At 44.2% G+C, this 72,089-nt stretch overlaps 1 protein-coding gene across 1 annotated transcript; it reads left to right on the forward strand.

Annotated features, from left to right (window-relative positions):
- The first annotated feature begins 12,428 nt into the window (after nt 1-12,428).
- MLYCD (malonyl-CoA decarboxylase) lies at nt 12,429-31,713 on the forward strand. The gene is made up of 5 exons (XM_066637691.1): nt 12,429-13,074; nt 22,909-23,021; nt 23,215-23,371; nt 24,311-24,460; nt 30,324-31,713. The coding sequence occupies exons 1-5, from the start codon at nt 12,523-12,525 to the stop codon at nt 30,855-30,857; spliced, it is 1,506 nt and encodes a 501-aa protein (XP_066493788.1). The 5' UTR covers nt 12,429-12,522; the 3' UTR covers nt 30,858-31,713.
- The last annotated feature ends 40,376 nt before the right edge of the window (nt 31,714-72,089 follow it).

Consider the following 72,089-nt stretch of genomic DNA (forward strand, 5'->3'; position numbering starts at 1 on the left):
TCAATATGCAGGTGCCTATAAAAAAAGAATGGGTGCCATTTCTACATTCTTTCTGAGCTCTCCACTATGCCTCTTGGAAGCTTAATTACAGGAATAATTGAAAGAAAAGCCGAAACAAAACCAGCTTAATTTGAGGCATAGAAATGAGCCTATTTAAAACATCTTAATTGGTGGAACAATTAAAAGGCAAACAGAATAAGCTTTAAAAAAAGGAGGCAGGAGGGAGAGGCAAACCCACAGGAATGGAAAGCAGAAGGCTGGCACAGCATAAATACGAGCAGAATGGTAAATGCTTCCAAGAAATCTGTTATTTGCAGGGCCAAGAACGTAGGAAGCATCTTGGCTTGAGACTCCCCATTTCCCCCAGCAAAAGGAAGTTGCAGGTACAGCCATGAGTGAGGGACACTCCTTGCAAGGCACTCTATTTGCTGCTGCTGCTGCTGCTGCAGCAGTAGTAGTTGAACCCTCTGACTTTTGGCATAGTCCATCTCTCCTGTAACTAAAGGCCAAACTAGACAACAGGCAGTCCAGTCCTCATGGTTTCTTCAGCTGGCACAGTGGCCATTGCACTGGCCCAGAGCCAGCTGGACTGGTGCAGAAGCCACGCCACCTCAGCAGAGCTGGATCCATTCCCTGTGCTGGCCTGTAAGTTTGTGCTGGGTGATGTGGGGGATGGGAGAGAGTGGTGGGAAGGCATTTTGGAGGTGGAAAGGGGGCATTTTGGGGAAGGCAGAATGTGAGGCAGGTTGGGCTGGGAGTTGGCAGGATTGGTAGCAGCGGCACACGCCACATCCTAGCCCCCCCCAGGCCTGCCTGGTGTGACACAGGGTTTAGCGGATTTGCACCAGCTAAATCAGGGGTCTCCAGACATTTTGGCCAGAGGCCACATCAAATACCTGGCATGGTGTTGAGGGCCAGAAAAAAATTTAAATATGAAATTTATATAAATAAATTAGAGATGGAACTTAGATGAGTGAATAAATGAACGAATGGGCTCATTTGCTCAGCCTCTCTGGCCCTTAGAACACCCTCCAGACACAACCAGAGCATAGTTCCTGTCATGTTTGGCCAAGTGGGCCAGAGGCTTTCAGGGGACAAGAGGCTGGCTGCGGGCCGGATAGAGGCTTGCTGCGGGCCACATCTGGCCCTCGGGCCGGGGTTTGGAGACCCCTGAGCTAAATAACTGGCACTGATCTGAGAAGCTCAATGGGAGCACCTGGGGCTTTACTCGGGGTAAGGGAAAATATATCCCCTTATCCTGAGCTGAAAGAAAATTACCATTTTGTTGGCAAATTGCTGATTCAGGGAAGGGCAAGAAGCTACAGCTGGAAAGGGGCTTGCAGGGAAATAGTATGATACTCAGCTCTCATGCACCCTGGTGCCATCTTGGGTTGTCTTCCTGCTCAGCTATTTTTAGGCCAAGCTAGTCATTCCCATTTGGAAACATTTGCCTAGCTTGGCCCAATGTAACACTAAGCTCATGATTGTGCTTGATTTTTACATCGAGTTGCAGCCCCCCATCATGTTCCAACGTCTACTTATCCTTCAAACTCCTTCTGACTCCTGTGCCCACCATTTCCTTTCTTCCTCCTGCACCCATACATCAAATATGTGGTCTGAACAGCCAATTTCTGTTACGTGGCCTGCAGAACGCTTACCACGGTTGACTGAACAATATAACTTCCTGTCCCTGCTTATCCATTTGCAAGAGAAGCCATTGTTTGAGACGCACATCAGATGGGCATATTAGAACTAATCATGGTCTTTACCTAGGATTCACAGACATCCTGTATATTAAACCATCTCCCCATGCCACTTTGCAATCTGGGATGAAAGGGAGGAGCACAAAAGCGCCCCGTCTCACCAGGAATTCCATTTGTCTGATTTGCAAAGAGAAGTCTTCATTAATCCAGGCGAAAACAAAGAAGAAAGGGCGCCTGGGAATAAAAGCCTTTTGATTTTGAAAATCAAAGCGAAGAGCAATTAGGTGTCAAAACAGTTCTTTAATTGCTTCAGCCTCTAACACAGCCATCGTTTGTCTCTCTTTGTAATAATAATGTCTTCTTATTTTCAAAAATGCACAGGCCTAGCAAAGGCTGCTTAGCTTCGAAACTTTGGCAAGGAAGGCAATCAGTGCTTGTTTGCATATTGGATCGCACACTTAGCTATGTGGACGACAAACCAGGCATTTGCCGATGTCACATCCCTGTCCTTTGTCGCCAGTGCAAAACTACAGTTTTTTTTAGTGCGGCTTTGCCACTTTCAGTATGGTGGTGTGGTGGTCTACCTGGAACAGTCCCTTTTCAGCAGTGACACCATTTTCCATTTTACAATTTCTTCCTAGGGGAAGCTCATTCTGTCCTGTCCTTACTGGCATCAGGGAAAGGCTGTTCTTTTTCAGATAAACTTTGAAACTCATTGAATCTTGAGCGCTAGTCTTTCCTGGGTATTTTGTTATGTGTCTTTGCTATTTTGTTTGTTTTGTACTCCATATTATATTTCAATTGTTGTTTAAGTTACCTTATACAGTCTTGTTGGCCCTAATAATAGCTTTGGGGAAGGGGGAATTTACATTGGAGGAACAGATGCAGTAACAAACCTGTTCCCTTACAGCATGCCTCTGATCCAAATCAGTTCTCCACCTCCATAAGAAAAGCCTGGCTGGATCAGGCCAAAAGCCCATCTAGTCCAGCCTCCTGTATCTCACAGAGACCCACCAGTTGCTTCAGTGAGCACACAAGACAACAGGAGACCTGCATCCTGGTGCCCTCCATCGCTTCTGGCATTCTGAGGTAGCTAACCTCTAAAATCAGGAAGTTGCACATACCCATTGTGACTTGTAACTTACGATGGACTTTTCCTCCAGAAATTTGTTCAATCCCCTTTTAAAAGCATCCAGGCCAGATGCCATCACCACATCCTGTGGCAATGAGTTCCACAGACTAATTACATGCTGGGTAAAGAAATATTTTCTTTTGTCTGTCCTAAATCTTCCAACACTCAATTTTAGTGGCTGTCCCCTGGTTCTGGTGTTGTGTGAGAAAGAAAAGAACTTCCCCCTATTCATTTTACCCATCCCCTGCATAATTTTGTATGTCTTAATCATGGCCCCCCCCCCCAGGCACCTTTTTTCTATACTGAAGAGCCCTAAATGCTGTCACCTTTCCTCATAAGGGAGATGCCCCAGCCCAGTAATAATTTTGGTTGCTCTCTTCTGCACCTTTTCCATTTCCACTATATCCTTTTTGAGGTGTGGTGACCAGAACTGGACACAATACTCCACAGCTGTTTGTTGAGAAAGAAAGAAAAAAAAGGCTGCAAGAACTTCCTACACAGAGTTTTCACATCACTTCTAGTTTGACTCTGCATCTGTCCTGTTTAAGGAATGTCTGAATGTGATTGCAAGAGAAATAGTTTTGATAAAGTGCTGCCCTCCCGTTACTATCGAAAAAACTTCTGGTTTTGGGGGTGCTGCTGTTTTATGCCTTGCTTCAGCACGGTCTGATTTAGCTCTGCTAGTTCAATTTCAAAGAGTCAAGAGGAAAGAGAGATTGGTCCCCAAAGAGTCAAAATTAAGGTCATCAGTACACAATGTAACAGGCCTGGTCCTGAAACCGATTACTCCATGTCAGGCCTCTTGTAATAAAGGACTTTGATTTTCCAGGGCCTTTGGGTCAGTTTATCCTTTGAGGAGGCTGACGTTCCAACAGAATTTTGCCAGCTTTGTACCAAGCTGTTAATTTAACCACTCTGCTGTTAACGTTCAGCAGCAGAAAAATTGCAGATGACCGCACCAAATTACTGAAGTATTATGAAATCTAACTTCGCTGACCTGTGTTCCAGTTGAAATTAATTTGGTTCGGAATCTACAAACAGAACCTTAACCTTTGGAAAGTTGGAGAACTATTTGGAGGGGAGGGGGAAGCAGAGAAAGGACATTTCACAGGGCAGAGAGAAATGCCACCCGGCAATAGTCATCAGCTGAATGCCACCAAGCCTTCAACTCATCAAGTGCAGACCTTTCAGGGATGTGGCTGTAGAGTAAATGAAGCCCATGTTAAAAGTTTCCAAGCAGTAGAATAAGCAACCTCTGAGCCTGGGCCCAATAACCTTTACTCCTATGTTTGCATAGCACAAAATCAGCCTCACATTCACCTTTATGGTGCATGAGGAGGGTAGTTTTATTATATGATAAAGTGCCTTTCTTCCTTGCTAGACAGTGCTATCAGTAGGGTTGCCAACTGACCAAAAAAAGAGCCTGGTCAGCTCTTGAATCTCAAAGAGCAGTACAATCTGCAATAATCAGCAGGTAACACTTATGCAGCCTGGGCAAAAACATTATAACTCGCTAACATTTGTGCATTAGGATGCTGCTAAAAATACAGGCACAGGGGCCACTTGAAAAGTTAGCAACTCTACTTATGCAGTGAAAGGCACAGCGAAAGGCACATGATCTTACCAAAGGTCTCTCTAATCCAGTTTCTTCCTTTCCATTTTAGTCTATGTTTCAACAAAGCCCATGACAGTATTAACCTTCTCCTACTATTGTTTTTGGTATTCAATGGCACTCTTTCTCTTAATGCAGAAGTTCTATGTAACCAATGTGTTTAACAGGGCACAATGCACCCACAATTAACCACTCTTGCATTCTGTAAATTTCATCGGGAGTACTTGGAGCATGTCCAGAACTTTTCCATTGAGAACAACTAGGCTTCAGAGTGCTTTATTTTGGCTTGATTGTGCCCAGTTGTTTTCAGGAGAGTTGGAAAGTGCTGTGAATTAAGAGCATGTCATATGTACACTTGTTTATCCCTTCTAAGAGTTATCTTTGGTTGAACTAACCAGCTTTCAAGCACTACAAAAACTGGATTGTCCCATCCTATCCAATTTTCCAGTGCCAGTGCAGCCATGCTAATAGGGCATGCACTGCATCCTGTGGTGGGGAAGCAGTCACAGACGACTCCTCAGGATATGGGAACACTTGTTCCCTTACCTTGGGGCTCATTGTGGTTGCACTGGTGCTGGAAAGTTGGATAGGATTGGGCCTTGAGACAATAGTGGGATGAGTGTTGCACTACAGTCCTTTCTTGCTCATCTTCACCACTTTGAATGAAAAATGAAAGCAAGGCAACCATTCAAAATAAGCATTTGTCAAATATTTGGTATTTTGAAGGAAACAAGGAAGTATTTAGGTTTTAGAAGGAAATATTTGGTCATATATTTGGTGTTCAGCTGGTGGACTCGCAGCTGCTCCTGGATTCCCAGGTGGCGGCTGTGGCTAGGGGGGCCTTCGCTCAGCTTCGGCTGGTGCGCCAGCTGCAGCCGTACTTGGATCGTGCAGACCTGGCCACGGTGATCCATGCCATGGTAACATCGAGGTTAGATTATTGTAACACGCTCTATGTGGGGCTTCCCTTGAAGACGGTTCGGAAACTGCAACTAGTGCAGAATGCGGCAGCCTGTGTAGTTACTGGAGGTAGGCGGTTTGACTCTGTCAGTCCACTTCTCCAGTGGCTGCATTGGCTGCCCATTCGTTTCTGGGCCCAATTCAAGGTGCTGGTTTTGAGCTTTAAAGCCCTATACTGCTCTGGGCCAGGATATCTTAGAGATCGCCTACTCCCGTACTATCCGGCTCGTCCTCTTAGGTCATCAGAGAAGGCCTTTTTACAAGTGCCGCCGCCTAGGGAGGTACGTGGGACGGTGGCAAGAAATAGAGCCTTCTCAGTAGTGGCACCAACGTTATGGAACTCCCTTCCCCTTGACTTAAGAATGGCTCCCTCTCTTGAGACTTTTCGGTGAGGCCTGAAGACCCTTCTGTTTAAACAAGCCTTCTGAGTTCTCAGCCTTTTAAATATCTTTTCAACATCTTTTAATATTTTTTACAGGCCTGATTCTTTTATGATTTGCTGCTCTATGCTCTTTTTACCTGACTATTTTTTATCTGACTGCTGTTTTTATGATGTGTGTTTTTATTTGTTTTAAATTGTGTTTTTAATCTGTTTTAACCTGTTGTAAGCTGCCTTGAGTCCCTTCGGGGAGAAAGTTGGGGTAAAAATAAAGTAGTAGTAGTAGTAGTAGTAGTAGTAGTAGTAGTAGTAGTAGTAGTAGTAGTAGTAGTAGTTGTTGTTGTTGTTGTTGTTATTATTCATAAAGGAACAACAAAATACAGATTGGTTTTGGAGTGTATCTTTGCAAACAACCTTTAGCTCTGCCAGACTTCTGACCTAGTAAGGCCTACTCATGTTACTTTTCCTAGGAGGAAAGAATAATCTTGACTGTCAAGATTTGCAACAAAAGCCACTACCCAGCTGCCAAAGGGGTGGTGGCTAGACACATAAGGGTGGAGTAGAATATCAGGGTCTCCACCTCCCCCAAAAGGTAGCAGTAATGACAGCTATAACCCTTTAGAACAGTGTTTCTCAACATTTGTCCCCGCTGATCCACTTCACATTGTCCACCTATTCGAAGTAGCACCGGAAGTAACTGGTGATGGCATCATTGCCAGTTACTTCTGAGTTGGGAGGCCCGATGTGATGCAACAAACACCAGTAAGAGGCTCAGGGTGGATGGGGGGGCAGCTTTTTTTTAGTTCTGCCTATCACTGTTCATTGTGTTGTGTGCCTGGTCTCGCTGCTGGGTGGCAGGGGTCCCATGAGTACCACCAGACACCACCTCAAGTACCACTAGTGGTACTCAAAGCACTGGTTGAGAAACACTGCTTTAGAATGGTTTGAAAAAATAACAAAATAAAACTTGAAAAGGAATGAGCATGAGCCCCTGTCTTTGCATGGCTGCAACACAATCCAGTGTACACTTACTGAGAATTCCCACTGTGCTCAATACAGCTTTCTCCCAGGAAGGTATGCATAGGATTATAGTCTAGATTGTAGCCTTACTTTATATTCCAATGTATGTCTATTCAAGAATTAGTTCAACTGAGCTCAGTGGACTTATTTCCAGGTAAGTGTGCATAGGAAGCTAGCTGTATGGTGCAATACTTTTCATGTTTACTCAGAAGTAAGTCCTATTGAGCGCAGGGAGGCTTACTTCAGGGAAAGTGGGCAAAGGATTGCAGTGTAATCCTTAAGCTTAAATGTTTACGCTGTCTCAGGCTACAATCTTATATCCACTCTTTCCTGGGAGTAAGCCCCATTGACTATAACAACAACAACAACAACTAGGTATTTATATACCACCTTTCTGGTCATCAGATTACTCCTCTGACTTTATTCAAGGCAGTTTACATAGGCAGGTGTTTCTAAATCCCTCAAGGGGATTTTTACAATCATAAAGGTTCTCTCTTTCAAGAACCAACAACATTTCAGAATGGATCTTTGTAGTTTGGTCTCACTTCTGGCCTCCAGCTCTCCCACACAGGCTGACAAGCAGCTCCATCTCTCACATGGAGGGCAGCCAAGAAGTTTCTTGCTCACACCAAGAGCAGGTGGAATCACTCAGCTGGGCTTGTCAGCTGCTTCAAAATCTCGCCATTCTCAGCCGTTCAGGGAGCTGCCCTGGAAACCTTCTGATGTTATCTTCGGGCTAACAGAGGCTCTACCCTCTAGACCAGACCTCCTGCCCCTATAATGGGGGGACTATAATGGGACAGTTCTGAGTAGACATGCATAGGATTGGGCTCAAAAAGAGGCTGCCATATTTCAAAGGCTGCAATCCTATCCACACTTTCCTGGGAGTAAGCCCCTTTGGCTATAATAGAACTTACTGTAGATACTCAGGTATAGTACCTGAAATTTTTGCCAAGTAATCAAGCCCCAATTCTCACTTCGCCTTATCTCCAGGTCAATCAGAGGGCAGAGCCTTTCAACTCTGAACAGGTTCTTTCTCTGCTAAGCTTAGGCAGGCAGCTGGTTAGTTGCTATAGTTACTTTCCTGGGACATTTCAGCCAAAGTTAACCTTTTATTCCCCTCCATTCCCTTTTGCTGCTGCAACCTGATTCCCTTTTGCAAAGGCTTTGCATTTGGCAGAGGTCTTTTTTTTCAACACCAGGATGGGATCCCCTTTCCATTTGAAGCAACAATTCCCAGGCTACAATTCAATGCAGCATTACTTAAGAATAACACCCATGGAAAGCAGTGGTCTACTTCTGAGTAAAAAGGATTGCAAATATATGCAGCTGTGAATTGAATTGCACTTTCTCAGTTATGTGTTATGGGTTGTATGTTGTATGTAGAGCTTCTGGCTTAACACACCAGACACCTTAAAGGTGGATTTGATTCATGGTTCTCCTGCAGTGGTTGCCAACCCTTTTCATTTGCATATCCCTTGGCAATAATAAATTTTACCCTTCATATTAGCAAAATGTTTATAATAATACAAGTCCTCATCTCCTCTCTATGAAAACCCAGACTTCATGTATTCATCACAGTGTTTTCTCTTTTTATCTGTTTGAGGAACAGAAGACTCTGCCTTTGCACTGTTTTGCACCAGAAGTGTGCTGAGAAATTCTGGGTGATTGATCACTTTACATATTCTGTTTCAGCTTTTTTACTGTGCTGGTTTTCAATCACTGGTTCATAGATGAATTGATGACCAAAAACTAGCTGTTGGTGGGGCTTTCAAAGCCAACTAGCTACCTCCCTTCCTGCCTTGCTGGTCCTTGCGAGGCATTCTAGAGCATGACCTGCCTTTTTCTACCATTATTCCATTCTTTTTCAAGTACCTCTAAAGGTCCTGTTGAGTGGCCCTGGGAGTACATGAATACATTGTTGGCAACCTTCAGTCTCAAAAGACTATGGTATCGCGCTCTGAAAGGTGGTTCTGGAACAGCGTCTAGGGTGGCTGAAGAGGCCAATTCGGGAGTGACAATCCCTTCCACACCGGGAGCAAGTGCAGTCTGTCCCTGGTCTGTCTCCCTGGCTATGGGCCTTCTTTGCCTCTTTGCCTCAGTCTGTTGGCCAAGTGTCTCTTCAAACTGGGAGAGGCCATGCTGCACAGCCTGCCTCCAAGCGGGCCGCTCAGAGGCCAGGGTTTCCCACTTGTTGAGGTCCACTCCTAAGGCCTTCAGATCCCTCTTGCAGATGTATCGCAGCTGTGGTCTACCTGTAGGGCGCTTTCCTTGCACGAGTTCTCCATAGAGGAGATCCTTTGGGATCCGGCCATCATCCATTCTCACGACATGACCGAGCCAACGCAGGCGTCTCTGTTTTAGCAGTGCATACATACTAGGGATTCTAGCACGTTCCAGGACTGTGTTGTTTGGAACTTTGTCCTGGCAGGTGATGCCGAGAATGCGTCGGAGGCAGCACATGTGGAAAGCGTTCAGTTTCCTCTCCTGTTGTGAACAAAGAGTCCATGACTCGCTGCAGTACAGAAGTGTACTCAGGACGCAAGCTCTGTAGACCTGGATCTTGGTATGTTCCGTCAGCTTCTTGTTGGACCAGACTCTCTTTGTGAGTCTGGAAAACGTGGTAGCTGCTTTACCAATGCGTTTGTTTAGCTCAGTATCGAGAGAAAGAGTGTCGGAGATCGTAGAGCCAAGGTACACAAAGTCATGGACAACCTCCAGTTCATGTGCAGAGATTGTAATGCAGGGAGGTGAGTCCACATCCTGAACCATGACCTGTGTTTTCTTCAGGCTGATCGTCAGTCCAAAATCTTGGCAGGCCTTGCTGAAACGATCCATGAGCTGCTGGAGATCTTTGGCAGAGTGGGTAGTGACAGCTGCATCGTCGGCAAAGAGAAAGTCACGCAGACATTTCAGCTGGACTTTGGACTTTGCTCTCAGTCTGGAGAGGTTGAAGAGCTTTCCATCTGAACTGGTCCGGAGATAGATGCCTTCTGTTGCAGTTCCAAAGGCATGCTTCAGCAGAACAGCGAAGAAAATCCCAAACAAGGTTGGTGCAAGAACACAGCCCTGCTGCACGCCGCTTCGGATGTCAAAGGGGTCTGATGTGGAGCCATCGAAGACAACAGTGCCCTTCATGTCCTTGTGGAAGGATCTGATGATGCTGAGGAGCCTGGGTGGACATCCAATCTTGGGGAGAATCTTGAAGAGGCTATCCCTGCTGACCAGGTCGAAAGCCTTCGTGAGATCTATGAAGGCTATAAAGAGTGGCTGTTGTTGTTCCCTGCATTTCTTCTGCAGTTGTCTAAGGGAGAATACCATATCAGTGGTGGACCTGTTGGCTCAGAATCCGCAATGTGATTCTGGATAAATGCTCTCTGCAAGTACCTGGAGCCTCTTTAGTGCAATTCGGGCAAACAACTTTCCTACAACGCTAAGGAGAGAGATGCCACGGTAGTTGTTGCAGTCACCCCTGTCGCCTTTGTTCTTGTACAGCGTGATGATGTTTGCATCCCTCATGTCTTGAGGTACTCCACCTTCTCTCCAGCAGAGACAGAGGATTTCATGCAGCTCAGTGACGATGATCTCTTTGTAGCACTTTAGGACTTCAGCAGGGATGCTGTCTTTTCCAGGTGCCTTGCCAAAGGCAAGGGAGTCCAGGGCCACGTGAAGTTCTTCTAGGGTTGGTTCACTGTCAAGCTCCTCCAGCACAGGCAGGCACTCAATGTTGTTCAGCGCTTCTTCGGTGACTACATTTTCTCTGGAATATAGCTCAGAGTAGTGCTGCACCCAGCGTTCCATCTGCTGCGCCCGATCCTGGATGACCTCGCCTGTGGCAGACTTCAGAGGGGCAATTTTCTTCTGTGTTGGACCTAGGGCCTGCTTGATACCATCATACATCCCCTTGATGTTGCCCGTGACAGCTGCTATCTGTATCTGGGAGCAGTGCTGGAGCCAGTAGCCGTTAGCACATCTCCTGGCAATTTGCTGGACTTTGCTGCGAGCAGCTCGGAGGACCTGCAGGTTGCGCTCACTGGGACAGGCCTTGTATGCTGCTTGAGCTCTCCTCTTTTCCTCAATGACTGGTGTCAACTCCTCAGACTGGGCTTCAAACCAGCCTGCCATCTTGTTGGTCTTCTTGCCAAATATGGACAAGGAGGTGTTGTAAACGGCATTCTTGAAATGTTCCCATCTGTTGGATGCGTTTGCATCGACCGGGCCTGGAAGAGATTCCTCAAGCACTCGTGCAAATTCCTCCACTTTTCTCTCATCCCAGGTCTTGCTGGTATCAGTGCGAGGTCTTCCTTCCTTTCTTGTGTGGTATAGTTGCTTTGTTTGCAGTTTCACTCTGCTGCACACCAGGGAGTGGTCGGTGTCACAGGCAGCACCCTGATAGCTGCGTGTGATCTTGATGCTGGGAAGGCTGGAGCGTCTGGTGAGAATCAGGTCGAGCTGGTGCCAGTGCTTTGATCTTGGGTGTCTCCAAGAGACTCTATGTTGGGGCTTCGTGTTGAAGAACGTGTTGCTGACACAGAGACCGTGATGACAGCAAAACTCTAGCAGGCGTTGGCCGTTTTCGTTCATCTTCCCAGTGCCGAACTGACCTAAGCAAGTAGGCCACGAACTGTTATCAGCACCAACTCTAGCATTGAAATTGCCAAGGATGAACAATGGCTCTTTTACGGGGATCTTCTTGATAGTGGTGACCAGGTCATCATAGAATTTGTCTTTGGCTTCTGCTGGAGACGACAGAGTTGGTGCATAAGCACTGATGAGAGTGACAGGTCCTGCTGATGACTGGAGCTGCAGGGACAAAATTCCTTCACTTCCCGCAGTAGGTGGGAAGATGGATTTCAGCAGGGTATTTCTGACCGCAAAGCCAACACCATGTTCCCTGGTTTCGTTTGGTGGTTTTCCCTGCCAGAAAAATGAGAAATTTCTCCCCTTGACAGATCCAGAATCTGGCAGCCTAGTCTCTTGAAGGGCGATGTTGTCCATCTGCAATCTGCTCAGCTCCATGTCGATGACAGCTGTTTTGCGTGCGTTGTCTATTTCTTGCAGGTCATCACAGAAGCCAGGTATAGGCGAGTATCTACAGTAGTTCTGAGTAGACATGCATAGGCTTGAGCTCTGAAGCTACAACCCTATCCACACTTTCCTGGGAGTAAGCCCCATTGACTATAATGGAACTTACTTCTGAGTAGACATGCATATTCTATGATGAAGTTGCAGGGAGCATAGGTCTCTTCCTTTACATATTTATTATATGTACATTGAGAGCAATTGATCTTAAACTGTTTCTTGGGCATCCTTATGTGTGACTGCCATTAGTGGCAGCATCCAGTCTGGCCCTTTGGTAGCCATGGCAACTTAAGGAGGCGTGGCTATGTTGCTGTTGCTTCCTCAGGCTAAGCCGAAAAAAAAAAACCCAGGTGCCTAGGATGCGCTCTCCTCTGCCACTCCCAACATGGCGCCACCCTGATGCGGTGGCGGGTACTGTCACACTTAATATGGAGGCTCGCCCATCTTTCATTCTTATTGGTCAAGCTGGTCATGCTCCGCTTTGATTAGTCAAGAGAGAACCCGCTCCTCTCGCAGGCGCCCAATCGGATTCTTTGTTTGTGAGGCCTTGTCTTTCGTCCCCGCGCGCTCAGCTGAGGGGGTGGTTTGGGTTTCGGTGCGTGGGGGGCTGAGGGCAGACGGCGCCGCGAGCAGTATGCGCCGCTGGGGCCCGTGCCTGGCGGCGCCGCGGTCTCTCTTCCGCCTCGGCCTGGGCCGGCCTTCCGGGGGTTCGCGGCCTAGCGCCGTCGCCATGGCAACCGAAGCCTGCCGGGGCCCCAGCAGCATGGAGGAGGCGCTGAGGCGCGCCGTGCCACCGCTGCCGCCCTACGAGACGCGGGAGAAGGCGGCGGCGCCGGCCGGGGCCGCCCTGGAGCAGCACAGCGCCGAGTTCATGGGCTACTACCGGGCGCTCGGGGCCGGCAGGCCGCGGGCCGAGCTGCTGGGCCGGCTGGCGCGCGACTTCGGCGTGGAGCACGGGCGGGTGGCCGAGGGCAGCGCCCGGGTGCTGCGGCTCCAGCAGCGGGACGACGAGCCCGGCGCCCTCTTGCAGGCCGAGGACCGGCTCCGCCACTATCTGACGCCGCGCTACCGGGGCCTCTTCCAGCACCTGGGCAGGCAGGAGGGCGGCCTCCGCTTCCTGGTCGAGCTCCGCAAGGACCTGATCGAAGCTCTCGCCGCCAGGCAGACCGAAGGGCCGCACCTCCGGGTGAGTGAGCCGTTGAGGCTGCAGGCCGTCCACGGTCCCCTGGGAGTAGGCCCCGTTGACTAGAATGGGACTTACTACAGAGGAGGCAGGCGTAGGGTTGGGCTCTGAGGCTGCAGTCCTATCACAGTTACCTGGGGGTAAGCCCCATTGATTAGAATGGGACTTACTTCTGAGAAGGTAGGTGTCAGACTCAGACTGGGCTCTGAGGCTACAATCCTCTCTGCACTTACCTGGGAGTAAGCACCATTGGCTCTAAGGGGACTTACTTCTGAGGATACATGCATAGGACTGGGCTCCAAGGCTGCAGTCCTGTCTACAGTTACTTGGGAGTAAGCTCTATTGACTGTAATGGGTTTTACTTCTGAGGAGTCATGCATAGGATTGAACTATGAGGCTGCCATCCTATCCACACTTACAGAGGACTAAGCCCCATTAATTATATAGGATGGTGCTCTTAAACTGCAATCCTGTTCACACTTACCTGGGAGTAAGTCCCATTGACTGGAATGGAACTTCTGAGTATGCAGGCATAGGATTGGGCTGTCAGTGCCTGGTGGGGTCAGGAGGAAGGGAGCCACTTATTTAAACATCTTCATTTTTAATCTTGTGTTCCTTTTCTTATGAGCAGCAGGCAGCAATACAGCTGGTCAAGCTTGCACTTGTTTGCCAAGTGGGGGAGCTCCCACCTTCTTAACTCAGTTCTTTTTATTTCTGCTGGGCAGAAATTAAACAGGCCAAAATGTATGTGCATTTGTTAATTTTTAATATGAATTTTAAAAATCCATTGGTGTACTGTCTTTCAAGCTGCTCAGTTCAGCATGCATTCACCTTCTCCTTAAACCATACTTTTATCTTCACAATGACCCTGGTGGGTTATGCTGAAAGGGAACAGGTGGCCTTTGGTCACCCAGGGAGCTTCTTGGCCTGGTAGAAATTGAGCCCTCATTTCCTTTGATCAAGACTCTTCTCTGCTGCACCACTTTGTATACTACAGTTGGACAATGCAGCAAAGTCTCTATTTAAAAGATCTTGATGTAGCACACTTCAGAAATAATGGAGGTGGACTTGCTTTTGCACTATTACGTCTTTCACATTTCTTCCAGCTCTACTTGGTGGCAATCAGAAGTGGACACAATTTTCCTAATGTGGTTGTACTGTAGGTTTTTTTTTATAGGGACAAATTGGCAGTCTTGATCTCAATGCTTTTTCTAATGACCCTTAGCATTACAGTGGCTTTCACTGCAGCCACACACTCAACATTTTCATTGCACTATCTCCTATAATCCCAAGATCTTTCTTGCTTTATCACCAGCAGCTTGGCTCCCATGAGTGTATATAAAAAGTTCAAAGTTATTTCCCCAATATGCATTATTTTACACTTATTGACATTGAACTGTGACATCTAGATTACTGCAGTGCACTTTATGTGGGGCTGCCTCTGAAGATGATCCGGAAACTGCAACTAATGCAGAATGCTGCTACCCAACACAGAGCTCACCAGTTCAACTCAATTGGGCCTTTGCTTTAGCAGCTACACTGGCTGCCAGTTTGTTTCTGGGCTCAATTCAAATTGCTAGTTTTGACTTTTAAAACCCTTTATGGCTCAGGTCCAGGGTGTTTGAGGGACCGTCTCCTTCCAGGTAATCCTACCTGTCCTTTCAGGTTGTCAGAGGGGCCCTTCTAACTGTGCTGCCACTAGTAGAGGTAAAGAGAATAGCAGCAAGAAATAGGGCCTTCCCAGTGGTGGTGCCCCATCCATGGAATTCCTTCCCCCTGGAATTGAGAATAGCTCCCTCTTTGGAGTCATTTCAGCAGGGCCTCAATACTTTTTTTTTGTTTAGGGAAGCTTTAAAGTGTTGATATCGTGAGAGGGAGGGCTAGTGATTTTTTATGAAACATCATTTTGACTGTTATCCATTTGATCTTATTGAGTCTTATTGTTTTAACTGTTTTTATGGTTTTGTTTTTATATTAATGTTTTAGCATTTTTTAACCATTGTGTTATTTTGTAAGCCACCTTGAGGGCCCTTAAGCAGGGTGGAAAGGTGGAATATAAATTCCTTAAATAAATAAATCAGCTGCATTTGTCATTTATAAATAAGCTGAACAGAGTGAACATTCCCAGTTCACGCCATTTGAAGAGGCCCTTTCCAAGCATTTCACAGCTTTGGTTTTTGCCACCCTGAATAGTTTCATGTTATGACTTGGGAGACTTGCAGCACAATCCTATACTTGTCTACTTGGAAGAATGTCCCATTGGTTTCAATTGGACTTGCTTCCAGGTAAGTGCACTTAGGGTTGTGGCCTCCAGTCTCTGCTCACAAAGCTTGCTGAATAATCTTGGATCAGGCATTGTGTCTTAATCTGCTTCACAAAGTCAAAAATACTTAAACTGACACTATTGACTCATTGCTGTCCCTATTAAATGATTCTTTGTTTTGATTTAAGTTTGGAGGAAACTTTGTTAAAATGTTAGTATGAGTTGCTAGTGTTGTCCTTTTTCAGAGTTCAGCTTCCTCCCAAAGTCTGATAAGTGGGAAGTGGCTACATCTTGTGTTTAGTGCACATACATTTTAAATGAGTGCTCATGAACATAATCCAGTGCACAGTGTGCAGTTTCATGTGGCGCTGCTATTTTTGTACTGTTGATCACATGTTTAAAGACAGTTACTTAGCAAGTTTATAAATTTTTATTCAGTGTCATATTTCTGCCTTCCCAATCATCTGAAGATATTTGATACAATCTTTCCTGGGGTATGGAATATTGGAGCAAGGGGAGAGGAGGTACATGAGAGCAGTTAGGCTCACATGGTGTAAGTGAAAGAAAGTTTGTCATATGGTTACGTATCACGTTTGCTCGTGTAGAGCACTGGCAGATACTCTTATTAGGGGAAAGTTCATGGGTTACTGCCAAGATTGTATTTCAGTTGTATCAGAGGAACACACTGTGTTGTACTGCAGAAAGTACAAGTGCTAAGAATATATTTGGTATTGGCAAGGAACTGGGACAGTATGAAAGGATCAGTGAAAATCTGTCTGTAAGGCAAGCTCAAGGTGACCAGATACAATGGAGGACACAGTATCTATACCTTTAACCATTCTATAGAAGAGGGAATTTTGGCAGGTGCAGCTTTTTAAACCTTTCTACGTTGAGCTGCACCTGCCAAAATTCCCTCTTCTGTACAATGGTTAAAGGTATACTCTGTCCTCCATTGAATCTGGTCATCCTGGGCAAGCTACATCCTGTAAATGGTTGCCTGCTCTAGAACAGTGGTTCCCAAACTTCTGGTTTTGACTTATCTTTGGCCCTTTAAGGGGTGAGTTGGAGGGATGGCAGCAATACAAACCCCATTATTGCACCGCTGCCAGGAGCAGAAGGGTTTTTTCTTAAGCCAGCACCAGCCTCTGGGGAGGGGGGTGACCCACACAGATGCCTCTGCTGGGGTCTCCAAGCCTTAGAATGACTGAAAATAGCAATTGGAACCCACTTTTGGTTTTTCAATAGAAAACAGGAAGAGGGTTCTGATCACTATTTTTAATCATTCTGAGGCTTTTAATCATACAGAGGCCTGTATGGCTCTGCACCACCCAGAGGCTGGTGGTGGCTTAGGTAAGTAAACCCCCCTTCTGTCCTCGGCAGTGGCATGATCCTGTGGATTGCGTCACTGCAATCCCCCGGCCCCTGTAAAGACGTGTGTGGTTCCCAATTTTGGAAGAGAAGTTTGGGAACCACTGCCCTAATTTAAGAAGTTTGGCTATAACCCCTTTTTTCAGTCAGATCTTTTGTTATGCTTATTTATCTTTTTACACATACTGCTTGTGGCATGTGCTGAACACTTTTGTTTCTGTTCAGCAGTCTGCATACAGGACTAGAAATAAACAAACAAAAACATCTCTTTTTGGTACTTAGAATATCTAGCACAAGATGATGTTCTACAAAAGTAACTTATTAGATAAGTAATGTGCAGGAGCAGCAGCCAGATCACTTGTCGTTTTGGTTCTTTCCCTGCAGTGCCTCTTGGTGGTTCTGGACCATGTGAATTTTGATCCTTCCATTATTGGAAAAGTTCTGGGCATCTAAACATTTGACTCTTGCAGACCAAAACATTACTGTTCAGTTCCCTTTTTGCATAGGCATGACACCTGCAACCTTGATACTGGTTTCTGAAAGTGCTTCTCCTACTCAAAAGTAAGAAATCTTTCTCTGAACCTGCTGTGTTTTGCTAGTGCTCCTCCCAGCTGGCCAGCAGCCATTCCACAAAGTGCCAGCATTACACTTTAGGCATCTTTTCCCCTCCCAATCAGTACTTACTTAGCAGAAGCAAAAATAGCCATCCTGAAAAGGCCTGTAAAATGGTATGTTGTGCCTACTATATTCAGAGATCTTGCAGCCTGTTAAATACAGCATTGCAAATTAGACCTTGTGTGAGCTACTGTAGCACAAATGGTTCCTGTGGTTTGTACTCCTGCCAGATGAGCTCCTAATCCATGTTTCAGTTATGAATCTTTGAGCCATGAAACAGAATATTCTTGTTAAGCTTGTTCCTTATACTGCACAGATACCTTATTATGCAGCAGATAGGATAGGGCAGCAAACAGTGGTGCAGCAGGGGTGGTGATTGCCATTGTGTTACGTCTGTATCTTTCACGCACAAACCTGTGAATGGGTACAACAGTAGAGCAATTCATAGGATGAGACCTTCAACTACCATAGTTCCCTCTTGCTCTGCAGCATTTATTTACTCACTCCCATAACATCACTGTTTCCTGGAAATGCATGACTGAGTACATTGCAGTCAGTTTGGTTGGGTCATCTAAATATGAAGCCCTGATGGGATGTGACTGAACTATATGTTTTGAGATGTAATTTGTAGTCCCTGTCCCTGTGAGAGAAGAAGGTGGCCAAGATGGGCACAGCAGTTAGCAGTTAGTGACTAGCAACCACACTCCAACTCCATGATTCCTCCTTTTTTACTTTTACTGCTTCCCTCAAAGCTACAGAACTTAATGAAGGAAAGCCTTCCTTCCAAGTCATCAGGGAGCCCCTTGGAAATCAAACAGTATTGGAACATGGAACACCTGGGAGATATCTGTTCACTCCTGAATGAACTGGAACTAGGAATCTAAAACCAGAAAAACTGAGGAATCTTATTGCCAGCCTATAGTGTAGTGCTTCCCAAACTTTTTAGCACTGGGATTCACTTTTTTTAAAACTACAGTCTGTTGTGATCCACTAGACAAAAAAGGATATCTAGAAAGAAACCATATTTTTATTTATTAATAATAAATAAATGGAATCCTTTGCTCCCAAGGCTGCTAGAGTCCTTATATGTAGTATGTATGTGTAGACATTTACTAGACTCTTCCTAGAAATGGAGTTGAAGGACTATCCCCCAAACCTTTAGTCATTCCAGGGTACCCAGAAGGCTGAACTAGAAAGCAAGATGTGCAGTTAGGGACTTCCTGGCCAGACAAAAGGCTGCAACTGGGTTCACAGGTGATCTACAGCATGCCAATTACTAGAGAAAATTGGAAAATGGGGCATTTTAATTTGACAGTATGACGATGATCTCGTACCACAGGTTAGTTAATGACTTTCTTCTGCAGAATGGGTAGGAGTAGTTGCAGAGTTTTTTAATGTCTCATAAACTGTTCATGACCCACCAGAAATTGACTTGTGACCCATTGATGGGTCTTGACCCACAGTTTGGGAAACACTGCTGTAAAGATAACAGAATAATAGAAAAAAGCAGAAAACAAGGTACTGATAAACCAACAAGAAGAGAGTAAGTGTGGGTAGTGGCAGAAGTTGGCAAGGATTTTAGAAGCCAAATGGCAAATGAAGCAAAAGCTTGACAGGGTTTCTCTGGGTATATTTACACTTTTCTCCTTATTCTGTTCTTGGCCTATGCACCCATTCTTTTACAAGATGTGTGGGTGATCCTCATCCAAGCATTAGACGCTCTTGACATTTGACCTAGGCAAAAGTACAAAGGCAGTGTGTGACCCCACTTCTATAATTGCTGGGTGCTAGCCCACCTTTACTTGTGGGATTACTCAGGTCACCTGAGCGGCTTGAATTTCTGTCTCCAGCAAGTGGGCTCTGAGTCTTTGTTTTGACCTTTTTACAGGTCAGTTGGAGAAGCTCCTCAAACAATAATAATGTAACATTGGTTGATGCATGTGGATGCCTTGGTAGTCCTCTTGGGAAGTTGAGGCCTAGCAGAAACCTCTGAGGTGAGAGGTCCAAAATAAGGGGAAATCAGGAGTGTTTGCCACAGTCTTGCTGGGATGACTAAGGCTGAAGTCATCTGAGCACTGCTGTAATGAGCATATGGTTCTAAGCAGCAGCAGAACTGTACCTGCCTCTGTAACAGACTGCTCTGAGCAAGTAAGCAGAAACAATGAATGCTGTATTTTGCAAACGATGAATAGCATGTGTTTTAAAAGATGGGAACACAACTGAATTTGTATTCAAGGTTAGTATTCTAAGGTTAAGCAGTCACCAGGATCAAGAGCAATGGCCCAGAAAAAATGACTAGACTCCTCCAACGACTAGTTGCTAAGAAACAGTAAATGTCTTCCTGCTGAATTTGTGGAAGATGATAGATACTTGTGACCTAGGTGCAGTGCTTCTATTCAGGCATATCTGCCAGGAAAGTTCAGCTATAGACTCTGCGTTAAAAAGCATTTCCCTGAGAGCATTAAAAAAAAAAGTACTTTGATAGCATGAGCACAATCTCTTCTAAAGCAGGATGAGGAGGAGATTTTGCTTTCCTTTCAAGTGGTGATGCGCCCCAGAGCTCCTTTTAAGTCTTGTTGCCTATGAAACTTTAAGCATCTCTAGTCAGAGCAATAGAAAACCATGTGGACAACCCAGGAATATTGTTTCTAAAAACGATCTTGACACCAATATCTGACTAAGCAGCTGGAGCCTTGCAAATGAAACAAGGATTGTGAAAACTCTTGCTAGGCATTTAAATGAAGCAGAAAGAGTCAAGAGAGGATTTTGCTGTGTTATTTATTTGAGGGAGCACAATAATTCCTTGCAGAAGATGCTTTCAAAGTATAACAGCTTGAGGTTTTTATAAACCACTTATTTGTGTTTACATGCATCAGAAAAATAACTTCTGCATGCTGCTGTGTATCCATTGTAGAAGTAGACTATAATTTGGAGAACCCATTTATCAGGGCTCTAAGGTTTGCAAGGGCTATCCCCTGTCCCCGGCTCCCAGAACTGGTGATTCAAGCTAATTTCTAATAGAGTAGCAAATTACTGAAGTGAATTTGATTAGCAGGCTCAGACTTGAAGAATAGTGTGAAACTGTGAATGAGATTTTGTATTTTTAGAACCAGCGTAAGTTGCAAGTATAAGTTTTGTGGACATAATCACAGAGTGTTTTTCGTCTATTAATATTGTGAGGTGAAAGAGCTAATTTAATTAGTCATGGGTGAAATATTGTAGAATGCAGTATGTCTGCGGTGTACACTACTTAGAGGGCCAATGTACTAATCTAGTAATGTAGTGTATTAAAAGATAGAAATGTTGCTTTATGATATAAAAGCTTTCATTTTGGATTTTTGGAAGCAATTACCTTAGCCAAGAGAATTCTCTCTGATGTATGCTTTAAGTACTTCCATTTTTATTCTTGTAAGTGCATTATGGCAGGCTTTTATGCTTTGCCATGATTGTTCTGAGATCACAGTTCATGAAAATGTAAATATGCCTTTCCGTTTCCAATAAATCTGATAGTTGATGGGGATATTGGACCATTTTATATTGGTAAAGCACCTAATTAGCCTTTGTGGTTGAACATTCTTTCTATAATACAAGCTATTGTATATAGTTTAATGTGAGATTTATGGCAGATGAATATTAAAAATGAAAAATAAAATCCTTCTATAGTACTCTGTTCCTATATGTTTTGGTCAGTGCTAAGCATTTGATCTGTATGCTGCTAACAGAACTGTGCAACAAGGAAGGGAAAATACTAGTTATAAAATCTTGCAAGGAGAGCTGCTAGCTCCTCATCTCTGCTCAACACTGGACTCAGTAGGTCCTACAATTATTTCTCTCCATATACCCCAGTTGTGTTTATATAAGCATGTGCAGTGTTGAGGAATGAAACTCGGGGATTCTTTGGAAAGCCAGTAAATGACTGTAATAGAAAATGCTGCCGAGGTCAGAGTCTAGCCATAAATTGCAGCAAATTCAAGTACCAAAGTAGGCAAGGGAGGGCTTTGTTTTTGTTTCTTTAAAAGTGCTTCCCAAGAGTGTGAACTGTGTTGAAGGTACTATAAACCCTCAGCAGCTGATGTTCCAGTAGAGCAATGGTTCTTCAGCTGACTTTTTGATGATATGTGACAGCTGCTGCTTACTATAGATGGTGACTTTATTGGTATAATCAGGCACTTTACATGGTATGTCCTGGGCAACAGAAGTCACACAGCTATTCACTGTTCCCAGAGTATTAGTACAAGGCCATCTGGCAAGGTCCTTCGTGTTGTGATTTCATTGGTGCAAACAAGTACTATAGCTCTCTTCTTGTGCTGCCTTTCCATCACTGCATAAAGGAAAAAGAAATCATGGTACTGTCCTTGACCTCCTTGTGGCTGCTAGCTCTGACTTTTTTGTGTTGTACAGAACATAAGAATAGGTCCTACACACATACAGTATAGACTCATATAAGACCTGTACACGAAATAGGAAGCCACTTAGGACTTTTTATTACATTGTGCCTGATGTGCAGGGGTTGACAAGAAGCATGATCATGGTCTTCTCCATACACTGATTTAGCACCTGGAGAGGGGCGTATGGGAAGAGGGCTTGTATTGCTTCAGCTGCTGTATTGTTTTATCTTCCCACCATCCTCAGATTGTTTGAGCTGCTCTTGAGAAATGCTAGTGTGGAGAGTGAATCTACTCTGTGGAGAGTGAACCTGGTTGCAGCTGGTGTAGTGCAGCACCTAAGAGACTGCTGTGGTTTAGGACTTGCTCAGTTTGAATCCATTTCTGCCATGACTTCACTAGATGGCCCTAGGCAAGCCGCATCCTCCAGCATCTCCCCAGCAGCAATATGGGAGAAGTAATACTTGTTCACCTAGAGGGTTATTGTAAAGGCATCATCAAGACAATACATGTTTGTACATTCTTGGAAAGCACTACAGGCATGCATAGCTTAACAACCTTCCACGTAACAGAACTACAGTGGTCAAAGCGGACAACAAAGAGGCTCTTAATGAGGCAGTCAGGTCTCCCATAGCCTGCAGCAGAGTGTCTTTTTTTCCCCCCAAAGAGGCTTTCTATCTCCAGTAGCCTGTGCAGCCAGCTAGTGTCTGGCAAGGAGGGTCTGTTTACACAACAAAGGCACTAGATTGGGCTGAATGTTTAACAACCTGGTCCAGAACATATCCCTGTCATTAAGTGAGGCACACATGCATATATAAATGTAAAATAGCATTAAAATGATGTGTGCTAACAGTGCAATCCTTTACCTGCCTACTCAGAAGTCAGTCCCACTGAGTTAATTGGGATTTGCCTTCAGGTTACCGTATATAGAATTTCAGCCTTAACTGTTTATCTTGTTTCTATTGCATATCATAATTGACTACTAGAACCCTCTAGGAAAGTGTATGTGTGTCTGTGAATGTTAGACTAAATTCAGTTGTGAGGTAGACTGTACTTATAGGGGAAAAAAGAGGGCAGTCACTATCTTGACAGTGAAGATAATAAAGCAGCAAAGTGCTTCCATGAAACCATATTGTTTATGCATCATGCTGCTTATACTGCTTTGGCTCTGTTGGTGACATACTTGCATCCTCTTTCTACTTCCAGGAAATGAATGGCGTGCTGAAGAATATGTTGTCAGAATGGTTTTCCACAGGATTCTTGAACTTGGAACGTGTTACGTGGCAGTCTCCTTGTGAGATCCTTCAGAAGATTAGTGAGTAAGTACCAAGAATTTCTGATCTTTGTCTTTTCTTCAGCACAAACAGTCTTTGAGTCTGTGCAGATTCAAGTTACCTTGTTGTTGTGATAATAAATATATGTGGGTGGGTAACCCTTCGCACCTCATGGTGTCGGTAGGAAGGTTGAGAATTTCTGCCTTCTGTGTTAAAATGCAGTTGTTCACTTTTTCAGCGGTGAAGCTGTACATCCTGTCAGAAACTGGATGGACATGAAGCGTCGCGTTGGGTCTTATAGAAGGTGCTACTACTTTGCCCACTGTGCAATACCTGGAGAACCATTGATAGTTTTGCACGTTGCGCTTACAGATGAGATATCTAGCAGTATTCAGGTATAGTTGGTTGGTCTTGCTTTAGCTTTGAATGCAGCATCCTAAGGAAGTTTCAGTTGAAGGGGTTGAATCGTGCATCATTCCCTAAGCTTGTCTCTCTCTTGGGGTAATTGATAGAGCTAAAATATACCATGGTTGCAGTCCAGAGTCTTTCAAACTCTCACATGTGCTGGAAGCATGTGCTTAGTGCAACATCTTTGTTTTTTATTTCTATACAGCACTAGGTGGTTGCTACTACAAGCTAGCTTTGACACTACAGTTCATTTTGGAAGTGACTTAGCATGTGAAGGGAAGGCTGCTATTCAGATAGAGAGCTGAATTTAGGAGGGCAGGAGGTCTGGTCTAGAGGGTAGAGCCTCCATTTGCCTGAAGATAACATCCGAAGGTCGCCAGTTCGAGGCCACCGGCACTGTGAACGGCGAGATCTTGAAGCAGCTGACAAGCCTAGCCGAGCTATGCCGAGTTATTCCACCTGCTCTTTGGCCACTGTCAGCCTGTGTGGGAGGAAAATGGAGACCAGAATGTGATACCAGATCATAACAGAACCTTCTTCAATTGTAAAAATCCCTATTGGGATTTAGTATAGCCTGCCTATGTAAACCGCCTTGAATTAAAGTCTGAGGAGAAATCTGATGACCAAGAAAGGCGGTATATAAATACATAGTATCATTATCATTATTAATAATTTAGGCTGGAGAGATTCTAGCTTAGTTATTCGCCTTATCAATCTGGTCTGTCTTGTAGCATCGTTGTGAAAATTAAATTGGAACACACATACCCACATCTGCACCATGTCTGCTGTTCTGATCTTGGGGGGAAAGATAGAATAAAAATCTAATTGGTCTGCGCATTATGTTGGATTCGTTGCATTGTGGAGTGTGTAGACATTGACTTCTGACAGTGTTCACTACTAATGAAATGTTCTGAATTCTTTGCTAGACCATCGTGAAGGAGGTTCCCCCTCTAGAAGTAGAGGATCTGAACAAAATCACCACTGCAATTTTCTATTCTATCAGCTTGACTCAACAGGGTCTACAGGGTGTGGAGCTGGGGACATATCTCATCAAGCGAGTTGTTAAGGAACTTCAGGTAAGTGTGACAAGTTGCAGTCAGGTTGTTGTGCAAGAGTCTCTCTCTCCATTTTTTCAGTGATCTTGCAGTTCATGTATAATTGAAACTATAAGACTGGCATTATAACATCCCATGGAAAGTGGGGGATCCTTAGGGGGATTTCCAGTGTCCCTTGTTAGTGAACTAGAAATTCAGATGACCTCCTCTTGATAAATACCTAGGAGTTTAGAGTTTTAAAATTTAAACATATAGTCAGTTTGAATCTTTTTAAAAAAATTGTAAATGTTTTTGTCTTGCAGATTACAGTTGAGGCTTTTACACCCTGTTACTTTTAAATAGCTCATTAAGGTCCATGCTGTAGTGAATTTTTTTGTCATTACTGTAGATACTCGAGTATAAGTCAATCACAGATAAGTAAAGAGCAGGTTTTGAGCCAAAATCATGGAAATTTCTATGACCCTTGGATAAATGGGGGGGGGGGGTATTTAAAACTTAGGGGTGTGTAAATTCTTTCAAAATGGCTTACCAAGAATTGATCTGAAGAAGCTGCAAAAAGCTGAAAAGGAAAAAAAAACCCTTTTCCTTCTCCAAATAGGAAAGGAGATGAAGGTGTTTATGGGAGTTGTAGGTTTTGTGAAGAGTACAGTTCTGCACTTCCATAGCAGCAGCTCTCATACAGACTAAAATTCTCATAAGCGCCTTCATTTCTCTTCCTGTTTGAAGAAGAAGCTAAATGGCTAAAAAATTTTGTTTGCATTCTGTTGCTGCCTCAGAACAGGTACTGGTAAGTAAGACTGCTCCTTGTTTCCCCATCCCAATGTCCTACTTCTCAGACCAGTCCCACCCACACCTTGCCAAGCAGCTGCTCCTAGAAGCTCCATCCACTGCATTGACCCATGTATAAATAGACCCATGTTTTCAGTGCCAATTTTAAGGCATACATTTTTGACTTGTACATGAATATACACTGTATAAAGTTCGCTGTATTAAAAAGAGTTGAATTACATTAGATGGTTTACAAGGGGAAAAAAAGCTTTTTTTGTTTTGGTTGGAGTATAGGGAAAGAAATTGTTGTTTAGTTTTGTGTAGTGCAACTGTGACCTAATTCACATGATCAGATAAGTTGGGAAACCTGTTCCAGGACTGTCCCACTTCAGATGACAGGTGCAAAATTGCACAATTAAATTATTCTACTGTATGTGAGGAAAAAATCATTTGCATGTAGAAACATGGGCTGTGCCAGTTAATGCTACAGACCAGATTCTGGACTCTTCCTTTCTGAGGGAGGGGGTAGAGAGAACTGTAGCCTCCCCCCTTACAAAGTCTCCAAATTTGCTCCCTCAGAGTATTGTCTTAACATCACTTTATTATGTGACTGTTGAGTGGAAAACTGTACTTGTGGTCACCTTTCTGACTCCAATATGATTCCATGAACCAGTCCTTTCAGTAGTACCACTGTGCATGGAAAACAGTCTAAGCGGTGAGTGGTGTCCTCTTGTGAATTACCGGAAGAAATGCATATTGTGAGCACTACGTATGCCTTAACTTTAGTTGAAGGCAGATACCTAAGAAGTTGTCTTATTAGAAGTGAAACCTATTCATTGAAATACGAAACTAAATTACTTAGTACTGCTCCATTTGCTGGGGTTCATTCCCATAGATATTAGTGTCTTGTAATACATTGGCATGTGAAATATCCTTTGGGGAACAAGCAAAGTAGGAAAAATAAGATATATCGTTATTTGCTTTGTTTTTGCTCAGCTGTTTGATTAATTCAAAATCCCTTAATTTCAAGCTTCTGTAACTTTTAATTTCCCAAGAAAAGGAACATGTTAAATTGTTGCTGTTGCAGATTTATATCAGAATGTGAAGAAAGAGATGTTCTGAACTGTAATGGTGCTTTTTTTTTAACCATTTAGGCATCTGAGCTATATATCCTTCTGATATTCTCTTACTGGGTTGGTGCCAGATTAAGACAGGAAAGCAATGGAGAGACTTGTATTATAAAACATTTGCAATGCTAGAGCTGTGTTCAGAGGAACACTAAGGGCCCAATCCAGTCGACAGGGAACCTCCAGTCTCCACTGAGCTTGTGGCCCTCTGAAGATTTACTAGAGCCCGTACTGGCCCAACGCAACTGCTCTCAGTGCAACAGTGACTGTTTGACCTCTTGTGTGAGCTGCAGGCAAAGGGTTACCTCCATTGCTTGCTGTTTCACATCTGTGAAGCAGCAGTGGCAGTGAAGGAAAGGCGGCCTTACTTTGTGTGAGGCCTTTTTTACGCCTTGAGCTATTGCAAGACCTTCATTCATACATACAAGTTATATCTCTAATATATTCATTTATGTAAATTTATTCAAATTTTAAGTGTAAATTCTTTTTTCTCAGCCCCTGACAGTGTCAGAGAGATGAAGTGGCCCTCCTACCAAAAAGTTTGAACAGCCCTGATCTGATTATATATCAGGCTGCTTGTAATCTAGTTAATACTGATTAGTTCTCTTTGTAGAGACGTCTGGTCAACTTTCCCTCCATGGAGTTTTATTTTTCTTTATACCTTTCAGGACATTCCTCCCTTTCCTATAGCTTTGGAACAGTCATGCAGACTTGACACATGCTAGTAGATGAATCTTCTGGTAATCTGAGCTGCTAAATAAGAACTCGAGTAAGAGTCAAATGTCTTGCCAAGAAATGGGAACCTTTGGCCTACTCTGGTCACATGCTCTCATGGTGTTCATTCCTACATGGGAATGGCTTCCTGATGGTTTGTGTCTGGGTGCATCTACAACTGCCCACTCCTAGCTTTGTCTTAGACAGTAGAAAATTAGAAATTTAATTAAATTTTCTGTGCCTGGAGAGAGCAGCTTCATATTTTGCATTTTCTTAGATTACTTGTATTTTGTGTGTGACTGTGTATATGAGTGGATGTTGAAAAGATCCTCTCCCTGGCCTCGTGCCATTGGAAGATAGCTTCAGGGAACATGGAAATATGCTCAATTCATATTGTTTCAATACTTCATGTGGTTTGTGGTTCTAGAGCCTTTTGTGTGTCCCTCATGCACCCTAGCAGCAGACTGTACTTGAACTTTGAAAGAAGTTGTGGTTTGATTCTCAAAATATTGCATTTTTTAGCTTGTTACTGGAGTATGGCCAACTCTTAATTCCTTTATCTGAGCATGTTTTCACCACTTAGCCTAAGAAGCTGCTGTTGCTCTTTATGAAACAGTGATGATCAACAAGTGATGCTGTGAAATCCTAAACAATGCCCAGAATTGGTAGCATGGGATTGTTTTTTTTCTAAATATGTTTTCTAAATCTGGTTTATATCCCAGGCATCTGCAGAGATAAACTAGGTAACATGATGGTATTATTCATAAACACCAAGGTTTCCACAATTTTGGCCACTAATGTGGAGCTCCCTTGACACCTTCTCAAGGCCTCGTACTTGGTAGTGTACCCGCTCCCCCTAGCTTTGTCACTGTGTACTCGGGATAACTTTGCAGCTCAAGCTTTGTTTTTTGTGGGTGAAAAATGGAACTGCAGCTTTCTTCTCCCCTGCATGTGCACCACTGTTTTAGATGAATAACTGATAATAGAAAGGAATCTGCAACTTTCTGTAGAAACAGTAACAAAATAAACCCAGCATCTATTTCTTAATGGTGTGTGGGTTTCTGACAAGGAAATAAACATTAACGGATCTCTACCAGCAACCCTGGAAAGTAGCACATCAATTTAGTAGCAGCATAAATGGCCATGCTTTACTGCATCTATTTATTATTTTCTTCAGGAACTGGCCACGTAAGATAAGCTTCTAAACTCAGCTATTCATCAGATATGGGATATTACAAAAACTGGGTCATTCTGCCAATTTGTCTTGTCATTCTTTAAAATAAGAGGCACATGATTGCTTTTCTCTATTCTACTTCACCCATTTCTCCTCCTCCATAGGCTCTGCCTCAGTAAATTATTCCAAGGTTTACTTTTTTTGATTTGGTAAACAAGAGCAGTGCTATTAAAAGAAATATAAAGTTTCTGCAGCCCACATAGATGCAAGGCAAAAGCTCCAGGGAAATTGAATCCTCCAAAATGGAGCACCGTTTTGTGTGCAGTCTAAATGATGGATTTTTCTGTTCTTGGGCAAAAGACTAGGTGTGCTTAGGAAGTTTGGTGACTTAGAGAGACCTGACAGAATTCCTCTCTACTTAACCTAGGAAGAGAAGGGAATTACTTCTTTTTTCTTTCTTTCTTATCTATTGGCATTGATAGAAATCTTTCATCTTTATTCTCTTGGCTTTAGAGGGAGCTCTGCCACTTTGTTATGTAAATAGCAGAGATTTTGCTAACTGACTCTCAACTTTCCTAGACCTGGCACAAAACCAAGAAGTGATATGGTCCCAGCACAGGAATCTTCTGTTGCAGTCATGTGCACTGTGCTCCTCAAATAGATACAAGCTGAGCAGAATATGGATACCAATCTAGAGATTCCTCTTCCTTTTGAGCCAGAGACTTCACTTTCATGGAAATAGGAATGTGTGGTACCTTGCTTCCATATCTAGTTAAGCAGGATGTAGCTGGTTTACCTTAACTATGTAGATGGTTTGCCTCCTAGTCTGTTGACCGGCGGCCCAATCTTATGCTGTCTGGAGTGGAGGGTTTCCCCAGAATGGGGCTACTCGATTCTGTGGCAACCCTTGGTTTGCTGTAGAATCAAGAGCCTCTGTATTGGGCAGTGGACCTGACAGGGAGGCTCAGAATCAGATGGAACAGAGCTCCACTGGTCCCTCCTCCCTCTCAGCCTGCTCCTTTCCCCTGGCATGCCTCCTCCCATCCCAGAATGTCTCCTTCCCCCATCCCCCACCTACCTCTCTGTCACCCAGCAGTCCACGCAACCGCCAAGTGGCGGAGCACTGGTGATCCACTGGCACTAGCCCAGTGCCAGCTGGTGCTGAGCTAGCTCCGGCGCTCCACCAGGGCTAGGGCCTCGCAAAAGTACTTTACAGCATATTTGCTACCTTGCGTGCTGGCGGTAAGTCGGCGCACACTTTTTAGAGGCCCTCAGCCTCTGGTTGTCAAGAAGCTTGGCACATATGTTAAAAAAGAGCTACTTGCTTACCAGAGTAACCCTGTACTTTTTTACTATGCTGCCAGAAATTTCTTCAGTACTTCATTGCTGTATGAGTGCAACTCTCTGAACCCTGTGAAATGTTACCTTTCCAGCCACTTGCAATCAGGGAAGAATGCAGAGACTTGGTCTCTGTTTCACCAAAAAGCAGTATAGTTTGCTTTTTGTGACTGTGGTAAAGCTGTCTTATTACTCAGTTGCCACTATCAAGAGGAGAAATGTTTTTGTTCACTGAACAATTTGTATCATTTACCTCAAATTTTCAGAGGGCTGAAAAGAATTTGATATCCCCAAATCCTTGGAGTTGCATCTAATATTTGCAAGGGAATGGCTGATCCGAGTTTTATGGTAAGAAAACTGCCCTGCTGGGAGCTTAATTTAGTAGCTTAGTCTTAGTATCTTGAGAGCATTATATGTTAGGTAGAGGATATTTCTTTCATTAGGCAGAAATGAGAAACAAGGGACTTTAAGCTTAAATATTTCCCTTCCAGGGCTTGCATGCTTTTTCAAATATGTTCTGAAATAAAGTTATGGAAGGGGATATCAAACTCGTATAACAGCGTATTTCTGACTTAAACTGCCATCTTGTTTGCTTAATAAAGGTAACATTGTCTGAAACCCATTTGTCCTTGCTGGTTTAAAAAAAAAATTGTGATGAATTTCTTAAACTTTGAAATCTGTTATTGAAGTTGGGTTCTTCATCCAACTGAACACATAATCAAATGTTTGGCTTTGTTTTTTCTTTGGAATGTAAAACCTGCAGGTGGAATTTCCCCACATCAAAGTTTTCTCTACTCTCTCTCCTATTCCCGGATTCACCAAGTGGATCGTTGGACTCCTGTCCTCACAATCCAAGGACCTGGACAGAAGCGACCCTTTCACAGCTCGTGAATATAAAGAGATCTCTGAGATCACAGGGGACCCTGCTATTGAAATCCTCAAGCGCCTCTTAACAAACAATGAGTGGGTGAGGTCAGAAAAACTGGCCCGAGTGCTACAGCAGCCACTTATGAGGCTGTGTGCTTGGTATCTGTATGGAGAAAAGCACCGTGGCTACGCCCTGAACCCTGTAGCGAACTTCCACCTTCAGAACGGTGCTGTGTTATGGCGTCTGAACTGGATGGCAGATACGAGTCCCCGTGGCATTACTGCCTCCTGTGGCATGATGGTCAACTATCGCTATTTTTTGGAGGACACTACCAGCAACAGTGCCACATACCTTGGAACCAAGCAGATCAAAGCCTCAGAGCAGGTCCTTTCCTTGGTGTCTCAGTTTCAGCAGAACAGCAAACTTTAAATAAATGGGACAACTTTTAAGGAGCGGATGTGTCCTTAAAACGGGAGTCTCAAGATGCTTGTGCTTGAACAGGGAGCATTGCAGACAAACCAGTGAGGATTTAGTATGAAACGGTGAACAGTCAGGCTGTTCTCTCTGCCTTGGCATGCTTTGCCAGAGAGGGAGAGAACATGCTTTGCCATGGCTGATACTTCAGGCAAATTCAAAAGACTGCTTAAACTCTTTAGCGAAGTGGTAAGCCAGTGATGAACTCCTGTGAACTGTGTGTTGTCCCTAGCCTTGCTCACTGAATCAATAGTCTTGTTTAATCCACATCTTCAAAAGAATGGTTGAACACCTGAGTGCTCTGACACATTAAAGGCAGAGGCAGATCAATACCAGAGTTACTAGATAAAAGGGGCAAGTAAGGAGAGACTTTTTGTCCTAATACACAAGTAAAACAGTATCCCCTAGCACTTCCCCAATAAGAGGTTTGTTTTACACACCCGCACTCACTGTTCCCTTTGATCAGGCCATCCATTTTGGCAGAGTGCAAAGTGCCACCATTGACTTACTGCTTTGCTTGGATGGAACATGGAAACATCTGTGTGGGTGGGTGTGTATTCTGAATCTTCTCAAGTACTCTCCAAACAGCTGATGTGTGGAGTGAGGTGCTTGCCACTTTCCAATGACTAGTTTATGATTTTGCAAAATGAAATCAACAGTTCAAAAACTGAGGAGGAGAAGGAAAGAATGTGATGTTAAGGGATTTTTAAAAATGTTTTCAGACATTTGTCATAGACCTAAATACTGTGGTGCTGCCAATTTTTTTAAACTTGCACTTTATCTAAAGAAATAAATTTTTTTTAAAAAACTACCTTAAAATATAAGGTTTGCTTTGTAAATTTGCCTTCTCTTTTGCATATAGTGAAGTTACCCTGACACCTAAGTCTCTTGTATTTACAGTGAAGGAGGTTGGTTCTGTTACTTGGGCCCTTGCTCATTGGGGGCTTGGACTTACTTGACAAGTATCGAAGGGATGGTGACAGTCTGGAATCTGTGTTTCAAAGCAGAGCTCTCATTTCAAAGAGGTGCAAAAAGAGCATGTCATCCTATTCACTATTGGAGAGGGAACTATGTAACCACATTATTGGGGCTGTGAACATTGTCCTCAATTGAAACATTCCTTGGGTCACATTGGCCTTTCAGTTTCTAGTCCTGCAAAAGTCAGAGGGTTCAGACCCCCTTGCTTGGCCACTTCTTCCTTCTGAGAGCATAACACTTGTTCTCTGGCTCTGTGTTTCAACCCCATTTTTCCCCCTCAAGTGACGTTATGTGCCCCCCAAGCTGGGAGAATCATTTGCCTCTTCTAGCTCCTTACCTGCTGCTTCTTTTTAGGCTTATTTGGATTTTTCAGTTGCCAGGAGCCTGCTCAACTTCCCAGCCTTCCTAGGAAGGCTGTGACCATTGTGTCTGTGACCTCTCCCTGGAGAATCAAATGTTTCTAATTTCCAGAAGAGTAATGGATGGCTAACTGGTGACAGAATCTTTAAGTCTGTTAAAGAAAACATGGCATATATGTACTTATAAATGAGTAAAACCCTCAGTATTATTTTACTCCACAACAAATGTGGTGGTGCCGGGGAGTCTTTGCTATAGTTGCTTCCTCCCTTTTCAGGATAGTTGCAAATTGGAGCTATTTAGGATGAATAGCAAGCATCTGACATATGTGCCAGCAAAAGAGGAAGTTTGTTTGTCAGGTGCCAGTTTAACAATTTACCAGCAGCTCCTGATAAGGCCTCAAAGTAAGTCTGTCATCTTGGAGAGTTTCCCAGAAGGCAGTACACAATGTAACAAATATCAGCATCTTGAATGTCTTGTCTCATGGCCATGGGCTAAAAGTGTGGAAGTTCTAGAATGGATCAGTAACTCACCACTCTGCCTTCCCCATCTATCCTTTTAATAAGAAAACCTGGAACTCCATTATGAGACAAACACATAATGTTTGTCCTGAGTAATTTTAAGAAAAGCAAAGCAAGTTTTTAAAACTTTGGGGTGTTTGTCTATTAAACAATATCACTGACTGATTGTATGTCTCTTAAGCTGCAATCCTACACATACTTCCTTGGGAGTAAGCCCTACTGAATACAGTGAGAATTACATCTGAGTAGACATGTCTAGGATTGCGCTGCTGTTTAGCTCAGTGGTTCCCAAAATCTCTGGAAGTTTGTGAACTGTTGTAAGTCTTTGCGGGAGAGGGTCGAAGGCAGCAACACAATTGCCAGGATCCTGCCACTGCGAGGAACAAAGGGTTATTTTTTTGTACTTACCAGTGGCAGCACTGGTCTCACCAGGGGTGCAGATGCCTTTACAGGGCTTCCCTGCAGTGTTTGCTACCTACTTCCAGTTTTAGATAGTCCGAGGCTTGGGGATTTCTGCTGTAGCATCCATGGGCTCCCCGTAGCCCTCAGGAGGCTGGAGCTGCCCCTGGTATGTTTTTTTTTTTTTTTAAATAACCCTTTGTCCCTAGCAGCAGCACAATCCCTCACCATTGCCCTGCCCCTTGGGGCAGAGATCAGACTTCCCTAGCTGGGTTGTCATGACACCTTGGTTTGGGAACCTCTGGTTTAGTAATTTGCAGATTACCAGTTCTTCAATGCATGTGCTGTTTTGAGATCTGGAAGAAAGCGCAAGAAGTTACAACTTAATAAATTGCGCCACCCGTCATGGTGGGAGAGGTCATATTTAAAATCTTCTTTGTATCACATTAATCCATTAGCATAATAATAGGTTTCTGTCATAGACTTCGTAAACTCCCAGGGTTTTGGGGTGCTCAGAGTTCTTGGTTCTTGAACCCTAGAACCCTCAAGGACCAGTTCAGTAGTACTGCCACCACCCTGTATGTGCCAGTGTCTCAGTCCAGGGATACTGAGACCCTCTAGGCTTAATTCTAACCCTTGCAGGCACTGAGCACTTTAATTAAAGCCTCAGTCCTCAAGTTACTAGTCCTCAATGAGTATTTGGTAGCTTGCTGAACGGCTAGGCAGGATTCTGAACCTTTGTCCCCAACAGACAATGAAACAACTTAGTAAAAGGGTTTTTACTTTATTAAGTACGTAAGGTTACATAAGGTTGCAAAAGGCAGCAAATGCTAGAGGCATAAAACTTCTAGGAAACATATCAACATTAAAATAACAAAGCTGACTGGCTATCTCTATTATTCCCTAACTCTCACCTGGGTCAGCTTCCCTTTGTAGATCTTTCAGCCAGGTTACCTAAGAGGCCACATGGCCCTGTGGAGCAGGCTCTCCCTCAAGATGTTGCACCCACAACCTTTTTCCACCAAAAGGACAAAGACCCACCCCTTGGGCTTTGTTCTTATACTTCTCAGGCTAACAGGACTGAGGTGACTCTGTACTCATTTTAAACTGTCCAATCAGAGACCCTTGGGGCCAGAATCTTCCGGAAGTGGGGCTGGATGCTAGTCCTCTTAGTTCTTCCCCTCCCCACTGGAGATCCATGGCGCCTTTCTGTCTACATTAGGTGCTACATTATCACCTTCCATTGAGTTGTAAATTCCTTGCAGCTAGGAACTGCAAGCCACTTCTCTGTTACTGGGTTACTTTGGTTCTGGCTTTACATGCTACTAGGCCTAAACTACATATTCATGACAGTTTCCAAAAAAAACAAAGAAAAGGCTATTCCTGCATTGTAGTATATTAAGAAGAAATATCTATCTTACTAAAGTATGTCTTTGGACCCTTCAATGTTGGTTAAGAAAAAAGTTATACCCTCAAAAAATGGTAGCAAGCCTCAACCACTATAGCTCACTTTACCTAGGCTTTGAATTTTGCTTCCTCCTCTCCTTGTAATCGTTGGTGCTTTTTTTGGTCACACTTCACTCTTTCAGGATAGTCATGTGACAAAATAAACAATCAGTTCCCTCTGGGCCCCATTAGCTATGTTTTTGCACCAGGATGGTGAATTAATAAATAAAATTCAATTCCAGCACACTTCATGAAATGCAGGTCACTTACTCCTACTGAGTTGTCTAAATGGACTGTGAGTGGCTGGTGGGGGAATGAATTAGAACATTTCACTGGAAGTCTTTCTCTTGCTGGGCGGTATTCATTTTTCTGATCTGGGAGTAGAGCAACTGCAAATGAATTCCACTGCTGTTCATGTTAAGCATGACCTTTAATGGCATCACGGAAGTTCAGGGTCAGTGGTGTGCTCCCTGTCTTAAAACTTAGTTGAACAGATGTCTTAACAGCCCCCCTCTTCTCTCTCTCACTTTCAAATATGTAACTAAGTGCTTACCCTGCAAATACGATTGATTAAAATAAATCAATACTTGGATTTGAAGAGGTTTTTAAAAATCTATTCAGAGTTTCAAAATTTTTTTATAGACTTTAAAGGCTGAAGTCTTCAGCTACTTTTTCTACAATATGAATACAGATTAAATCTAGGATTATTTGACTAGGGCAATCTTGCATCCAGGAAGTGTCTGGGAGCTGCCCAGCCTACAACCCCAATTCTATTCTGCATTGGCACAGCCAGGCTGCATGGCCTGGGCTGTATCCAGTGCAGTTTTGGAGGCGGCTGGAGATCTCTTAAGGAGGTATATTTCCCCTTTCCTTGAGTAATGCCCCAACCTGCCATATGAGGCTACTTTGATCTGCACCAACTCTATAAGTGACACAAATTTGGGAGACCTGGGGCAGGGGTTAGTATGTGGCAGAGGAGGTATGTAGCTGTTCCTGGTCACCTCCTGGGCCTGTTCCACCCTTCCATTGTGCCCTCTCCCTGCCCCAAAACACACCCTCTACACCCCCGGAACATCCCATCACCTTCTCCCAGGCCCTGTGCCTTACCTGTCTGTGCCAATGGCCTGTGGTCTGATGGTACAGTCCTTCCTGATGGTGCTGCTCACTCACAAGTTATATATAGTGCTTTACAGTGGCTTGCGCTGGCCAGTGAGTGCTGCGCTAGCACAGCACAGGAATAGGATTGCGCTGATAGTTTCTTGACAGTGTATCATCAGGTTCCCTTAGACCAGGTGTCTCCAGACTCCGGCCCGAGGGCTAGATGCGGCCCGCAGCAAGCCTCTTTCCGGCCCGCGGCCAATCTCTTGTCCCCTGCAAGCCTCTGCCCCACTCAACTGAACATGACCAGAACTGTGCTCTCATTGTGTCTGGAGGGTGTTCTGAGGGCCAGAGAGGTTGAATGAATGAGCCCATTTATTCACTCATCTAAGTTCCATCTCTATTTAAATTTTATATTTGAATTGTTTTTCTGGCCCTTCACACCATGCCAGATATTTGATGTGGCCCTCTGGCCAAAAAGTTTGGAGACCCCTGCCTTAGACTGTTCTCTCAGCCCTTGCACTTCTGTGCTAGGAAACTGCAATCATGCTTTCCTGGCATCCTTACTATGTTCATATCACAAGACACTGAGAGGGGATTGTGGGACTACATCCTGTATCTAATTAAGCTCTTAGTTTATGTATACTTAGTCTGCATGCAAGTGTTTGCTGATCAAGGTTAAAAATACAGAGCTGCCTTCTGTGAAGTTGAACTTTGGCCCACATAGCAGCAAATGTCAGTGGCCCTGCCGAAATTTCATCATGACTCATTAGTTGGCAAGGACAATGAGGACAGCCCTGCAGCCATCAAGGGCAAACCTAGTAGTAGAGCAAAACTTCCTGCTGGCTACTGGCTGGAACTGCAGGTTTCTCTTAACCGGACTGCCTAGGATCACCCACATCTCCATCTTGTCTAGCAGGAGTTGGGGTGGGCTCTGCCTCCATACAATCTGGCTTGCTGAAATGTGAAGTTCCTGGGTGGGTCTGAACCTGGGGTCTAGATAACTAGTAGCTTGTTGCAAAAACAGGAGGTATTGGTTGAAGCACGACACACAAAATACCATAGCAAATGAGCATCAAATTATAACTAATCTTCTTAACTGTAATTGTTTAAGTATACTTGGCCATTTCATAACCATGCTGCACCACATCTTTTTGGATCAGTCCATTAACCATAGCCATGGACCATGCGTCTAACATAAATAAGTGAAAGGAATTAAAGAGGAGGATCTTCAAAACTGGAAGGAAGAATTAAAACTGATTGGGACTACTCTGCTTTTATGGTTGCTTCTTAGAGTTAATTGTCTTATATGTGTTCCGTGCATGTGTACACACATACCAGCATCACACAGTATTATGTAGCACACTCACATACCAACATCACACAGTTGTTTTTTTGTATCCCCTAGAGTGGTTATGAAAGTGACATTTACCTTACTGGCTTTGTAATCTCCTGCTGTCAAAATAATGTTTTTAGATGTACAGTATGTCCGTAAAATGCTTCTCATCTAGGAATTTAAGTCATTTGACATGACTGTAGGACATGACACATCTATTATGAATGCACACTTTTGTGGCTTTCTCTCTCTGGCTGCACAGACTTCCTGGCAAAGGTGACACTCTGAATTTCAAGGTAAATTGTAGCATCGTGTGCGAACATAAGTGCTCTTGAGGAAAGCAGTTTTATTTCTGGTGGGAAAAAAATTCCTGTTTGGCTTTAAGTGAGACAGTCTCTTCTTCTCTCCCTCACCCTACTTAAAGCTGACGGAGTTGAATATATCATACATACATACATACATATGTATATATAATTTGTTCTCATGCCTGGACAGAGCTTTTGCATATGAAAGGTGAATTTCTAGTGTAAAGAAAATTGAAAAGCATCTTGCAAATTGAATATTTGTCAATCACGACCGAAAACAGGCATAAAAAAGTGAGGGTGAGCTTGGCTAGGAGGAACTGAATAATGTGCTTGCTCTGGCCATATCTTGCAAGAAGCAGGGGATACCCTCTTGCCCTTTTTTATGCTAGCTTTCCCCTTTTGATAGCTCTCTCTTTTTTCATAGGCTTCTCTTTGGTAATAACTCTTTCTCCCTCTAGTTTGACCCAGTGCAACCTGAGAACAAGCAGCCTACTGTAGTCATTTTTTAAGCACCTCTAGAATGCACACTGAAATTTTAGCAAGGCTGAAGATGGGGTGCTTGCCACACAAGATAACACTTGGATGTGATTAAGGGCCTGATCCTATCCAACTTTCCATCACCGATGCAACTGCCGTACAGCCCCAAGGTAAGGGAACAAACATTCTCTTACCTTGAGGAAGTATCCTCAACTGCCCCCCCCCCCCACTGCAGGATGCCGCACACGCACCATTGGCATGGCTGCATAAGTGCTGGGAAGTTGGATAGAATTGGGCCCCTAGTTGTGGAATTTATGCCCCAAGTTATGGCCACTGATGTCATGGGGTGGGCATATGTCTGGTTTGTATGATTTGTGTTATGTTTTACAAGAACTCCAAGATTCATCAACCAGGGTCAATTGTAAAATAGTGGTTCAGGGAAGTAGATATAATGCTTACAGTTAAGGAACAGGGCATTTCTCACCATTTGCCCAGCTTGGGAATTTCAAAGTTCAGTCTTTTCACCCAGGAATCCACTCCTGGTTTTCCCCCAAGTGTTGTTTCAGCAGTCTTAGGGCCCACTCCTATTAAACTTTCCAGCACCAGTGTAGCTGCAATGCAGCCCCAAGGTAAGGGAACAAATGTTTCCATATCCTGAAGAGGCCTCTGTGACTGTGTTCCCACCACAGGATGCAGCACACACCCTATTGGCAAAGCTGCACCGGTACTGGAAAATTGGATAGGACTGGGCCCTTATTTGGGGGATGAGATGGGATGAAGATAGCTTTTTGTTGCTATTGTTGTATGCTGTTATTGTTGAAATGGGTGAAAATCAGGAACCTGCTGTAATGGAAATGTGCAAGATTCCTAGAGGAGATAGGATGTGGTTTTCAACAGTGGCCCCTTGGTCAGGCAGGCAAGCATAGGGTTCTAACTGAGGGTATGTTGCACAGCTGCAGCCACTAGAGGCAACCAGATCATTAAGGGGTAAAAGCAACACCTGGAGAAAGGAGAGTTTGGTGGGTGTAGAAGGAAGGAGTTTGAAGAGAGTGTGGGTCAAATCCTATCCAACTTTCTAGCCCTGGTGTAGCTGTGTCAATGGGGTGTGTGCTGCATCCTTTGGTGGAAGGGTAGTTATGGAGGCCTCTTTAAGATAAGGGAACACTTGTTCCCTTGCCTTGGGGCTACACTGCAGCTGCACCAGCACTAGAAAGTTGGATAGGATTGGGCCCTGAGAGAGCAGAAGGAAGGAACTTGGACGAGAGAGAACTAAACTGATGGATTAATAGAATGAGGAACTAATGGACAGACTGATGGATTACTGGACCTGATGACTGACTAATGGACACATGGGTGAATGGACCTCTGAGGATTGCTGGAACCAAGTCTGCTGGAGACACTGGAATTGGTGTATGGCCTCCACTCCCAAGACCTGCTGAGGATCAAGGTGTTGGTGTGGTAGCAAGAAGATCCTCACCTCCCTCTGGATGGTGAGGGAGGGAAAGGGGAGATAAAAGGAGACTTAGAGATGGCAGAGAAATTAAATGAGTTCTTTGCATCTGTCTTCACGGCAGAAGACCTCGGGCAGATACCGCTACCCGAACGGCCCCTCCTAACCGAGGAGTTAAGTCAGATAGAGGTTAAAAGAGAAGATGTTTCAGACCTCATTGATAAATTAAAGATCAATAAGTCACCGGGCCCTGATGGCATACACCCAAGGGTTATTAAGGAATTGAAGAATGAAGTTGCAGATCTCTTGACTAAGGTATGCAACTTGTCCCTCAAAACGGCCACGGTGCCAGAAGATTGGAGGATAGCAAATGTCACGCCTATTTTTAAAAAGGGAAAGAGGGGGGACCCGGGAAACTATAGGCCGATCAGCCTAACATCCATACCGGGTAAGATGGTGGAATGCCTCATCAAAGATAGGATCTCAAAACACATAGACGAACAGGCCTTGCTGAGGGAGAGTCAGCATGGCTTCTGTAAGGGTAAGTCTTGCCTCACAAACCTTATAGAATTCTTTGAAAAGGTCAGCAGGCATGTGGATGCGGGAGAACCCGTGGACATTATATATCTGGACTTTCAGAAGGCGTTTGACACGGTCCCTCACCAAAGGCTACTGAAAAAACTCCAGTCAGGGAATTAGAGGACAGGTCCTTTCGTGGATTGAGAGCTGGTTGGAGGCCAGGAAGCAGAGAGTGGGTGTCAATGGGCAATTTTCACAATGGAGAGAGGTGAAAAGCGGTGTGCCCCAAGGATCTGTCCTGGGACCGGTGCTTTTCAACCTCTTCATAAATGACCTGGAGACAGGGTTGAGCAGTGAAGTGGCTAAGTTTGCAGATGACACCAAACTTTTCCGAGTGGTAAAGACCAGAAGTGATTGTGAGGAGCTCCAGAAGGATCTCTCCAGACTGGCAGAATGGGCAGCAAAATGGCAGATGCGCTTCAATGTCAGTAAGTGTAAAGTCATGCACATTGGGGCAAAAAATCAAAACTTTAGATATAGGCTGATGGGTTCTGAGCTGTCTGTGACAGATCAGGAGAGAGATCTTGGGGTGGTGGTGGACAGGTCGATGAAAGTGTCGACCCAATGTGCGGCGGCAGTGAAGAAGGCCAATTCTATGCTTGGGATCATTAGGAAGGGTATTGAGAACAAAACGGTTAGTATTATAATGCCGTTGTACAAATCGATGGTAAGGCCACACCTGGAGTATTGTGTCCAGTTCTGGTCGCCGCATCTCAAAAAAGACATAGTGGAAATGGAAAAGGTGCAAAAGAGAGCGACTAAGATGATTATGGGGCTGGGGCACCTTCCTTATGAGGAAAGGCTACGGCATTTGGGCCTCTTCAGCCTAGAAAAGAGACGCTTGAGGGGGGACATGATTGAGACATACAAAATTATGCAGGGGATGGACAGAGTGGATAGGGAGATGCTCTTTACACTCTCACATAATACCAGAACCAGGGGACATCCACTAAAATTGAGTGTTGGGCGGGTTAGGACAGACAAAAGAAAATATTTCTTTACTCAGCGCGTGGTCGGTCTGTGGAACTCCTTGCCACAGGATGTGGTGCTGGCGTCTAGCCTAGACGCCTTTAAAAGGGGATTGGACAATTTTCTGGAGGAAAAATCCATTATGGGGTACAAGCCATGATGTGTATGCGCAACCTCCTGATTTTAGGAACGGGTTAAGTCAGAATGCCAGATGTAGGGGAGAGCACCAGGATGAGGTCTCTTGTTATCTGGTGTGCTCCCTGGGGCATTTGGTGGGCCGCTGTGAGATACAGGAAGCTGGACTAGATGGGCCTATGGCCTGATTCAGTGGGGCTGTTCTTATGTTCTTATGTTCTTATGTTCTTAAGAGAAGCTGCTGGCAGGAGAGGGGAAGAAGGAGGACCTCTGCAGGTTGAACAGGTGAGCTGTGCTGGTGGTGGGGTCTAGTAGTACTGCAGTGCAGAACTTGGGCCTTTGTTGTGGAATGTAGGGGAGATAATTAGCTAAAAGTGGCCATAGGTTCTCTAGGCAAAGCTTGGCACAAAGCTTGGATTTGGCACAACACCTACTGCAAATGTCATAGAAACCTATGAGAAGATCCTGAATCTACCTTCTGCCCACCTGTTAAGTCATTTCTGCCTAACATTGCATATAAATAACTAGGTATTTATATACCGCCTTTCAGGTAATCGGATTACTCCCCTGACTTTATTCAAGGCAGTTTACATAGGCAGGCATTTCTAAATCCCTCAAGGGGATTTTTACAAACAGGTTCCCTCTTTCAAGAACCAACAACTTTCCAGATGGATCTTCCTGGTTTGGTCTCACTTCTGGCCTCCAGTTCTCCCAGGCAGGCTGACAAGCAGCTCCATCTCTAAATGGAGGGCAGCCAAGAAGTTTCTTACTCACACCAAGAGCAGGTGGAATCACTCAGCTGGGCTTGTCAGCTGTTACAAGGTCTTGGCATTCTCAACCGTTCAGGGAGCTGCTGGTGTCCTTGAACTGGTGACCTGATATTATCTTCGGGCTAATGGAGGCTCTACCCTCTAGACCAGACCTCCTGCCCATATATGCAACAGGGATCAAATTTGTACACCTGTGGGCTGGGCAAAGGTGACTTTGAAAGGGGAGGAGACGCATTCATGGAGTAGAGTACTGCTATCAATAGTTAATCATTATGGCTATCTGGAAGCTGTGATGATGTATTCCTCTGTGTGTGAACACCAGTTACTGGGTGAGGGCATTAGTGGGGAAGGGCTGTCTTCAGATCACACTCTGTGACCCATAATACAGAAGTTAAAACTGGTTTGTTCTGGTGAATGCCAGGTTAGGAGGCCGTTGCACAACCCTCATGTACAATATATTGAGTTTCATGGTGGAAGGAAGTTGCTGCATGAATGTAACTAACTATAACATTTATTCCATTTTTATCCTGCCTTTTGCCAAAAGTCCTAAGGTGGCTAACAGTACAAAATGTTTGTTTTTGTATAAAAACAAATCAACACAACTAATTAGACAGTGAATTAAGGAGAAAGCCCCTGTAGCAGCCCCATGTCACTCTCAGGCCAATTTTACACCTCCCCTTGGGGGGGCTGGTGAGACAAGTGTACCATGAGTGCCTGCTTAAAAACTAGGGCTGGGGTGTCAAACATAAGGCCCCTGGGCCAGATGGAGCCCCCGGAAGCTATTTCTCCAGCCCCCATTATAATTGGGCTCTACCTGCATGATAATTGGGTGCACTCATATAATGAAATTAATGAACAAGATTTGAACATTTTCTGTCATTTGCGGCTAATGAGTTTCTATCTGAGAACAAAGTGCTTATTTCTGGCCATCATCTGCTTAATGATGTCACTTCCAGCCCTCAGCAGGTGCCATGAATGTTATTCAGCTCACTGTATGAAGTGGGTTTAACACCCCTGGGCTATGGGAAAGGGGACATCCCAAAACCTCTGACAGAGGGAGCAATCAGAGAAGGCTTTGCCTCATGATCATGCTGATCAGACCTCTGGTAATGATAGCATGCAGAGAAACACCCTACCCCCTCAGTCTTGCCCGCCAGGCACAGGTAGTAGGTGGTCCTTAAATTATATCTGCTCAACATTGAATATATGCAGTAGGGCCTAGGAGAGGGGGTAAAGGGGGTAAGGGCAGGAGATCTGGTCTAGAGGGTAGAGCCTCCATTAGCTTGAAGATAACATCAGAAGGTCACCAGTTCAAGGACACCAGCGGCTCCCTGAAGGGCTGAGAATGGCGAGACCTTGAAGCAACTGACAAGCCGAGCTGAGTGATTCTACCTGCTCTTGGTGTGAGCAAAAAGCGTCTTGGCTGCCCTCCATGTGAGAGATGGAGCTGCTTGTCAGCCTGCGTGGGAAAACTGGAGGCCAGAAGTGAGACCAAACCAGGAAGATCCATCTGAAATGTTGTTGGTTCTTGAAAGAGAACCTCTATGATTGTAAAAATCCCCTTGAAGGATTTAGAAAGCCTGCCTATGTAAACTGCCTTGAATAAAGTCAGGGGAGTAATCCAATGACCAGAAAGGCGGTATATAAATACCTGGTTATTATTATTTGCACCCGGGCCCAGGAGCCAAAAGAGGGGGCCCAGAAATTTCCTGGGATCTGACATTTTCCTATCTACTCAGATTTGTTGCCGATTTAGGGATGCTGGGGACACTACTGATGCCACATGGGTGGGTAGACCTGGGCTCCAAATACTTTTCCAGCTGTCTCTACCCTCCCTTCACCCTGTTCTGCTTTGCCCCTCCCTGTCCCTATTCTGCTCACCTGTCACCACCCTCCCCTGCTCTGTTTCACACATCCCCCTTTGCAAAGGGGCCCAAAAGAAATTTTGTACCCCTTGGTAAAATTCTTCTCGAAGGCCCTGATATGCAGCAGGGATCAAATGTGTACACCTATGGGCTGGGCAGAAATGGGTTTGGTACTGAGTGCAAACAGCATAAAGTTTTAAAGATTATAACCAACACCTTGAGTTGGACCTGGGAACAACAAATAGGAAACCAGTGCTGTACTCCCCCTGCCTGACCCTCATCAGCTATGCAAGGGGCTGTAGAACTCTGAGCCGTTGGATCTGATGCAGCAAGATTCCTTGTATGTTCATCATGCTAAATTGTGGATGTTAGAACAGGCTGGCATTGCTTGCGTCTTGCCAACCTCAGTGCAGCATATGGCTGGAGGCTTTATTATGCTCTTGGTGGCCCACCACATGTGGCTGGTGAGCTATACTGAGGTTACGCATTGTGTATGTCTGAGTCGCGATGAAGTATCAATTGGCAAGGTTTTGGAAATAGATTGCAAAGGCAAAGATTTACTCTCCCCTCCCTTTTGCTTTGTTGTACAAGGATTCATGCTCAAAACTTGGCATCTGTTCTCTGCCAACCCTGGCGCACCTGCTTATTCCCTTGACCGCTTGTCAGCTTGTTGGCTCTCCTCATCTGTCTTCCTAGTAATTGAAGGTATTTGTGCCAGATGTTTCTAGCAGCAAAATTATTTATCAGGCAAATAATACATGTGATAAACACAGGCCTGCTTTTTGTATTTCTATAGCACTCCTTTTGTATGCCAACTGCTTTACAATCTTCGCTTTAATCCTACTGATAATTCTAGCTGTGTACTCCAGATCACCTAAACAATTAGTTGCCCTTTGCTGCCCTTATTTATTATGTCTCCTGGACTAGTTGAAGACTGATCCCTCTTCCTTAAGTACATCCTATGAGTGAAGTGGTATGTATGTATGTGGAGTGGAGTTCTATATGCATTAATGTACACCAGTGGTTCCCAAACTTTAGAAGCCCATGGACCGCTGAGGTAAAAATTGGAATTGTTGTGGACCATATGCAACCCCCACCCTCACCCACAAAAAATACAGTAAAATTTCTCACAATTAGATTTATTTCTTATAGAGAAGATTTGTGGGTTGCTGCTTTTGATACCAGCTGAGACTGGGCAGTCAATTCTCCACCTTCTCTGGTTATCTGTGGGGAAGCATCTCCCAAGTGAGTGCTCTCCAGCGGATTAACCAGAGAGGGTGAAGAATGGACCACCCACAGCTGCAGCCAACACTTCGGCTGTTCTCTGACCTCTCTGGTGGTCCATGGAGGAGTGCTTGCTTAGCAAGATGCTGAAAGTGACTGAAGGTGACTCTTTTTTCTGAGACCTCACAGACCCATTCCTCAGGGTCTCACTCCTGTGGTTCACAGACCGTGGGTTGGGAACCAGTGTGTGTGTGAAGTTATTCAGGAAATATGTTTCCCCTTTTTAAATTCAGCTTATTTACATCAACCTTATAGATCTATGTCCCCTGATTTCACCTATGTTCTACCTGCATGAGCCTCTGATAGGTCAGATGGCTACTTGGTTGAATAAGCAGAAACTTAAAGAACTCGTCCAGCAAAGCGACTGGACTTGTGGCTAAGTTATTGACCTGTGAATCAGGATTTTCCTGGTTCAAATCTCACCTTTTGCCATGAACTCTTTAGGTGGCCTTTGGGAGGTCACTCCCTCTCAACTTCAGTCCTTCCATTTGCAAGATGGGAGTAACAGTACTTGCTCACTGTGTAGGAGTGTTGGAAGGTTAGCATCATTTATTGTTTATGGTTCATTGAACTATTAGCTTTCATGTGGCGGTCAGTCTTCTGTGGTTGTTAGCCTTAGTCTGAGGCATTAAATGTCACACAATATGAATCTGGCAGGGATATAACTGCTTCTCACAAAACAAAACAGTTTGAGACCTGATAAAACTGAAATTGGTATATGTTAACTTTAGAGGTAGAAAATGCTCTTAATATATTGAAAGGAAAGATGTGTTCTTAAGTGTTTTGTTTTACTGAAATTATTTCATGTTCAAACTAACAAGTGTGTGTGTGTGTGTGTGTGTGTGTGTGTGTGGGGTGGGGAAGAATTCACATGAATTAAAGTCATGGTATCTTATGAAGACTTTAGCATAGACTGCATTCACTCCAGAGCAGTCCCATCCCAACATGCTTTAATCCTGGTTAAGTTGCGATCTTCTGAATAGTGGGGATTAGTTTGGAAATGCAAAATAAACCTTAACAGTAGCTTGATTTGGGAGAAGAATTAAAATGATCTTACCTCCCCCCCCTTCTTCCTGTGTAATTACTGACAAGGGAAATGGGATGGAAATTTTAAAGAGTGGGAAAACTCATTAGCTTCCCTGAGTAGATACCTTAAAAAATATACTTAAATGGACATGATGAACTAATGCAATCTTTAAAAACACAATGAGAAGGTAGCCTTGCTTAACTTTCTTAGTGGAAAATCAACTTTTTTCTGCTCATATTGGCTGCTTCCATAGACTGCAATTGTGTATGCGCTTACCTGGGAGTGAAATTGAACTCATTGGGGCTTGCTTCTAAGTAGGCTTGCATAATATCGTGCTGTAAAGTTGCAATCCTCGGCACACTTAACTAGTGAGCAAATTCTGTTGAAATTGAAAGAATTGTCTGCTGAGCAACCCCACTTAGGATTGCATAACTTTAAAAACAAACGGGCACCTCTGTCGATCCATTGGAAAAATTCCAACTGCAAATGGTAATACAATTCTTTTACTAGGATCAAACAAAGCAATGGATTAGCTCTTAAGTTATCACAGAGTTTGTCCTTAGGCTTGATGTGAACACAAACAAAGGGGAGGGGAGATTTCACAGTCTTAAACTGGTGATCCAGGAAACTCTTTTTGGTCTGACCTGGTTGGATGTTCTGAGTGCAAAAGATCATATTGTACCAAGGTACCCCGTAGAAAGAACTTCTAGAGTGTAGAAGCGCGCGTGGCCTCTGGGACACCAAATGGCTCCGGAACAAAGTGCCAGGTAAGGCACCGCGAGTTTAGCATCTGTGTGAGGAGAAGGGGAAAGCAAGTGGACCTCTGAGTTTTGGAGAAGGAGAGGGAAGACTCCCTGAGTTGTGAAGAGGGGAGGAGGAGGAGGAGGAGGTAAATGTACTCTTTCTAACTCTTTGTCTTCTAACCTTAAATCAACCTTAGATCAACATTGAAAATTTAGCTTTACCTTTAGCTTAGCTTTACCTAAGCTTTACCCAAGTTAGCACCTAATCTAACCTGAGGGAAGAATTCTAAGGTCCAGCAAGTTGGGGCACAGGAGCTAGGTGAGGGCAATAAAAATAAATAAGTGCATACAGAGGTCTACTCTGAGCAGGAGCAGAGTCCTACTTGTGAGTAAGAGCCCAAGGTACAGGCAGTTGGAAAAATAAACAAAACGGAGGAAGATAAAGTGGAAAGCAAGTTTTTCTACTTGGTTTAAATTAACCATATACTTAACCCAAGTTAAACTTAATCTAATTTAGAATGTAATCTAAAGGTTCAGTAAATTAGGACACAGGATCTAGGTGAGAGCAATAAATAAATAAATAAAATAAAGGTGCACACTTAATAAAAGCAGGATTTAAGCAGGGCTAAACAGGATTTAAACCTTAGTGTGTAAGTTCTGCCAAGCCAAAAAACTCTTACACCAGTGCAGTTTAAACTCAACTAAAAAACCAACTTGAGGTTAAAAAAACAGTCCAGCCTCAGAGAACTGAAGTAGGAGGGTAAGAACCTAGGAAGGGCCTGTTCCCACCCAGCCAGAGCAATTTAGCATAGTCATTGTCCTTTAGGTCATAGCAATTGACCTTTAGGAGTTAAGAGCCCCATTAGGCAAATCCAAGCACCCCATTCAGGGAAATCTCACCTGGGAAGACCAGCCCTTTTCAATCAGCAAGGAGGGAGGGAGGAGGAGCTAGCTAGGAGTATAAAGCTAGTGCCTGTCACCGCGTGAGCCTCTCTGCAGAAGTGTGCGTGGCCTCTGGGAAACCCAGTACCTTGGGAACAAAGTGCCAGGTAAGGCACCACGAGTTTAGCATCTGTGCGAGTTCAGCAGCAGGGCGAGGAAGCCAGGGTGCCAGATACTGCCCTTTCTCTTCCCTTGAGAAGAGGGCTGCTAACCAGTGTAGGTTTTTTAAGTACCCCTAAACAAAAACAAACAAAATAAAAAAAAGCTATGCAGTCAGATAGCCAGCAGCAGGGTGGGGGCTATCCAGTGACTTGCATCGAGTGCCACATGTATGACTATATGCCTCTGGGGCATAAGTCATGGGTGTGTCCTTGGTGCAAGGAGCTCCAGGGACTCAGGGAATGCGTCCGCTCCCTTGAAGCCTTGGTAGCTGACCTGGAGAAGCAGAGGCAGGCAGAGAAGGACCATGGGGAGACTTCCGGGGACGATCAGGCTTCGTCCCAACCTCAGGCGTGCAGCTCCTCAGCTGCCCGGGTGGGAAGTCTTGGGGCTGTAGAACATCATCCTGGAGAGGAGGGAAACAATCCCCTAGGGGGGACCCCTTCTCCAGGGGACGGGCCTGCATCCGATACTGCATCAGGATACTCCTCGGCGGGAGGGGGGTCGAGGGCTTCTTGTAGTGGGGGATTCGATTATTAGAAACAGAGAGAGGAGGATTTGTGACGGATGTGAGGACCACATGGCGACTTGCCTGCCTGGTGCAAAGGTTGCGGACATCACTTCTCGTCTAGACAGGCTGGTAGAAAGTACTGGGGAGGGGGTAGCGGTTGTGGTGCATGTTGGCACCATTGATGTGGGCAAGTGTACCGGGGAGGTCCTGGAGGCCAAATTTAGGCTATTAGGTAGGAAGCTGAAAGCCAGGACCTCAAAGGTAGTGTTCTCTGAAGTGCTACTCAGGGCCAGCTAGGCAGGCAGAGATCAGGGGTCTCAATGCGTGGATGAGATGGTGGTGTAGGGAGGAAGGGTTTAGATTCATTAGGCACTGGGGAACAAGTTTTTGGGACAAGTGGGGCCTGTACAAGAGGGACGGGCTTCACTTGAACCAGAATGGAACCCGACTGCTGGGGCATAACATTAAAAAGGTGGCAGAGCACCTTTTAAATTGACCCCTGGGGGAAAGCCGACAGGAGCCGACGGGGGAAGAATACCGGGCAAATCTCTCACAAAAACCCTTGACTTCCGACAAGAAGACTTCCCTCAAATGAGGAGGCTGGTTAGAAGGAGGTTGAAAGGGAAGGTAAAAAGAGTCCAATCTCTACAGAGTGCATGGTGGTTGCTCAAATCAACAGTAATAGAGGCCCAGTGGAAGTGTATACCGCAACGGAAGAAGGGCTCGACTAAGTCCAGGAGGGTGCCCGCATGGTTAACCAGCCAAGTCAGAGAGGCTGTAAAAGGTAAGGAAGCTTCCTTCCGTAAATGGAAGTCTTGCCCTAATGAGGAGAATAAAAAGGAACATAAACTGTAGCAAAAGACATGTAAGAAGGTGATACGGGAGACCAAGAGAGACTATTAGGAACACATGGCCAGCAGCATTAAGGGGAATAATAAAAGCTTCTTCAAATATGTTAGAAGCAGGAAACCCGCCAGAGAAGCGGTTGGCCCTCTGGATGGTGAGGGAGGGAAAGGGGAGATAAAAGGAGACTTAGAAATGGCAGAGAAATTGAATGAGTTCTTTGCATCTGTCTTCATAGCAGAAGACCTCGGGCAGATACCGCTGCCCGAACGGACCCTCCTGACCAAGGAATTAAGTCAGAGGTTAAAAGAGAAGATGTTTCAGACCTCATTGATAAAGATCAATAAGTCACCGGGCCCTGATGGCATCCACCCAAGAGTTATTAAGGAATTGAAGAATGAAGTTGCTGATCTCTTGACTAAAATATGCAACTTGTCCCTCAAAACGGCCATGGTGCCAGAGGATTGGAGGATAGCAAATGTCACGCTGATCTTTAAAAAAGGAAAGAGGAGGGACCCGAGAAACTATAGGCCAGTCAGCCTAACATCTATACCGGGTAAGATGGTGGAATCATCAAACATAGAATCTCAAAACACATAGACGAACAGGCCTTGCTAAGGGAGAATCAGCATGGCTTCTGTAAGGGTAAGTCTTGCCTCACAAACCTTTTAGAATTCTTTGAAAAGGTCAACAGGCATGTGGATGCAGGAGAACCTGTGGACATCATGTATCATCTGGACTTTCAGAAGGCGTTTGACACGGTCCCTCACCAAAGGCTACTGAAAAAACTCCACAGTCAGGGAATTAGAGGGTAGGGAATCTCTCCTGGATTGAGACCTGGTTGAAGACCAGGAAACAGAGAGTGGGTGTCAATATGCAATTTTCACAATGGAGAAAGGTGAAAAGCGGTGTGCCCCAAGGATCTGTCCTGGGACTGGTGCTCTTCAAACTCTTCATAAATGACCCGGAGACAGGATTGAGCAGTGAGGTTGCAAAGTTTGCAGATGACACCGAACTTTTCCGAGTGGTGAAGATCAGAAGTGATTGTGAGGAGCTCCAGAAGGATCTCTCCAGACTGGCAGAATGGGCAGCAAAATGGCAGATGCGTTTCAATGTCAGTAAGTGTAAGGTCATGCACATGGGGCAAAAAATCAAAACTTCACATATAGGCTAATGGGTTCTGAGCTGTCTGTGACAGATCAGGAGAGAGATCTTGGGTTGGTGGTGGACAGGTCAATGAAAATGTCGACCCAATGTGCAGCAGCAGTGAAGAAGGTCCATTCTATGCTTGGGATCATTAGAAAAGGTATTGAGAACAAAACTGCTAATATTATAATGCCGTTGTACAAATCAGTGGTAAGGCCACTCCTGGAGTATTGTGTCCAGTTCTGGTCACCGCATCTCAAAAAAGACAGTGGAAATGGAAAAGTTGCAAAAGAGGGCAACTAAGATGATTGCTGGGCTGGGGCACCTTCCCTATGAGGAAAGGCTATGGCGTTTGGGCCTCTTCAGCCTAGAAAAGAGACGCTTGAGGGGGGACATGATTGAGACATACAAAATTATGCATGGGAAGGATAATGTGGATAGAGAGATGCTGTTTACACTCTCACATAACACCAGAACCAGGGGACATCCACTAAAATTGAGTGTTGGGAGAGTTAGGACAGACAAAAGAAAATATTTCTTGGAACTTGGTCTGTGGAACTCCTTGCCACAGGATGTGGTGATGGCATTTGGCCTGGATGCTTTTAAAAGGGAATTGGTCAAGTTTCTGGAGGAAAAATCCATTATGGGTTGCAAGTCATGATGTGTATGTGCAACCTCCTGATTTTAGAAATGGGCTATGTCAGATGCAAGGGAGGGCACCAGGATGAGGTCTCTTGTTATCTGGTGTGCTCTCTGGGGCATTTGGTTGGCCGCTGTGAGATACAGGAAGCTGGACTAGATGGGCCTATGGCCTGATCCAGTGGGGCTGTTCTTATGTTCTTATAGAGTGGTAGCTCTCTTTGTCTTGTTGCAGCAAAAACAACAGAAGCTTGTAGCACACAGTGACAACTAATACATTTATGGTAGCTTAAGCTTTCACCTCTCCATCAGCTGCATAGAAACAAAGATGCTCTCCTGATTTTTTTATTTTTATTTATTTATCAAACTTTTTATAGGTATTTCAGCTGTCTTTGTTAATCAGGTAGTCTTTTTTGGAAAGTGCAGAAGTTTTAGTTCATAGAAATTCATGTAAGTTCAATTTCAGTTCATGTAAACCTATGTGAACAGAAAACCTTATTGATGTCTCATTATCATCTTGATTTCTTTCTGTATTCCTTATTTTATTAAAAACCTTGGATTTAATTGAGCTCCTCTCCTTGTCTTCTGCGAATCAACCTGCATTTGAGCTCAAAGCCTCTTATCGAAGGACAACTGTTGTGTCCTTTTGCTCTTAGTCCATTAATGCTCCTTTCCATTTAAACTGTCCATTAAAATGGCACGGGGGCACAAAGTATGCAGCATTAAGTATTGTGGTGCTATCGGGTTGCTAGGAGAGTTGTGCTCTCTGAGTTCCTTCAAGATCCCAGGGCTAAAGTGAAGCTTCATTGCATGTCATGGGGCTACCTCCTGTGACAGCTCTTCTGAGCAGTCAAGCAGGCACAAATTTCACTTCCATGAAATTGGCCATCCAGTTAAAGCATAGAGTGGTTTTTAGCTGCCTGTCCATGTGCAACACTGCAAGAAGGGCAAAGGTTTGATCTGTCTAATAGGTGAGGGATTTGGTGGTAGCGCACCTGCTCTGCATGCAATAGTTCCCTAATTCAGTCCCTGGCATCTCTAAGGCTGGGAGAGATCACTCTGAAGAGCTGCTATCAGTTAATGTAGATAGTCTTGAGTTACATAGACCAAGGGACTGACTTGCATAAAGTCAGAAGTAATGTCCAAATACAAACAGGGTCATCCTGTGTGATAGTTGGGGATACTTATGGAATCTGCAGGATTCTCTCTCTGATTTTGCTGTTCTCCTTTACCAGATATCTTTACTGCAGCCAAACTTTCTGTGTTTGCATCTGTTACCCATGTGGAGGTATACTTCCATATTTGGTGAAGGGTGCAGAATCTCTGTTCCTGTTTTTTTTTATATACCTCTAGTTAAAAAATGCACTACGTACAAAAGCACTTGTTCACAGCCACCTCAGTTTTTTCTTTGTGTGATTGCACAATTTTGCAAATGTTTTTCATTTGTTAGACAACTGAATACTTTTTAAAAGCCGTACCCTCCTCATAACCACAATTTTTCTTCTTCTTTTCAGCTTGACAGAAACCCTATTATAGAAAGATTTCTAGATCCCCCTTGGTAGTTATTCAGTAAAAAAAAAAAATCTAACCCTTATTAGCAGGTAATCAGTTTTACTCTTTCAGCAGTTGTCATGTTCAGACTTTGTTGTTGTTTTTTTTTAAAAAAGGGAAGATGAAGCTTTCTTTCACAAGACCTTTTGCTTTTTGCAAGCCCTGCTTTGACTGTACATTTGTGTTAAAGACTCCAGCAGGTGTTTGACCACAGCAATGGACTATTGAGCAGTCCTTGTGGCAGCTGTTTAGTCTCTATAATACCTGCAATTTTCTGTTGTGCATTAAAGTATTAAATTGCCCCAAATCTACCTCGTGTTATGTAATTATTTTATATAGCACTTTACATATTGAATTATTTCCACATAATAGCCTGAAGTGCCATTCTCCCCCCCTCCCCCGGAAATTAGCTGCTACCGGTTATCTGCTTTATTGAGCTTCTCCTAAACAAGCTGGCTATTCATTTCTTCTTTCTTCAGATGCCCATCCTATTCTGCACTGGATTCAAGGGACCACACAGGCAGGGGGGAGGGATGTGACTTGGGGTTTCTTTCAGATTCCTTGAAGGAAGACCCCCAAATTGGAGGAAGGGGATAGAGTAACATCCTTTGGTGCAGTGGTTCTCAGATGTTTAGCACTGGGACCCACTTTTTTAGAATGAGAATCTGTCAGGACCCACCGGAATTGATGTCATGACCAGAAGTGACATCATCATGCAGGAAATTTTTTAACAATCCTAGGCTGCAATCCTACCCACACTTACCCAGGAGTAAGTCCCATTGACTATCATTGTTAAAAGCATAAACATAGTAGCCTGTTAAGTACAGGTCTGTAACATTTCCCCAGATGCAGTCACATGCCATGGTAGCATCAAGTCTAATAGATTAAAAATAAAATATTGAAATGAATGGGGAACCACCTGAAATTGGCTTGCGACCCACCTAGTTTGAGAAACACTGCTCTGGTGAATTCCCTTCCCACAATCTGCCCCTTGCTCAGACCTGTCCACATTGTCTCCAGAATGAGGGAGACACCATGTCTCCAAAGAAGACACCATGCAAACAACTTTCTGGTACTTCTACTGCCCTCTTCTTGCATGATGGTGTATTAGCTAATTGCTGCCCATTGTGCCAGTCCCTTGATGGAGGACACTAAGAAAGTGATCCTTGCAATTGCTAAGTAACTCTTGGGCATGCCTTCTCCCATCCTAAGCCCTTGTTAGCTTGGAAACTTGAATCTTGCTGTTCTGTTGTTGATCAAGTTGCCTGGGGAGAAAAATCCTAAAACTTACTGTGCGTGTGGGAGTAGAGTGGATAGAAAAATGCAAATTAAACTTGGAATTTTAAATCCTTGATCCCATTTTATAGTTGAACTTGTTTCCACACTTTCATACTGATTGGCATATGTTCTTGGCTCTCTTCTCTCCCAGGTTTTTTATTTGTACCTGTGTTTGGAAAACTGTTTTGTGCCACCTGTTCATGTTTTGTTTTCTCATTGGGGGCGGGGGGGAGGACATAATTCTTCTTAATCTACTTAAAGGATTTAAATAGCGTATTACCATTATCCCTCCAGGCTCATGATGTGGCACCATTGTGAAATGTTTAAGTTATAAGGTGATCTAGCTTAGCTGTCTTCAGCTTTCCTGAAATAGTAATGCTCAGAGGTGAAAAGGTATTAGAAGATCATCTAGTCTGCCACACCTTGCATCTTGGTCTGCTAGCGTGATTCTTGACTTTGAGTGTGAAAAGTTCTAGGTTCAATCCCCAGGCAAGCCCCCTCATTAGGAGAAAGAGCAGCTATAGTTTCAGCCAGAACTCTGAATTAGACCATGTGTTTGGCATGCAGAACAAGGGCTCAATTTCTGGCAATTCCATTTATAGCAATGGGTAGCATGTAATGAGAGAGACACCTGCCAATATTGCCAACCCTGGAGAAAGAGAGACCCAAAGTTGGCAATATTGAGCTAGACTGACCAGTGATCTGACTATGTACAAGGTGGGTTCATAAAGTCAAAATGCCTGATCAAAAGCTCACTTTCATTCTTGTGTGTTGCACCTTTCCACCTTGCCTCCCTTGTCATTCCATTCCAATCCACAGAGGTGTGTCATTGACCACTATACAGGATCCTAGATCAACACAAGAGAGATTTCCCCTGTGCACACATACACACATTTGAAAGCACATCCACAGAAATGCTAAATAATGTATTTATCGTGCATTAATACCAAACTTAAGATGAGTGCAGCCTCATTGTTTTCAACAGCAGCACTCATAAGCTCAGAATACTTTACTGATCCTTTTTAATTGGATTACAGGGGATTAATCTCCCCCAATATTGGAGGGCAGAGAAGAGGAGGCTGTAAATGCACTTGGCAAGAATGGCTGACTCTCTCTACTTCACTATAACTTGGGCAAGCTTCATTTTTCTCTGGATGCCTACCAAAAACCTGAGTCCCGGGACCCCACTCTTCCCGGCTATTGCATTGCACAGTTGCAGCAATCAAATGCTATAAAGTTGAGCCCTTAATCTCTTGTTTGGTCTGCAAGAACTCCAGGGCACAGTGTACCTAACAGAGAACTGGAGGGCTGCAGAACGTACTTGCAATGCAGATAACTACATGACTCCCCCTAAAAAAAACAAAAACAAAGCCCATCCCCAAACACAGCCAACTTCATGTTAATAGGAAAGGTAGGAAAAACATAGAATCATCAACTCCCCTGACCTTGAGGAAAAACTTCTCTTAATTATAGACATTGTCATTGGACTGGGGACAGAATCTATCCACCAAGCGGTCAAGGAAACTTGAAAACTCTTAATTTTCTCAAGTGAGCATTAGCACCAGATTTAACTGCAAGCCTGTTGTATTTTGGCAGCCTTCTTTTTGTCTGTTCTCTTCCATCCAGTTCACATACCCCCATTTGTTCTGTTTTCTGACTTGTTCCCATTTCTGTTGACCTTTCCCTTTCTTGTATACTTTCTGAATGGGCAGCAAAATGTGTCTCTCTGATTGTTAAATGCATTTCTTAATTTAGTTCTGTATTTGATTTAATGGCTTGACTCCCTTGTGCTGTATTGTCCCTCACTTTTAACTTGGTGACATTTCTGGATTACCATACTTAAAAAATATATTTGTAACCATTTCTTTCTTGAACTTTCACTAGCAACAATCTGCATTCTGAGTGATTGCACCTTTCTTCTTCTTCCATATAAATACACAGCTGCATTCTGAATCTTGGCCCATTTCTGTGTCCACAGGAAGCACATAGTCCATAATCAAATCGAAGTCACAATTAATCTTTCCTGTCTGGTGTCCCATGATCATATTTTTGACTTGTTACAATTCTTTTTTATAGTCCTGGTCAGTAGCACCTGATAGAAACTTTCACCATCCCTCTGGATGTGTTACAGGTCAATGGAGAAAGATGTGGTAGGTCTACCTTAAAGTCTGGTTGTGTGAATCCATTCAAAACATTTGTATATACAGCGATACCTTGACTTTTGTGCACTTGACTTTCTTTTTTAACTTCATACAATTTAATAACAGACGATGCATACACATACACAAACTATCTAAAGGTATAGTAAGCATGAAGCAGTATGTCCTATTTACTTATATCCCTACTCTGTCTATTCTGTACTTCAGATTACATAATTCCAGTCTGTCATAACTTTTTATATCATGTACTTGACTTTAATCACTTTGCTCTTTCAACTGTTTTCAATTATTAACCACATTTCAATGTAATCCACGTGCTTATGTCTTTTGTCCAATTTCATCCAGCCTGTCAGTGTTTGTTGACGTTCTTATTTTTCTTTTATTTCTGTTTTCAGTAGGTCCTCGGTATCCGTGGGGGATCCGATCTAGGAGCCCTTGTGGATATCAAAATCCACAAATGCTGGAGTACATGGGAGGCAGGGTTGTGGTGCTGTAATTAGTGACATACCAGTCCCCTGGAAGCTGTGCTGGACACACAGCCAACTCCACGGGCCTCCCTGCCTCTTCGGAAAGCCTCCAGGACATGACTGGAAGCCACTTCCTGTTTGTGTCTTCAACTTTTGATTGTGTCCTGGAGGCCCTCTGAGATGTGGGCTTGGCATCTGCATAGACCAAGGGCCCACTGTATTTAGGTTTTGCACACATTCCCATGTGTTGTATAGCTATTTGTGGTTTTTTGCTGACCAAAATAAACATGCAAGTTAAAGGTTTTGCTTTGACATTCATCCATTCTTGACTTTTATCAATGGTGTGGTCCCTTGTAAGACAAAAGAACAAGATATTGCTGCACCTCAATGTGAGTTTGAATGTCAAGTCCTAATTTTTGTTGATGGAGAATATGCTTAGATCAGGGGTGCTCAATAGGTGGATTGCGATCTACCGGTAGATCGCGAAGCAAAATTAGTAGATCGCGGAGTGCCGACCCCCCCCCCCTTCAGGTGCCTCTGGGAGGAAACGCCGGGAGTAAGGCCCATTGTACTCAATGGGGCTTACTCCCAGGTAAGTGTGGCTAGGATTGCAGCCTCACAGCCTAATCCTAGGCATGTCTACTCAGGAGTAAGTCCTGTTATACTCAGTGGGGCTCAAGGTACACCAACATACATTGTACACATAAATGTTATATGTTATGATGGCGCGAACATTGTAAAAAAAACTCTGGTAGATCTCCGGGCCTTGCTGGGTTTCAAAGTAGCTCTCAAGCCAAAAAAGTGTGAGCACCCCTGGCTTAGATCATATTTCCTTGTTAAGAGAGTTGTGTTCAGAAGAAATTCAAAAGAATTTCTCCATGGATCATATGCTGTAAATGTATAAAGTTAATAGTTTTCTCTTGTATGAGCCTCTGCTCCTCTAGAGAATGCTTCCTTCATTCTCCTTCTTATGAGTTGTGGCAGATGTTGACAAGAGACAGGGTCTTCTCAGCTGTGGCACCCAAACTGTGGAATGGCTTTCCTTTGAAAATATAGCCTAGCCCCTCATTACCTCCTACCATAGCAAAGACTATACAGGTGTGTGCCACTTAACAACCTGCTGTTTAATGATGGACTGCCTATACCATGGTGGTCACAGCACAACAAAGAGGCTTTTAATGAGGCAGTCAGGTTTCCCATAGCCTGCAGCAGAGTGCCTGTTTACACAACAAAGAGGCTCTAAATGCAAAGAGGCAATCTATCTCCAGTAGCCTGTGCAGCCAGCTAGCGTCTGTTTACACAACAAAAGTACTAGATTGAGCTGAATATTTGCTTAATGATGGAATCACATAACAATGCTAATTAGAGAACATATCCCCATTGTTAAGTGGGGACACCTGTATTGTTTAGGTAAGATTTTTAGACCTTTTAAAAGTGATCTTACTATAATTTATGGTTTTTTAAAATAATGCATTGTCATTTTATCTGAGTGGAAGTTTCAGTGAGTGTATTTCTGTGCAAGAAAGGTCAGACATAAACAAATTAATTTAGTGATATTTAGTTAGACCAGGCCATATGTTTTCTGGCTTAGTCCCTGGTGCTCACTGAGGGTCAGAATCCAGGCACGCCAATACTTAGTTTACTGGTCTGCTTCCTTTTGCCTTTAGCTCAGAAGCCTGCATGCATTTCCCAACAGATAAAATTAGACCATTCTTGCCTTCTACCTCCTTTTTCAGAGCCTACATTTCTTCCTTTATAACTCATCCCCAGAGAAAGGTTCATGACTGAAAAATCATTGCTAACTTCATTCTCCGTCTTTGGAGCGCATTTCTTTCCCAGGGTAATAATAAGGAGTAATAGCCAGCACATCTTGCGAGGCCCTGGCAAGGCGGCAAAAATGCCTCTTGGTGTTTTCTTATTTGTTGCCATATTTAACTTATTTTAAGGATGCTAATTTGTCTTCCTGGCTTAGCTGTTTCTCTTCCCATTTAGCGAGCTTTTCGAGTCTCTGCGTGTGAAATTTTTGGAGGAAGGGATTTCTTTTGAGAGATTTCCAGCCTTTCTTTTTGGAGTGGTCCAAATGTACCCCTGTTTACCTGGAGTCTATTTACATAAGAACATAAAAACAGCCCCACTGGATCAGGCCATAGGCCCATCTAGTCCAGCTTCCTGTATCTCACAGCGGCCCACCAAATGCCCCAGGGAGCACACCAGATAACAAGAGACCTCATCCTGGTGCCCTCCCTTGCATCTGGCATTCTGACGTAGCCCATTTCTAAAATCAGGAGGTTGTGCATACACATCATGGCTTGTACCCCGTAATGGATTTTTCCTCCAGAAACTTGTCCTATCCCCATTTAAAGGCGGCCAGGCCAGATGCCATCACCACATCCTGTGGCAAGGAGTTCCACAGACCATCCATACACTGAGTAAAGGAATATTTTCTCTTGTCTGTTCTAACTCTAACAGAAATAACTCTCTGTATTATTATTAAATTACTTAGATGGGGCCAATAATGTATATGGCACATGAAGCAGAATGAGGAGACAGGTTCTGTTCTGAAGGGCTTGCAGTCTAAATGATCTTCAGTCCTTAACTGGTACTTGGGGAGTAGTTCATCCTCTCAACCAAGATGCTGCTGTAGGTGCCACATGCGTCATTCATGGCACTCTTCCAATCTTGGTGATTGGTGGTGCTATTTCTAGTCTTATCAATGGTCTGTCCTTAGATCTTCCTCAATGAGTTTGAGCCACATTTTCTTAGGTGCTTCCTATTGAACCTTCTAGTAGGGAAGTCGCTCCCGCCAGAGGAGCTTGTGTGGTAGCAGAATGGAGTTCATTCTGCAGACATGGCCAAACCACTGCAGTCTGCATTTTTTTTTATTTGTTCTTCGACTGATGGTTGATGATTGCATCTTATTCAAATAGTCTCATTATGATGGCAGTCATGAAGAGTGATGCCAAACATTTGTCTTGGGGTTCAGTCCTATCCAACATTTTAGCACTGATGCAGCCATGCCAATGGTATGTGTGCTGCACCCTGTGGTGGTGGGGCAGTCACAGTCGTCTCCTCAAGGTAAGAGAACCTTTGTTCCTTTATTTTGGGGCTGTATTGAGGCTGCATCAGTGCTAGAAAGTTGGATAGAATTCGGCCCCCAAGCATCACATTTGGAAGAGTTCGTTCATTTCTGATTTGAGCAGAATCCATTTTTCCGATCCATATAGGAGAATTGGCGAGATCACTGTTCTGAAGAGGTGAATTTTGGTCTTCTGGCCCCTGAGTGTGGTCACCCTGCTACAATGACCAGAACTGAGAGACCAGGGAAACCAGGCAAGAAACCATATGCAGTCTAAATAGATGCAAGGGAAACGGAGGGATGGAGATTGTTTCAGTTACATGTCTACTTACATTATTTTTATTCTATTATGTTTTTATTCTTTATCCCTTTTCTTCCAAGGACCTGAGGGCAGCATACAAGGTTCCTCCCATGTTTTACTTTATTTTTCACATTTTTATGCCTCCCTTCCTCCAAGGTGCTCAGGGTGGAGTACATGGTTCCTTCTCTCCTTTTGTCTTCACCACAAAAGGTGAGGCTCACCTGTGAGGTAGGCAAGACTGAAAGAAAATGACTGGCCCAAGGTTATCCAGGAAGCATCATGGCTGAGCAGGGATTTCAATCTGGATCTTTCAGGTCTTTGAACCACTACACCATCCTTACTCTCTGTTTAGAAAAACTCGATGACAGATGGAGACTGATTCATAGTCACCCACAGATGCTGATTTGGGATTTGAATCCAGTTGTTCTTAGTTTTTGTCTGACGCTCTTACCATTGCACTACACTGCTGCTGCCCTTAGGACTGTCACTGGGGGGCTGGTTCGCACATGCGTCTGTGCCATGCAGAGTGGGACTCCAGAAGAGTTCCATCATTAGTGCTAGATGGTTCACACATGCAAATTCACTTCCTACCACACTCTTAACAGAGAAGAAAGCAACAAGGGAGCATTTAGCCCTCTGTACCAGTTCCACACTAGGGAGAAAAATTATTTAATTTTCCAAGTGAGAAGGAAACAGAATTGTCAGGGAGATAAAAGCCACTCGGTGTTCTTCAGAGTCTACTTTGGAAACCCTGGAGAGTAAATAACAAGCAAGCATTAAAATATTTGTTTAAAATAATTTTGTCGGTGTCCCTTTAGATTTGAGCAGGAAGCATCACCTGTCATTCTCTGGTGTGTTTACTGCCCCTCTGTCAGGTGGCGGAGAATATACTGATTGCCTGCATGACAGAGGTAATGAATTCTGAGGCAGGTGGTGTTTCTTGATTATATGGCTTTATAATTGTAGACCTTTTCTCATGATGTCCTTGACAGTTCACTTTTATCTCTGGAATGGCATGCAGATTAACTGATGGTTTTTATAGCTGCTTCCCTAACAAAAGTGGAATAAATGGAGAACTAGCAAGCTAGAGTGGGAGAATCAGAGGGTTTGCTCTGGGATAGTTGGAACTGCTAGATGAGTTTGTGTTTCCAGCTTGTTCAGGTCAAGTGGAAGAAGACACCCATCAGCAAGAAGCCAAAATGTCTTTTAGCATCAGGTTTGACTTCAATGATTCTAGGGGAGAACTCAAAATATTTTAACCCAGAGTGTCAAACATAAGACCCGCAGCCAAATGTGGCCCCTGGAAGCAATTTATCCTGTCCCCATTATAATAGGGCTCTCCCAGCTTGGTAATTAGGCTGTCTCATATCTTGAAAATATGAACAAGTTTTGTACATTTTCTCTGCTGTCATTTGTAGCTAATGAATTTCTACATGAGAACAGAGTGTATTTTTGGCCATCACCTGCTTAATGATGTCACTTTCAACCCTCAGCAGGTGCCATAAATACCAACTCGGCCCTCTGTATGAAACAAGTTTGACATCTGTGTTTTAATCTGTAGTAAAATAGTGAGAATGCTTTCAGCTTGCTGGTATAGCATGTACTTTGCATGCTGGAGGTTCTATGAAAGGCTTCCCCAGTTATTACATTTTCACAAGCTCCTGAAAAGATTTGCACTGTAAATAACAGAAGTATTACACAATGAACCAGGTGTTTATGAGAATCTATCTTAGGGGTGAAAGGAGGTACAGTTGAGCTCCGAGTCTGGACGATGCTCGGAGGCTGTAAGATGCCAAACCATGGAAGCAGCCCATCACTTGCTCTGCAGAATGTGCTGGTTACTGGCAGTTGGTGATGTTATTGTCCAGGGTTCCAGACACCTCTGTGTAGATAGGGCAGAAGAGAGCATCGGATGGACCGCCTGGTGCTAAAGAAGCTAGCCTACAGAAGCAACCTTTCAGTTGTTCTTCATCAGAGGTGTGGTCCAGAGCTTCAACTGCTTGAAGCCTGATCAAAGCTAAGTGGGAGCAGCCTCAGTTTGTGCCTGGAAGAGAGAAGACCGGAAGTGTTTACAGATCTACCATGACCCTTGGTGTGAGAGAGCAGAGTAGCTGGTGTGCAAGCTGTGGTAAGAGGGCAGACTGGTATGCTGAGAATGATGGTAAAGAACAAAAACAACTGGAGATCCCCTACTTGGTGAGTTGTGGCTGTCTGCAGAAGTTTGAGGCATGTGCTGTGCAGCTAAGAGAAATGACGGCACCATGAAACAAAAACATCTGGAGACTAAAGGGTTCTATATATGGAACAATACAAGTTGGCCCTCCTTATCTGTAGGATCCCAATTCACATCTGAGGGCCTCACTGAACCTCCTGGACATGACCAGAAGTGTCTCCAGGTTCACATCTAGGAGGTGCTCAGAGGCTGCACACAGCGTCCATGTTCCTCAGAAGGTCTCCTGGAGGCTTCTGAGAGGCACGTCAGGTTTGACAAAAAAAAAAAAGTGCTTCTTGGAAGCCTCCAAAACATTTTCTGAGGCACCTGGAGCAACCTCCCCACACTGCTGGATGCCACCGGAATGCAGTTCCAGTCACATCAGGAGATCCTCTTAGGGGCCTCCAGCAGATCATGGTATCCGCTGGTTTGGTACCAACTAGGGAGTCCAGGAATGGATACCTGGGGGATACTGAGGGCCAACCTATATTGTAAAGGCCCTTTTTGGATCTAGGACTGCCTGTCTATGTAAACCACCTTGAGTAATTGACTGACATTTTGTCTACGGTGCATTAATAATTGCCTTTTTTCTGTTATGGTGATATTGGGGGTTGTGGGCAGATGAGGTCTGACCATACTCCCCCAGTTCTTGGGTCACTGTGGACTTGCTGTGTGATACACAGGCTGTGTTATGTTTTAACAGCATGTCTTGCAATGTAGCTATTCAAAAATGCCTCTCAAAATTGAATGTTATTACAAAATTAATTTTTGAAATGCTCAGATTTTAAATTCAAAGCATTGCTCAGCCTTGGGTTTGTGTATAGTTCTGGTTTCAGTCTTTCAGAACTACCATCTCTCTACCTGGCACCAATAAACATGCCCCCGACATCAGCCCTTTTTAGTCATTCTAATCTGCAGTGCAGATCATGTAGGGTTGGGGCACTTAGAACAATGGTAGCGATTGGGGACCATTTGTGGCTGCTTTTTGCCCTGGGAGGGAGGCTGCAATTGCTGCTCATTGCAGCTTCCATTTTGGAGAAAAGAGCACTTGGGGGGCCCCCCTTAAACTTGATGTGGATCTGTGAGCAAGGAGGGTTAACCCCCGTTCCACTAATCTTTCTAAGGTGGCCCTTACAGCTAGTGCCTACACACTCCTAGCAAACTCAGGAGATGGAGTACCTATCAGATTGCAAGAAAGCACAGTGATGCCAAAATAACTTAGCGGTTTCTTTATATTCAGGGGACTACCTGGGTTTGCAGAAGTCCATATATGTAAAAATTAAAAGACAAAGTAAAAGGGGAATAACTGACTGCTATAACCAAAAGTTGTTGAGGTGGCAGTTGGGAGCAAAAACCAACAGCAGAACATGGGGGCAGGAAAGGGCAGAACTGTCCGTGCTGAGTCTTTAACACCCAGAGCTGGACTTTAGGGCTGATGAAAATCTTTCATTGTAGTTCCCTTTTGTCGTAATGTGTAGTTTGACCCTAAGACCCTGCATACAGTGACGTACAGTCTCAAGTCAGTGCTTCTATGAATGCAGCCTTAGGTTTGGACTTCCTTCCCAGTAAGCATGCATAGGACTGGACTGTGTGATCTCCCACTTTAAGTGCTTTGCCTAAAATGCCACATTATTATGAGTGCCTGATGAAACCAACAGGGAGCCTAGAAATGAAATTTGGGTGCCATCAAAGAAGCAGCTCTGTGATCATTTGCAGAACAGCTTCATTTCAGGAGTGCTGTCTTTGCCTGGAACACATGCTTTTGTTAAGGAGACACATGCAAATAAGGGATCTTGCTACATCTCTTTAAAATAGTGGCTGATCATTGCTATGTTAATCTAACATCTGACTGTCAATTCTAATTACTCAGATGCATTAACAGTTGGCAGAGAGACAGCTGAGAACAACTCCCAGAAGTTGCTTGGCTTGAGCTGATACTGGAAGAATAATAATTTTGCTTCCTGCAGTCAGTGCTGAGGTCACGTAACCAGGATCAAGATCAAGTAAACCATGATGGACGTTTTCAAACGCACTATGAGTGTCTTTGCAGGGAGTTGTGCCTTCCCTGTAGAAATTAATGCCTTATTTTGGCAGTTTAGCAAATTTTCTCTTTGTTTGCCAGGCTGTTCTTGTGACCATCTTGATTTCTTTATTCCTTACTGGTTTATAGCTGGTGTCTATATAGCTGTGATATAGCGGTGGCTATAAACATTGCTGATAGAATACAAAGCTGCAAATGTCTTGGTATTTCCAGGTTATTTTTGTTTTATGTAGCACTATAATTTGGATGCTAATTTACCATTTAGTGTTCAATTTGGCTTTGATTGAGTACTGTACAACCTTTCCTTACCTGTTTTCCAAGAGATGTGTCAGGTTTGAAACTGGGCAAAAATAATGGCAGGCATCACAGCTTTTTGCTATATATTTTGCCTGGCCTTTTGGGACTCCTCAGGGACCCCTTAACTTTTATGCTGCTGTACATTTTTATTTTGCTGACATTTTAATCTGCTCTTTTAATGTTAACTTTTAAATTGTGTTAATTTTTTTATGGTTTTCTTTTAATATTTGATTCTAATGTTTTATCTTTATGAGTTTGTCTGTACGCCGCTTTGGGTTTTAGAAAAGCAGTATAGAAATCTAAAAATATGTGGGGCTGCTTGGGAGTAATAGTGGGTAACTACAACTAGTTCAGAAGGCTGCAGCTGTATTGCTGATGGGAGCCATGCAGCGGGAACACATCATTCCCATCGTGTGAACTACACTGATTTCCCACCCAATTCTGGCTCTAATTCAATGTGATTATCTTTAAAGTCTTAGATAGGTTGGATCTTTATACCCTTGTTTACCCTCTACCATATGAAACTAGCCATCTGTTAAGATCTTCTGGAGAGTCTGCTCCTTGAATCACCAATGATGGGGGCTCTGCTAGCAAGCACACAAGACAGAACCTCCTCCTGAATGTGGAATTCCCTGCTTCAGGAAGTTCAGGAGTCATAATTAGCCCACACGCAGCCCTATTCCAGATTGCCAACCAGTGTACTTTGTCCCATGGGCTCCAAAGGAAACCATCAAAAATAGTTTCTGTGTCTCTCTGTTCAGGTAGCGTGTTTAATAGCTGCTTCTCAACATATACTTAAAACAAAACTCATTAAATGGCATTACTAATAACAGAATCTCTCTCTCTCTCTCTCTGTGTGTGTGTGTGTGTGTGTGTGTGTGTGTGTGTGTTTACACATACACTGAACACAAGGCAGACTAAAATAATCTACAATAAAACCAGCTCAGCAAAGCACAATCATGTCAACTCTCTCTCTTCTATAAAAACCACATTTCTTGACATTTTGAAAGTTAAAATGAGAATGGCTGGTGGGGATCTCCTTGGAGAGATTACTCCATAAACTAGACATTGTCATTGATTTGGTTCTTCTCCCAGTCACCTCACAGAAGTTATGCTGAGAAGGACTTCTGATGTAGATCTGGGTTATCAGGCAGGTTTGCTTGCAAGAAAGGTCCACCCAGTGGAAGCCCCACCCTTTGATTGGCATAGCTCTGTCCTGGGGTGGGTTCCTTGGCCATGTTGGGGAGGTGTTCAAGGAATGCGGTGAAACTTAGGAACTAGTCATATACATGTGAATAATCGGCAAGAATGCAGGAGTTGGTTAGAAGACAGAAGTATGGTGTCAGTCTGTAATGAATGATATGTAGTGATACGAAGATGCCCTTATTCCCAGCCTGAGAGGAACCTAGCAAGAATCAGGTCATGTTGGGAATGGCCAGCAGGTGTCTCTGTTAGATGCACAGAGACACAATCCAATGTTACAAACCTCTCACAGGCATACGCACTACAATGGGACTCTGTCCCTGGAAAAGAGTTTTGCTCATATGGTTAGCATATCAGTTCAGATTCTACCATCACCAGCAGATGAACGTCCCATTTCTCTTCCCCTCCCCCTACCACCGTAAAGCATATTATAAAGCAATTATGACAAAGTATGCATTCATAATGCACATTTCCCAGGTTGAGGGAGGAGATGGCTGGCGTGACCATGAAGAGATATTGGCTGTGATATTGATGGACTCTTTAATGCTTTTTGCAGCAATTGTGAGGTTTCAGGAGGCCACCCGGAACACTTGCATTGAAGGCAAAGTTTCAGCTGATCCCCCTTGCTTTTCTGTGCAAGGGACAAAATGACTGTTAAACAGGTCCTTGCCTTTCTGTCTTTCTATTAAACACTAACTGCAATGTGTGCATGATCTAGACTGAGATTGTAGCATGGGGCAAGGAGATTTAACGCTTTCATTTCATCTTCTCAATGTTACTTGTGCCTCCCCCCCCAACCCCAAGTTACTGTTTGCCCTGGGAGGGATGCATTCATGACACCTGTTTGTCACAACCTGTTTGGTTCTATCAAACTGGCCTTAATAAGTTGCAGCCACCCAAGCTCAGTCCAGCAAAGTTTTTGGTACTGACAGTCTTGAAATAAGTGAAGAGCATGGCCTATGAGCATCTTTCTACCACAAAACCATAATTTGGCACTACCTGTTTAAACAATGGCTTCCTAGGCACGTGATATGATAGACAGATGTGAACATTAGGGTTCTTTTCTTTTTTAAAGCAAAGAATTATTGGCAATATTCTTCTTGCAGTCAGCACAATAGAGCATCTCCAAATCTTGTCATTACATCTCTAGAGCAGTGGTTCTCACACAATGAGCACCGGGACACACTTTTTAGAATGAGAATCTTTCAGGACCCACTGGAAGTGACATCAACAAGCAGGAAAATTTTTCGCAATCCTAGGCTGCAATCTTACCCACACATACCCATGAGTAAGTTCCATTTACATGTTAAAAGCATGTACATTGTTGCCTGTTAAAGTACAGGTCTGTAACATTTCCCCAGATGCAGTCACATCCCATGGTAGCATCAAGTCTAACAGATTAAAAATAAAATATTGAAATAAATGGGGACCCACCTGAAATTGGCTTGCAACCCACCAAGTGGGTCCCGACCCACAGTTTGAGAAACACTGCTCTAGAGTTAATTCTTTAACCATTGACAAATTTCATGTGACTGTGTCAACCGCAGTCGGACACAAATGGTGCGCAGAAGCATTAATCCAAGGTTATTCCCCAGCACAGTGTAGAAGATCCGCATTTAGCTTGCATCACTGACAATTTTTCAGGTCTTTCTCCAGTCTTCAGGTGAACACCTTCCAAACTGGATTTGACACAGCTGAATAAACAGTGTCCACTTCCAGCGAGGTCCCTGTTGCTTAAAATCGCAAACTGTTGTTCAAGCTTGGAATTCATTCACATGCATGTTTGTCTTGTGTTCTCCCTTCTGAAGAAACACCTGAAACGTGCTCTGTGTTACTTCTCCATGCAAATTCAGAGCATTTTCTGTCCAGGATTACTGAGGCAAGGGCACTTGCTCCATTCATCACCATCCTGCCTTGCCACCCAGCAGCCCAGAGACTTAGCTGCTTGGAAGATGCAGCAAGTTGGTCAGAAGAAGCTGATGCACCAGTGATAACCAGGCACTGCTGAGCAGTTTAATTGCTGCCTTGTCCCTTGCAGGAGCATCAGCAGGGCCCTGGCAAGAGCCCATGCTGCGCCTGGCTTCCTCCTCGAAGATGGGAAAGCTTTGTGCTGCCAGGTTGGCACTGCACCTTCAGGTCTGTGTTTCTGTAGGCTTTGCTATCTCTTGGATTTGTCATTCTGGGTAATATTGGAAAGCCTGGGGCCATGAGTGGGTAGGATCAGAGTGATTTCTGTCTCTCAAATCTGCAGCTTTCTAATGGGGACATCTTCCCAGACTGCAGTTTCTCAGGTTTTATCAGTACCTCAAACTGTAACTCAGACAGAATCAGACTTCCTTGATTCTTACAGGTGCTAGGTCTGGCTATGAGGAATCAGAAGAATGCAGCCATAGGGCCCTAGTTTAGCACTTGCTTAGCATGCAAATGCTAAACTGCAAGTGCTTTGCAAGATCCCAGGTTCACTCCATGGCAGCCTTTCCAAATAGGTACTGGGAAAAGAAAGACCTGCCTGAACCTTCGGAGAGCAGCTGTTAATCTGATGGTACTGAGCTAGGAGGGCCAAGAGGCAAGTCAGAAGAAGGCAACTCCATATGATTAAATATATGGAAGAATTGTGGCAACCACAGGGGCGGTGCAATGCAGAACACCGCCTGATGCCATCTTGGTCTGCCACCTCTGCGCTACAACCCCCCCCCCACACCCTTCATCCAAACCCTTACAGTTCTAGTTGTGTACTGACATCAAAGCTGGAAGTGTGGGGCTTCCAGTTTCCTGTAAATGAAACCGGAAGTCCCACACTTCCTGCGTGGATGTCAATGCACGACTAGCACAGTGAGGAGGGGAATGACCTGCCTGATCCAAGTGATCTGGAAACAGATCATGGCCATTTTCATTGGCAGCTGGTCAGAGGGAGACTATGGTGGCAGACTTGGGGTGAAAGGCTCCCCAAATCTGCCACCTCCTCAGACCCTTCTCAATGTGTCGCTGATGCAACCTGCATCAGTTAGCCCAGTAGTTGAATTGGCTGTGGGTAGCCCTTTTCTTCTGAGTTTTCCTCTACTTCTAGGCTGGTATTATCAGGACAACAGTGGACTTGACAATCACTTATGCCATCACCGTTTCACAATGCAAGCGGCACTGTTATGCTAAATGAAATGGCGGCATCCTTTTTTCAGCCTCACAGCTCCACTTAGAAATAAACACAGAGCTTATTTCCACAACTGCATTTCTTCTCTTCTCTCTCTCTCCCCCCCCCCCGCCCCATTCTCTGAGATGCTTTTCCAAGCTCATCTCAGTAGTTTTGGGGGATTATTTACCTTTGACAGTGAAGTTTTAAATGAGAGTTAATCGCGTTCTTTTGTCAGACAAATTATATATTTGCATACAATTCTCTAATTGCTTACAGTATGTTGCTTTCCAAATGCAGCACCTGCCGGGGGGGATGCTGTTAATTTAGATATAACAAGATAAACGTCGGGGTTCCTGCCTTGCAAAAAGCCGTTCCCAGGAAGCATTTCATACGGAGAATTCACTAATGTTGCTAAATGCAGAGGGATTAAGGGAACAAGAAATTGGAAGAAATTGATGGCAACATTTTAAGCCAGGTGTCGCTTCGACCCCTATGCCCGCCTTGTTGACTGAGAATTTGGGGCACTTATGACGGAACACAGACCGTTTGAAAGGCATAAGGCAGTGGTATTCAAACTGGGGTGTTGCAACGCCCCAGCCTGTGGGTCCTGGCCTCTGCCCCCTTAAGGGGCGGGGGCAGCCAGGAGACGGGGGAAGGCAGCGGCGCGATCCACAGGATCGAGTCACTCAGGGGACCTGCAGGGGCTTGGGTGCACTTGCCCAAGCCTCCTGCAGCCTCCCAGGGGTGCGGGGAGCCCTGCGCAACCGTCGGCAGGGCTCCCCAGGTCAGGAAAAGTGAAAGCGGAGCAATCACGCCCCACTCTGCAAAACCGGAAGTGGAGCACAATAGCTCAGCTTTCCCTTCTGATGGGGCTTTTGCAGAGGCAGAGCAGATCGCTCCACTCTCCCTTCCCCTGATCTGGGGAGCCCTGCAGGCGCTCGCATAGGGACGGCTGCTGCAGGGACTGGTGAGTGCATCCCAGTCCCTGCAGGCCGCTGAGCGACGCTATCCTGGGGATTGTGTCGCTGCCTTCCCCCTGCCCCTGCTGCCTTTCCCCCTGCCCCCACAAACACTTACTGTGGGTTTCAAACTCCCGGAGAGTTTGAAAACGGCAGGCATAAAAAACTGTGGCTGTGTTCGTTTTCTGGCTTGAAAATAGCCAGCAGTGAAGTTGTAGCATGCTAGAATCACAATTCAAAAACAAAGTACACAGAAAATGGCATCCAATTCAAAACCATGGGTTAATTATGAGGTCTTTATGATAGACCTATAATAGAGGTCTATGCATCTTTGATAGACATGCAATGGCTAGAGTGGGACCATCTTGTCCCCCATACAGAACCATTACAATGGAGGTGGCCATGTTTTCTAGCACCAGGCCCAAAGGAAAGATTGCTAGCATGGTGAGCATGCTAGAAGGGGGTGAAAAAAAATAGCTCTCTAGCACTTCTAGAGCTGGAAACTGAAATACGAATACAGCCAGTTAGTATGGGGCCTAGAGCTGAGCTAAGATGTCCCATGAAACTTTACCAGACATTTGCAGCTATGATGTCAAGCCTCTTTGGAGAATTCAGATGGACAAAGTGTTCTCCCCTCTTGGCACTAGTGCTTTGGTTCCCAAACTGCACCAACTCAGCGACAGACCATTATCAAGTCTAGACAGGGGAACAACAATGACAAAACAAGGGAGGTGCGGTGAACCTAACTATGAAACCTCTGTGCAGAAGGTTGAAATAACTCCACCTATCCACATTACATACCTGATGCAGTTTAGTTCCTGAGGCAGGTTAGTAGTAGCAGCAGCAGCAGCAGTAGTAGTAGTAGTAGTAATTTTATTGTCATTGTGCTACAGCACAACAAAATTTATGCACCTTAGAGATACAATCATAAATATATACTAGAATTCCAACAATCACACTCTACACACTCACCCACACATTCTATACAACATGCATCATAATATAAAAACAGTATAACAGACCATAATGCCCAGGAGCATGGTAACAACTATATTGCCTTATTCAACGTAGTTATGGCTGTGTGATAAAAGAGGCAGGTTGATATGGAGTTTTCCTCCTACACCCAAGAGTTGTCATAGAGTCTGAATGTCCCTCTTCCACTTGAACCTCCAGATTTGAAGCTGGTCCTAGCAACACAGCCCTAATTTCAAGAACTGGTGGCTCTAGGTCTTCCTTCTCATCTGGTGGCTTCCTTCTCATCTTCAAAGCTACCAGGCATTGCCTTTGAGAGGTTATACTTGAAGAGCAAGGGGAGTTTGTATAAAAATCCAGCTTGGGCAGGCAGCCTAAGAGGATTGGAAAACACAGACAGCAAAACACCAAAGGCTGCAAATGGAAGAAGAGGAGGCGGAAGAAAGCAAACCGGACTGAAAGCAAAGGGCTTAAATATTCCAATCAGATACTTGAATACTGGCAAAGCCAAGTGAGTCATCCAGTGGAACATCAAAATATGTGTCAAGGCAATTGTGGTTAGCAGGAATGCAGGAGAACAATCATTTTATGGTTGGAAACTCCATCAAGCGCACTGGGCAGGAGTGATTGCTTTTGAAGTAGCACTTGAGAGATGCCCTCAGAAGACTTGGTGTAGGCTTGCATATGCCAATCGTTATCTGTGAGCAAACAGGTGGCACTAAGCTGCCAAGTAGATGCTTCTGCCAGGCCATCTCTGCCCTTCTGGGGATGTTTGTTCTCAGATGGTACTTGGAATGTGGCTTTCTTATACACTCTTGATAATGCACCACGCCTGGGAAACAGCTGCCTGGACATGACATAGAATAAATGCTTATCGTTTATGTCATGCGGTACCCTCTTTGAAATCCCTACACATGGTTTTCTTCCCGCTCTGGTCTTGCTCAGATTTCTCACCCTTACTTACAAAGTCCTCCCCCTGTATATGAAAACACTTATACCCTAACACATCTCTACCTGTGACCTTAGCTAGTCCAACTTCACCATGCTCAAAGGTCTTCTGCTCCTGCAAATGATGCCACAATTTCTCTTCGCTTCCCCTCCATGCAACCACTAGGAACAACAAAGCCCCCTTTATTTCTTCATATTGCTTGATTTGGCTGGGCTGTAGTACCCTCTCTTACCATATTCTGGGTGGTGCTGTGGTGCAGCAGATACCAAACCAGTAGCTCCCTCTGCCTGAGAGCTGCCTCACTGGTGCAGGAATTAAAGTGTCTGGGTTCTGCTGCCAGATTTTCCTGAAACCTTAGCTATTTACATTTTGTGCCATATAAACTTAGATTTCATTTTTAACTGTGCTTTTTAATCTACTAAGCTCCTCTGTATAGCAACGCAAGCTATGTCTGTGCATGGGCTTGTTCTACTTGTAGAGAAAAAACTTGGTGTAGTGAGAGGCTGGGAGAGGGAAGATTGTACTATATAACTTCATAAATTCCACGTGTGGCCCTTTAGTGATCTCCATAGAATATTAATTCCACGTGTGGCCCTTTAGTGATCTCCATAGA

The sequence above is a fragment of the Tiliqua scincoides genome, chromosome 9, assembly GCF_035046505.1.
Source record: "Tiliqua scincoides isolate rTilSci1 chromosome 9, rTilSci1.hap2, whole genome shotgun sequence".
Taxonomy (NCBI): Eukaryota; Metazoa; Chordata; class Lepidosauria; order Squamata; family Scincidae; genus Tiliqua; species Tiliqua scincoides.

What these genes read in the sequence shown, in the direction of transcription:
- MLYCD (XM_066637691.1), top strand. Translation starts at nt 12,523, where the DNA reads ATGCGCCGCTGGGGCCCGTGCCTGGCGGCGCCGCGGTCTCTCTTCCGC. An exon ending in CCGAAGGGCCGCACCTCCGG is followed by an intron (nt 13,075 to 22,908) that starts GTGAGTGAGCCG and finishes TTCTACTTCCAG; the next exon opens with GAAATGAATGGCGTGCTGAA. An exon ending in GAGTTGTTAAGGAACTTCAG is followed by an intron (nt 24,461 to 30,323) that starts GTAAGTGTGACA and finishes TAAAACCTGCAG; the next exon opens with GTGGAATTTCCCCACATCAA.